Source organism: Schistocerca serialis, unplaced genomic scaffold (genome assembly GCF_023864345.2).
Source record: "Schistocerca serialis cubense isolate TAMUIC-IGC-003099 unplaced genomic scaffold, iqSchSeri2.2 HiC_scaffold_1458, whole genome shotgun sequence".
NCBI lineage: Eukaryota > Metazoa > Arthropoda > Insecta > Orthoptera > Acrididae > Schistocerca > Schistocerca serialis.
In genome coordinates, this window is record NW_026047689.1 from 176,764 (window position 1) to 248,852 (window position 72,089).

At 42.0% G+C, this 72,089-nt stretch overlaps 1 protein-coding gene across 2 annotated transcripts; it reads left to right on the forward strand.

The window, feature by feature from the left end:
• The first annotated feature begins 826 nt into the window (after positions 1-826).
• LOC126443340 (ankyrin-3-like) lies at positions 827-55,765 on the forward strand. 2 transcript variants are annotated; one of them, XM_050090934.1, is made up of 6 exons: positions 827-897; positions 21,098-21,267; positions 21,383-21,427; positions 30,536-31,112; positions 43,131-43,280; positions 55,230-55,765. In XM_050090934.1, the coding sequence occupies exons 2-6, from the start codon at positions 21,180-21,182 to the stop codon at positions 55,720-55,722; spliced, it is 1,353 nt and encodes a 450-aa protein (XP_049946891.1). In that variant the 5' UTR covers positions 827-897; positions 21,098-21,179; the 3' UTR covers positions 55,723-55,765. The 2 variants fall into 2 exon arrangements, with proteins under 2 accessions (XP_049946891.1, XP_049946892.1); XM_050090935.1 differs by having other exon boundaries at positions 828-931.
• Positions 55,766-72,089: the final 16,324 nt, after the last annotated feature.

Here is a 72,089-nt window from a genome sequence, read left to right on the forward strand (position 1 = left end):
CACCCCAAAAGAATCTCGACAATTCGGTGTCAAACAGCTTCCTCGTGTGGTTTCCCCCCTCAATCACAAGATTATCGACATCTTTATACACTTTCAGGCGCGAATGCCTTCTCCTCCAACAGGAAGAATATAGAAAAGGCCAAGGACTGTTTGGAACAGCGAGAGAAATGTGGCAGTCAAGATCTTCTCAATTATGTAACTCTACAAATCTGGTCATCAATTGTAGGGCGCATCGCTGGACCGGGACCACTGTCACGGCTGGACGCAGTGCTGACGGCGAGTGCGAGGCGCCTCCAGAGGGCGAGTAATTGTCTGTCCGGGGTGCGTATGTCGGAGAAGGAAAGGCCACTGAAATGAACACCTCGTGGTGGGCAAGTACGTCGCTGCCGGGAAATGGAGTGGACAGAGGCTGGGAACGAACAGCATCTGATGTGGCCCCCGTGGCTTTCTGCTAGTCAGAGGTTCCAGCCACTCTGTTCCGCGATCGCTTATCTTAGTCTCTGCAGTTTGGGGCTTCGTGCGATGGTCGAAAGAAGGGACCGTATTTCACGGTGAAACAGTTTAGAAATACCGAATGCATCACTTTGCATTACGGTGCCAGAATGGCCACTGGGCGACAGAATACGCGTTATGAATTGACTTACAGCCTTTGCGTAAGAGCAAGAATTCTTAGTGTTTCGGCTAAGATCACATGGCAGAAATATTTCGAACGTCAGACCTAGGCAAGGGTTATCGTTGTCGGTGAGGAGGGGGGAGGGGGAAGGAGTGGGGGAGGGAGGGGGTCTCGAGGAAAACTGCGGACAGAGTGGGTGGGAGGCGGCAGCCCAGTCCAGGACAAGAAGCGAGTCCCGCTGGCGACCACCACTGCACTGGCTGCCGCGGCGCCCGACCTGTCTGGTGAGTCTCCACGTACTCCTGCCATCAACGTACGGTAGGTGTATACTGTGCGTCTAACTTCCCTCAATTTGACATTCTTGTGTTCTCAGTGTTATCCACACTTAAAAGCGGCGGGTATGAAAGCGGGGGAAAACTAAAGGGAGACTGAGATGTTTTTCACTTTTCCCTACTATTTTCCTCTACCTGTAGCGCGACAGCTCTTATTATGAACTCCTGTATTGTCTCACGTCAGCTATGATCTTTAGTAAATACACCTTCTTACAGCACAATGTAAATAATGGTGCTGCCAGCATTAGTTATTATTGTACGGAGTTGGATGGTTTGGATACAGGTTTCAGAACGAATGTTGCTTTTGATGTATGCTTGTCGGACCTAAATGACAACTGAAGCAGGCGAGGCTTCCGCAATGAAATTTTCACTGCGCAAAAGAGTGTGAGTAATATGAAACTACCTGGCAGAGCACTTTCCCTTGAAAGGCAAATGTCCCGAATTCCAGTCTCGGTCCGGCACACGGCTCTGATCTGCCAGGACGTTTCAGGCGACAGTTGCTGGAACACTTCTACAGAGTGGTAATGTACGTAACATCTATCTGCCAGCTGGAAGAAATTCAGATGCTCTGGGTTCATAAATGTTTTTACTAAACTAAGTAACAACATGGAGGAAAGTTGGATGTTGAATTTATGTAGAGGCTGATTCCAAAAGTTTACTCAGCAACGTTGTGCACAACAGCAGGTGTTCGAAACGACGACTAAGTGGAACGCCTGCAGCCTTATCTGTGCAAGTACGTGACATACACGATGCCACATATCGCAGTCACTAGATCGAATGGGGAGACCAATTTGCATGTCTCCTGCGCTCCCCTCATCGGACGCCTCTTAATGTTTTTTATCTCTTGTCATATCAACAACATCGTCTACATGACACGGTGTCTGTAGAAGTTCAGTTTCGTTAACACATGTTGCCGTAAAATTTACAGTCCGTCACTCAAGTTGGATGGCGTCACTTTATTTGATGTCACACTTTTGAGAACGTGTGTTTAGGTCCTGACATTAAATAATTTGTGCAATACTTAATCAGTTTATTACTTCCCATTCGCTCAAGCACCAAGTCGGTACACACTCACGTTTTATATCAAAGTCTGCACCATTGCTGTAGTTCAAAATCTCACTCTATTTCTGGGACCATATAACTGTTTTATTTCGTACACATCCTCTCTTTGTGTAACTTATACTCGTGTTCTGTAACAACTATTGGTACCTTCTCGTACTTCCCTTGTCTTCATCCTTCTTCTTGATAATTTTATATCGTTTCCGTCGATACACAGCTGAAATTTAAGTTCTTGGACCTTTTCTCTTTCCTCCTCCTTGTCTTCGGACTTTTCTTCCCCGTCGATAGTTTCGAAACGAATAGTGTGATCTCCTCCTACATTTTAGTACTGTAATGCGATAGTGCTGCTGTGTTAATATGCTGGCTACTTAACCTCTTCCTTAGTCTCTGGGTGCTCAAACTACTTCAACTCCCTGCGTGCTATAGTTCTTTTCCCTCCGACTATTACTTTTCCTACTCATAAAACAAGACTTCCCTTCTGCCCACCTTTACACAGCCTCACACCTGGTTCAGCTAACTCGCTTTCGTCTTCACAAAATTTGCACAGGTTAAAATTCTCATATCGGACTAAAGTATTCTCGTTTACGCACAGAGCAATAGGAATCTTATACACACTGCGTTTAATTTAGTTTAAGATCAGTAATGCCTACTTGTGTTGGTAACACGTAATTATTGCATGTCTGAGACCTCACTTTAAAGTCGCTAGACGGCGATATAGTTTTATGAGGATTAACAACAAGAGTGTGCCATTTAAGGGACCTCGCGCGACATTTTCTCCCATTCCGAGGCAGTTTCATTCCTGCGACACCCTATGATTTCTGTTATGAAGGTCTGACTCCACCAGTGTAGAAATGATGCCGTTAATGCCACAACTAATTGTCTGCTCTGTAGAGCTTTGGGCTCACAGAGTGGAAGAATTTGACAACTTCGCAAAATATACAGCGGGATATTTAATTTTGCTTACCTCTGCAATCGTTCAGTTTCTGAGCTTCGGTAGTGTTTTCTCTATACAGAACTCGTTGCAAAAGGCAAACAGTGCGGCTGGTAAGAAGGTTTGGTCAGTCACACAAATCAGTATTCTATCCGAACCACATTCTCATAGACTTTTGAAAGGAATTGAAGGACTCTAATAGGTCTGTAACTAATTTCGCTTATCTGGATTTTTACAGATCTCTGTTTCCAAACTTCATTGAAGTCTGTCACCAAGTACGACCCCAGTCATTAAATGATTACAAAGAGACTTAATCATATTCCTATCAACTCTGGACCAGATTAAAATAGAAATAAATCTAATGCGCCTGTACTGGGCTTGTTGCCACTTTGAAGAAGTAACCAGAGTCGGCATGGCAAAGATTGACACGGTAGCGGGTCTGACCCACACGGTAATCAGGTTATGAGGGAGCTATTTATTTTGGTAGGTACCTACTACGACGATGTGGCACTGATAAACTGTTTTTCATAATTCCTTAGTTTCTCGTCGTAATAAATTATGCTTAGTTTTCTCCACACATTCCCCATCCACAAAATTAGTAGGAATTACCTCCTAGCTCAGATACTAAGTACGCACTTGGTTACAGCAGTTATAGCTGTATGGCGCTCTACTTAGCGACTACGATAGGTCGACCATTATCAGTAGAAGGCCAGAAAGGGCTGAAAACTGTACCTCTGATTGCAGATAAACTGAGGAAGGAATGAGGTAACAAGTCCGCATGAGCGCTTTACATTATGTCCAGAACACACGTGATCACACTCCCATGCATGTATTGACCAGGTATGTAAGCGTACTTTAGCATTTGTGTGTAGTTGTTGTAGTAATGGTGGTAGTAGTAGTAGTAGTAGTTGTTTATTAGTAGATCACTATTTACAGGCATATCGGACACGTCCTGGTATTACAATCTAGGAACGATAAAATAAGATAATTCACATATAGAGACATTTGTAGGCTTATAGGTCTAGAATGGCAAGAGCGTGACAAATAGTTAGCAGTGGCCTTATAGTAGGAATAAACCTAGCATTTATCGGAGATGATTTACGGATACCACGAAAATCTAAATTAGGGTGGGAGAATGAAGAGCGGACCATCCACCCTCCCGAATACAAGGCCAGTCAGTTTAAGACAGTGCTAGCTAATTCGGTTTATCCCTTGCGTACAGTACTTCAGGCGGCAGGGAACTCGGTTTGAGGGGTAAGCTACCACCTGAAACAGTTTACAACACAATACGAATTCATCAAACACACTCGATGTCTTGAAAAATTACAGAATTATCTGTGTTACATGATAACAAAATTTGAATGTACTTATTACTCTGAGGTCATCTGGCAACATTACTCATGCTTCACAGCAGAGGTTGCTTCGAACTTTACACCGAGACAGGCATTTAGTTAAATTCAAACAGAATGAAATAATTTGTCAAAAAATGAAGGAATCATTAAGTGAAATTAAATGTATATGAAAGGAAGGGGAAACTACAGCCGTAATTCTTCCCGAGGGCATGCAGCTTTACTGTATGCTTAAATGATGATGGCGTCCTCTTGGGTAAAATATGCCATAGGTAAAATAGTCCCCCATTCAGATCTGCGGGCGGGGACTACTCAGGAGGACAGCGTTATCAGGAGAAAGAAAACTGCCGTTCTACGGATCGGAGAGTGGAATGTAAGATCCCTTAATCGGGCAGGTAGTTTAGGAAATTTAAAAAGGGAAATGGTTAGGTTAAAGTTAGATATAGTGGGAACTAGTGAGGTTCCGTGGCAGGAGGAACAACACCTCTGGTCAGATAACTACAGTGTTATCAACGCGAAATAAAATAGTGGTAATGCAGGAGTGGGTTTAATAACGAATAAAAAGAATTGGAGCTCTGGCAAGCTACTACCAACAGCATAGTGAACCCATTATTGTGGCCAAGATAAACACGAAGCCCACGCCTATCTCAGTAGTATAAGTTTGTATGCTAACTAGATCCGCAGATGATGAAGAGATTGATGAAATGTATGATGAGATAAAAGAAATTATTTAGACAGTGAAGGCAGACGAAAATTTAATAGTCATGGGTGACTGGGATTCGATAGTAGGAAAAGGAAGAGAAGGAAACGTAGTAGGTGAATATGGAATGGGGGTAAGGAATGAAAGAGGAAGCCATCTGGTAGAATTTTGCACAGAGCATAACTTAATCATAGCTAACACTTGGTTCAAGAAGCATGAAAGAAGGGTGTATACATGGAAGAGGCCTGGAGATACTGGGAGGTTTCAGATAGGTTATATAATGGTAAGACAGAGATTTAGGAACCAGGTTTTAAACTGTAAGACATTTCCATCGAGCAAATGTGGACTCTGAACACAATCTATTGGTTATGAACTGTAGACTAAAACTGAAGAGACTGCAAAAACGTGGGAATTTAAGGAGATGGGACCCGCATAATCGGACAGAACCAGAGGTTGCAGAGAGTTTCAGGGAGAGCATTAGGGAACGATTCACAAGAATGGAGGAAAGAAATACAGTAGATGAAGAATGGGTAACTTTTAGAGATGAAATAGTAAAGGCAGCAGAGGATCGAGTAGACAAAAAGACGAGCGCTAGTAGAAACCCTTGGGTAACAGAACAAATATTGAATTTAATTGATGAAAGGAGAAAATATAAAAATGCAGTAAATGAAGCAGGCAAAAAGGAATATAATGTCTCAAAAATGAGATCGATATTAAGTGCAAAATGGCTAAGCAGGGATAGCTATAGGACAAATTCAAGGATGTAGAGACATATATCACTAGGGGTAAGATAGGTACTGCCTATAGGATAATTAAAGAGACCTTTGGAGGAAAGAGAACCACTTGTTTGAATATCAAGAGCTCAGATGGAAACCCAGTTGTAAGCAAAGAACGGAAAGCAGAAAGGTGGAAGGAGTGTACAGAGGGTCTATACAAAAGCGATGTACTTGAGGACAATATTATGGAAATGGAAGAGGATGTAGATGAAGATGAAATGATAGATATGATACTGCGTGAAGAGTTTGACAGAGCACTGAAAGACCTGAGTCGAAACAAGGTCCCAGGAGTAGACAACATTCCATTAGAACTACTGACGGCCTTGGGAGAGCCAGTCCTGACAAAACTCTACCATCTGGTGAGCACGATGTATGACACTGGCGAAATACCCACAGACTTCAAGAGAATATAATAATTCCAATCCCAAAGAAAGCAGGCGTTAAAAGATGTGAAAATTACCGAACTATTAGTTTAATAAGTCACAGCTGCAAAATACTAACGCGAATTCTTTACAGATGAATGGGAAAACTAGTACAAGTCGACCTCGGAGAAGGTCAGTTTGGATTCCGTAGAAATGTTGCAACACGTGAGGCAATACTGACCCTACACTTATCTTAGAAGATAGATTAAAGAAAGGCAAATCTACGTTTCTAGCATTCGTAGACTTAGAGAATGCTTTTGTCAATGTTGATTGGAATATTCTCTTTCAAATACTGAAGGGGGCAGGGGTAGAATAGCGAAAGGCTATTTACAATTAGTACAGAAACCAAATGGCAGTTGTAAGAGTTGAGGGCCATGAAAGGGAAGCAGTGGTTGGGAAGGGAGTGAGACAGGGTTGTAGCCTATCCCCGATGTTATTCAATCTGTATATTGAGCAAGCAATTTCCGTAATCTCCTTCGGAAACTTAGAGTGCAGTTTTATTCCTTTACTTAAAATTATGCTTATTTTTTCTTGCTAAAGTAAGTTCCGTCTTCATCTTGTTCCAGCTCTTCGGACAGTAAAAGCGAATATCTATCATGTGTACAACTTGTTTGTAAATGTACACACACGGTGCACTTAAGACCCCAGTGTTTTGAACAGATCTTTGCCAATCACCTCCAGTTCTACGCTTGGTTACTTATGATATGACACTTTTCTGCAGTTTTGAAAATTGTGTTCGTATTTTGTACATTTGATTCCCGGAAGAGAATATTATAATCAAGATTTGAGCGTACATATGAACAGTATGTAACTACAAGATGCTGGCTGTTATACACTGAAGAGTCGAAGAAACTGGTAGCGTGCAGGGCTCCCTCGACTGCGCAGAAGTGCCGCAACACGACGTGCCACAGACTCGACTAATGTCTGAAGTAATGCTGAAGGGGATAGACACCATGAATCCTGCAGGGCTGTCCATAAATCCGTAGGAGTACGAGAGTGTGGTGATCTAAACAGCACGTTGCAAGGCATCCCAGATATGCTCAATAATGTTCATATCTGGAATTGTCCTGCTGGAATAGGACAACCCCGTAGGAATGCACAACGGACATGAATCGGTGGAGGTGAGCAGACAGGATTCTTACGCACACGTCACCTGGTAGTGTCGGATGTAGATATATGTGGGGTTCCATATCACTCCAACTGAACACGACCCACACTATTACAGAGCCTGAACGAGCTATAACAGTCCCCTGCTGAAATGCCGGGTCCATGAATTCATGAGCTTGTCTCCATAATCGTACTCGTCCGTCCGCTCGATATAATCTGAAATGAGACCCACCCGACCAGGCTACAAGTTTCCAGTCGTCAGCAACACAATCTCGGTATTGAGAGGTCCAGACGAGACGAAAATCTTTGTGTTGTGCAGTCATCAAGGTTACACAAGCGAGCCTTCGGCTCAGAAAGGCCGTATCAATCACGTTTCGTTGAATGGTTCGCTCACTGACACTTGCACTGAAATCTGCAGAAATTTGGGGAATGGTTGCACTTCTGTCAAGATGAAAGATTCTATTCAGTCATCATTGGTCCCATTCTTCCAGGATCTTGTTCCGGCAGTGATGTAGCATATTTGATGTTTTACTGGTCTCCCGGTATTCAGGGTAGGCTCGTGAGATCGTCGTACTGGAAAACCCCCACTTCATCGCTGCCTCGGAGATGCTGTGTCCATCCCTCGTGCGCCGACTGTAACTTCACGTTCAAACTCACTTGACTCTTGATGAAGTGCCATTGTAGCATTAGTAACCGATGTAAAAAGTCCGTCAGACACTTGTTGTCTTATGTAGGCGTTGACGACCACAGCTCTGTATTCTGCTTTTTTGAAGTATCTCTGTATTTGGTTACATATGCCTATACCAGTTTCTTTGGTGCTTCAGTGTATAATGACGGTGGGTCCCTAAGGGAATAGGATGCTGAATACATCACGTAGCAAGTACCTTTCGCTGTTCAACTGAGATTCAGTATTCATCCCTAGAAGCTTTTCATTTGCTACATTGTCTATAGAGGTGCCACTACATTTAAATGAATAGGATCACTTTCCCTCTTCAAACTGAAATTCATGACGTTTGTTCTCTTTATGTTAAATGTCACATTATTGCTTATTTTCCGATTGTAAAACTCCTTAAGGGCCTTGTTTGCTCCCTCTACAAGGAGTTCCCTAGTTTTCTCAGAGATCAGCAAAGATGTTATTTCTCCATGACTGTCACTAGTGGGAAGAGTATTGTTCCTAAAATGCTACCCTCAGGCACTCTTGCATTAATATGTTTTGACTCTGATAAATGCTTTACTAAGACCTTAGGCTTATTTGAGGTATGTGTTATCTGTATGATTTTTACCCTGTGTGATAGGTATGGACAGAACCAGTCACTAGCTACTGCTCTTATCACTAATGTTTGTACCTTATTTAGTAGAATGTCATGGTCAACAGTATCACAAGCAATCGAATCATCTAAAAACTACGTGTGACACACTTATCTTTGTCAAGAGCATTAAGTTATGATTACACTATGGCTCATTCTATACTCCTACTACTTCGAGAGTCAAACAATTATTCACTTAAAATGTATTTATTCAAGTAACTCATTAATCTTTCATAAATGTTCATATTTTCCAGAATGGTCACAACAGCGCAATGGGCCACTAATTTTCTATACTGTCTGCTTACCTCTCTTTAGCAGGGGTGCAAATCTTGCCTGTTTTAAACATTCTGGAAATTTCCCTGATATTAAGAACTCGTCTGTCGTGTGTATTAAGGGAGCATGTACACTCTCTACGCAGCGTTTCAGTACACACATTGTTACTTCATCTAATCCTTTTGACCTTTCATATTTTAGTTTTGCATAGTTTTACTAGCTTCTTGCTCTGTTGCTCTAGCAACAAAAGTGTACTTATGACTTTTTGCCGCAGTTAGCAACGTTTTTAAATCTTTCGCCGCGTGCGATAAAGATTTAATAATTCTGGCGCATTATGACTGTTTTTAATGTAACTGAGGTGCAGAAGCATTTGGAAAGATTTCTTAACAACTGCTGTTATCCATTTATTTTTGTGAAACATTTTTAGTGATTTGGGTGCTTTTCAAAAGGTCTTTTGAAAATTCAATTTAAATGATGTTGAGAATATAGACGATTTTACATTTACATTCGTTTCTCATTACAATTCATCCCAGGTTTGGTTTGCTGGTTCTTTTGGAAAACCTTGTACTTTGATTTCTGATAAATATGTTTCATAAGTTTGGAGTTTAGGGAATTTTCCATACCCGATTTTACTGTTATTTGACAGAAACGCTCTGATAATCTAAGATCTTGTACAGCTATTTCACACTTTTCTCTGTCTATACTTTTGGCCACATGGTCAATCACTGATCCCTTTGTTGTAGTAGCCATTGTTGTACTATTGACCAACTGGGACATCCCTAAACTCTGAAGGATGTTTGTGGGGATGCTACTAGTTTCTCTTGTGATACTCGTCTTCATGTTTATGTCTTCACACAACAATATGTAGACTATTCTACTTGAGATTTTAGCTGGTACTTCTGTTAATTTATTGAGGAAAATGTCCACACTATCACCAGGAGATCGAGATAAACACATACATATTGATTAATTTCTTGGCCATTAAATAGCCGATGTAGCAGAGTTTTTCTGTACTTATCGTGCTAAGGTCATATCTTGCTTCGAATTCTGATCCTTTTCTGAAATAAATACATGACAGTCCGCCATATGAAGTAGTCATACAATAAGTCTATCCTTTCATCCAACGAAAATACTGCATGTTCTATATCTGTGACTCTACACAAATTCTAAGTGACGCCCCCAGTAGCTGAGTGGTCAGCACGACAGACTGTCAATCCAAAGGCCCGGGTTCGATTCCCAGCTGGGTCGGAGATTTTCTCCGCTCAGGGACTGAATGGTGTGTTTTCTTAATCATCATCATTTCATCCCCATCGACGCGCAACTCGCCGAAGTGGCGTCAAATCGAAAGACTTGCACCAGGCGAACGGTCTATCCGACGGGAGGCGCTCGTCACACGGCATTTCATTTCAGTGACAGAAAGTATTGTACAGTTGAAAGATTACATTCAAGATAAAATATCTGTATTTTATTTTGTATCTATTACATGTTTATTTCTTATTCAATCTACCCATCTAATCTTCTGCATCCTCCTGTTGCACCACATTTCAAAATGTACCATTATCTCCTTGTCTGAACTATTCATCCTCCACGTCTCACTTCCAATTACGGCTGCACTCGTAACAGATACCACTAACTGGCACTTAAATTGATATCAGATCTTAATCGATTCCTTCTTCTCAGTAATTCTTTTCGTGATGTTCCAGTCAGCATTTTATATCCCATCTACATTGGCAATCAACAATTATTTTCCTCTCCGTATAACAAAGCAACTGCTTTTACTTACTCATTTCCTAGCCTAATTCTCTAGTCATCACTTCATATAATTCGACGACATTTCAGAACTATTGTTACACTTTTATTGATGCTCATTTTACACCCTATTTTCAAGACTGTATCCATTATGTTCAACTGATCTTTCAAATCATTTGTTATTTATGACATAATTACAGTTTCGTCAGATAACCTTAAATTTTACAATTCCTCTCCCTTAGTTTTTTATTTCCTTGCTCAATTTGTCCTTGGTTTCTTCACAAGACACTCAATGTGCAGTTCAATTACGTACGCTAAAGGCTTCAAAGCTATCGTTTCATGTCCTTATAACTGCAGTTCAATTTCTGTACAAGGTGTAGATAACGTTCCATTTCCTTTTTTTTACTTCTAATACAACACAATTAGAAGTAATTCTAATACAATTAGACCCCCCCCCCCCATGAACCATGGACCTTGCCGTTGGTGGGGAGGCTTGCGTGCCTCAGTGATACAGACAGCCGTACCATAGGTGCAACCACAATGGAGGGGTATCTGTTGAGAGGCAAAACAACGCGTGGTTCCTGAAGAGGGGCAGCAGCCTTTTCAGTAGTTGCAGGGGCAACAGTCTGGATGATTGACAGATCTGGCAATTTTGGAATTGCAAACGGTTGAAAACAAGGGAAAACTACAGCCGTAATTTTTCCTGAGGGCAAGCAGCTTTACTGTATGGTTAATGATGATGGCGTCCTCTTGGGTAAAATATTCCAGAGGTAAAATAGTCCCCCATTCAGATCTCCGGGCGGCGACTACTCAAGAGGACATCATTATCAGGAGAAAGAAAACTGGCGTTCTACAGATCGGGCAGGTAGGTTAGAAAATTTAAAAAGGGAAATGGATAGGTTAAAGTTAGATATAGTGGGAATTAGTGAAGTTCGGTGGCAGGAGGAACAAGGCTTTTGGTCAGGCGAATACAGGGTTATAAATACTAAGTGAAGTAGGGGTAATGCAGGAGTAGATTTAATAATGAATAAAAATAGGAATGTGGGTAAGCTACTACAAACAGCATAATGAACGCATTATTTTGACCAAGATAGACTCGAAGCCCACGCCTACTACAGTAGTACATGTTTATATGCCAACTAGCTCTTCAGATGACGAAGAACTTGAAGAAATGTATGACGAAGTAAAAGAAATTATTCAGATAGTGAAGGGAGACGAAAATTTAATAGTCATGGGTAACTGGAATTCGGTAGTAGGAAAAGGGAGAGAAGGAAACGTAGTAGGTGAATGTGGATTGTGCCTAATAAATAAAAGAGGAAGCCACCTGGTAGAATTTGGCACAGAGCATAACTTAATCATAGCTAACACTTGGTTCAAGAATCACATAAGAAGATTTATACATGGAGGAAGCCTGGAGATACTGGCAGATTTCAGATACATAATATTAAGGTAAAACTGAGATTTAGGAACCAGGTTTAAATTGTAAGACATTTACAGGGGCAGATGTAGACTCTGACCACAATCTATTGGTTATGAACTATAGATTAAAACTGAAGAAACATCAAAAACGTGGGAATTTAAGGAGATGGGAGACAGAACCAGGGGTTGCAGAGAGTTTCAGGGAGAGCATTAGGGAATGATTCACAAGAATGGAGGAAAGAAATACAGTAGATGAAGAATGGGTAACTTTTAGAGATGAAATAGTAAAGGCAGCAGAGGATCGAGTAGACAAAAAGACGAGCGCTAGTAGAAACCCTTGGGTAACAGAACAAATATTGAATTTAATTGATGAAAGGAGAAAATATAAAAATGCAGTAAATGAAGCAGGCAAAAAGGAATATAATGTCTCAAAAATGAGATCGATATTAAGTGCAAAATGGCTAAGCAGGGATAGCTATAGGACAAATGGAAGGATGTAGAGACATATATCACTAGGGGTAAGATAGGTACTGCCTATAGGATAATTAAAGAGACCTTTGGAGGAAAGAGAACCACTTGTTTGAATATCAAGAGCTCAGATGGAAACCCAGTTGTAAGCAAAGAACGGAAAGCAGAAAGGTGGAAGGAGTGTACAGAGGGTCTATAAAAAAGCGATGTACTTGAGGACAATATTATGGAAATGGAAGAGGATGTAGATGAAGATGAAATGGTAGATATGATAATGCGTGAAGAGTTTGACAGAGCACTGAAAGACCTGAGTCGAAACAAGGTCCCAGGAGTAGACAACATTCCATTAGAACTACTGACGGCCTTGGGAGAGCCAGTCCTGACAAAACTCTACCATCTGGTGAGCAAGATGTACGAGGCAGGCGAAATTCCCTCAGACTTCAAGAAGAATATAATAATTCCAACCCCAAAGAAAGCAGGTGTTGACAGATGTGAAAATTGCCGAACTGTCAGTTTAATAAGTCACAGCTGCAAAATACTAACGCGAATTCTTTACATATGAATGGGAAAACTAGTAGAAGCTGACCTCGGGGAAGATCAGTTTGGATTCCGTAGAAATATTGGAAGACGTGTGGCAATACTCACCCTACGACTTATTTTAGAAGCTAGATTAAGGAAAGGCAAACCTACGTTTCTAGCATTTGTAGAATTAGATAAAGCTTTTGACAATGTTGACTGGAATACTCTCTTTCAAATTCAGAAGGTGGCAAGGGTAGAATATAGGGAGCGAAAGGCTATTTACAATTTGTATAGAAACCAAATGGCAGTTATAAGAGTTGAGGGGCATGAAAGGGAAGCAGTGGTTGGGAGGGAGTGAGACAGGGTTGTAGCCTCTCCCCGATGTTATTCAATGTGTATATTGAGCAAGCAGTGAAGGAAACAGAAGAAAAATTCGGAGTAGGTATTAAAATCCATAGAGAAGAAATAAAAACTTTGAGGTTCGCCGATGACATTATAATTCTGTCAAAGACAGCAAAGGACTTGGAAGAGCAGTTGAACGGAATGGGCAGTGTCTTGAAAGGAGGATATAAGATGTACATCAACAAAAGCAAAAAGCAAAACGAGGATAATGGAATGTAGTCGAATGAAGTCGGGTGATGCTGAGGGAATTAGTTTAGAAAGTGAGACACTGAAAGTAGTAAAGGAGTTTTGCTATTTGGGGAGCAAAATAATTGATTATGGTCGAAGTAGAGAGGATATAAAATGTAGACTGGCAATGGGAAGGGAAGCGTTTCTGAAGAAGAGAAATTTGTTAACATCGAGTATAGATTTAAGTGTCAGGAAATCGTTTCTGAAAGTATTTGTATGGAGTGTAGCCATGTATGGAAGTGAAACATGGACGATAAATAGTTTGGACAAGAAGAGAATAGAAGCTTTCGAAATGTGTTGCTACAGAAGAACGCTGAAAATTAGGTTGGTAGATCACATAAGTAATGAGGAGGTGTTGGATAGGATTGGGGAGAAGAGAAGTTTGTGGCACAACTTGACTAGAAGAAGGGATCGGTTGGTAGGACATGTTCTGAGGCATCAAGGGATCACCAATTTAGTATTGGAGGGCAGCGTGGAGGGTAAAAATCGTAGTGGGAGACCAAGAGATGAATACAGTAAGCAGATTCAGAAGGATGTAGGTTGCAGTAGGTACTGGGAGATGAAAAAGCTTGCACAGGATAGAGTTGCATGGAGAGCTGCATCAAACCAGTCTCAGGACTGAAGACCACAACAATAACAGCAATACAATCAGGAACTGAGAAGAGACAATTCCAAATCTAGGAACGCTTCGCTCCTGAAATGACATACGGTACATTGCTTCTAGAAGAGGAGAAAATTCTTTCGCATACTCTAAATAGAAACAGATTGACATTCTGTCAGATCCAGTAGCTATTCCTCTGTAGAGTGATTTCAGTAGTTTTTGTGCCCAATGGACGTTTATTTCGGAATATGTCATTCAGGCGTTCGCTTGACGAATTAAATAAGGAACCACTGTAAGATCTTCCTCAGAGAAACAATTTTGGAAAAAAGTGTAGTATGTCGGTTATCTCTGTCATCCCCCATTTCGATGCCGTAATGTGGGGACTTATCACTTTAATATTTTCACTGACCTAACAGAAGGATACAACTACTCAGCATTTTATTTGAAGTCAGCAGATGTAATGTATCTTTCCAATTCGTTGAATCATACAGCTTATTTTCTTTTGTCCACAGGACTTGCAGAACAGTAGAATTGAGTTGCTTCATTAAATAATTTATTTTTCCAATTTTGGAGTTCTGTACTGAGAGTAGAAAACTTCGTATTACGCTACTGTCAAAAGAATTCGCGAATTTACATATAACAAAACTTTCGGTTCGGTGTTCAAAGGAGATAAATCCTAAGCTGTAAATTTTTTTTACAAATGAGTCTCTTCCCTACCTTCTGGCAGCGGTGTCTGGACGTCGCAAGGCCGGAATATCTGACCTGCACTGCGGGCTGACTCGCCTTTATGTGCCACAGAGGTTAGTCGCACTCTAGTGTTTTAATGTCCCGGTACGCAGATAAGAAATGATCCATTTGTCTAACAATTTATAGGATGTTTAGCGGAGTATTGAGAAATGGACTGAACAATCAAAACCGTAGGGCTAATAAAGTGGACTAACACAATCGAATTACAGTTCATCATTCATAAATATTTATTGATATTACTGAAATATCTGTGAATGGTGATCTCACTTCATTGTGGATTCAAAGGAAAGTCATTAACAAATAATCATAAATAAAGTGCAGAAGTACAGCGTAAATGCAGAACATATGCTTGCAGATTTCTTTTTTCTCAAAGCGGTAATTATCAAAACTGTGTGCAAACATTTCAAAAAATTTTGATCCTTCACACGATGCAAAACATCGTTCACTGCTCACATGCAACCAATAACACAGCTGTAGCAAAATAATCTACAGGGTCAGAATTATTCAACTGTATGAGAAAAATCGCGAATTAGTCACAAGCTGTCGGGCGTGCAGCATGTGAATATCACTACTGATATTCGTCCATGGGTTATGAGACGTTCGATATGCCTGCCATCATTGGTGATGATGTGGCGCAGACGAATAGGGAAATTCTGCATGACTCGCTGAAGTGTAGGAACGTCGATGCTGTCGATGACCTGCTGAATGGCTGTCTTCATTTAAGCAGTGGTCTCGGGGTTACTGCTGTACACCTTGTCTTTAATATAGCCGCACAATGAGGAGTCGCATGTGATCAGGTCCGGAGAATATGGCGGCCAGTAGAGACCCTTGAGACCCCAGAGCCAGAATGCGGTCCCCAAAGCGCTTCTCCAGGACATCAGACACTCTCCTGCTTCGATAGTATCGAGCTCTGCCTTGCATGAATCACATCTTGTCGAAATCAGGGTGTCTTTGGATAATGGGGATGAAATCGTTTTCCAAACCCTGCACGTACCGTTCGGTAGTCACCGTGCCATCGACGAGTATCGCAACGATTATTACGTGACCCGTTGAGGGTGGAGAGATTTCTCGACTGCGGAGTGCGGATTCTCAGTCCCCCAAATGCGCTTGTTTTGCTTATCGACGAATCTACGCAAATTAAAGTGGGCTTCGTCGCTAAAGCAAACCAAACGCATGCGGATATTAATTCCCATCATGGCCCGTGGCTAACCGTGCAGTTTTAACGTCCTAAAGCAAACCGTTGGCAAGTTATGGCGATTTTATTGCCGGCCGCGGCGGTCTAGCGGTTCTAGGCGTGCAGTCCGGAACCGCGCGACTTCTACGGTTGCAGGTTCGAATCCTGCCTCGGGCATGGATGTGTGTGATGTCCTTAGGTTAGTTAGGTTTCAGTAGTTCTAAGTTCTAGGGGACTGATGACCACAGATGTTAAGTCCCATAGTGCTCAGAACCATTTGAACCATTTTTTTTTTTTTTTTTGCGATTTTATTTCATTCATTTCAATAATATTGCAAGTTCGTTTCTGCCTTGGTTCTCACTAGTACGAAGCTAGAGGTCCAACAAGTGTTCCAAAATAAATCATCGAAACTATATTTATAGTATTCGAAATCCTGCAGGAAGCGTGGGGCAGAGCTCAGTAAATTAATTGGAGTCCAGCGCTCTGCATCCAGACAGAGTTCGCGTTAACTCGCCGACCAGATCTGTCTACAGGTATACCTCTCGTGAGAGAACCGGAACGACACTCCGAGACAGAAAGCTGCTGAAACTCGAACGACGGAACACCAAATACCGAATGAACCGAAAGACGCAAAGAGAACAGGCGCAGTGGTCCACGCCCTTCCACATTCTCTGTGGCATCGCCCAACACTGACTCAACGTTTAACACTGAGTAATATTCATATTTAAGGCTGTCCCACATACGTACTTTACATTAAATTCAAAATAGTTAAATTCAAAATAATCTTAGTCGCCACGGACATTTTGTGGTCACTCGAAGCATGAGCAGTGTGATATTACATAAGATATTAACAAAAACGTAAATCATATTCAAGTAAGTCGTTCTGTGCACACACAAAATATGCTACTTAGAGATATACGATTAACGTGTCGCTAATGTAAGAGGAGTGCCCACCCGCCATCTGTTCATTTGTTCTCTAAGAAGTTACATAAACTGGAGCTTTTCCTTTTTCATTTAGAATTTTCACTAAAGCCCATTTCCATAAATCAGTAAACCTTGGATTAAATAGCATTCAACATCAGCTACAGTAATCATCATAGATTATGATTACGTTTGAATCTAAATATCTCAACCTTCCGCTTATCACGTGCAACTGTGGCAAGTTCAGAGTATTGGCACATTTAAAAATCCGTAATGCTACAAAACAGAGCAAGTTGCGTAAATGAAATCTGGTTTTTGTAGTGTTTAGCTTTGAGGTGACACCTCATATGCTACTACAGCTCGAAGAGTGTGTTAGTTGTTAATTGTCAGTGGTCTCTGACAATATCCGTAATCAAAAGTTTCGTAAATGTTGTAATAATTGTCACAAAATTGTGATCAATGTTGCGGTGCGCTCATTTCTTCACCAATATCTCTGTGATATCTTCGGTTTCATGATAGATTGCCCCCATTCGAGTCAGCACTCAGTTGCCACCATATACAGGGTATATCAAAAACATTTATCCTATTTGACACGTTTATATTTCTGTAACTAATAAACATACACAATGACTTTTGTGTTTTGATGAACGGAAAACTCAAAAAGTTTTTTTTTCATTCCTTCTGATAAGTGTTCATTATGCCGGCCTTGAAATGTACGGAATATGTGAATGCTGTATTCAGGTTGTTCCCACACTGCAGCGGGCATGTCTTGAGTTACAGCTTCCACAGCTGCTGTTAAGCGATGTCTCGGTTCATTCACTGTTGTTGGTAATGGAGGCACATGAACAGAGTCTTTCATAGTCAGGTCCGGTAACCTTGGAGGCAAGAATGTAAGGCTGAATTATTTGGTCCAGTGCGGCCGATCCATCGTTAGACTATCCTTTGATTTAAAAATTCCTGCACTTCCAGATGCCAGTGTGGCAGTGCCCCATCCTGTTGGTAAATGAAGTCGTTCGAATCAGTCTGCAACTGTGGGATAGGAACTTTCTCCACCATATCGAAATATGTACTTCTTGTAACAGTGTTCTAGGCCAAGGAAAATAGGACGTACATCTTTTACTGTTCTAACTGCACAAAACACATTCAATTTTCGAGAGCCTCTATCATGTTGTACAAGTTCATGTGGTTGTTCGCTACCCCATACTCTCACATAATAACGGTTCACCTCTCCATTTAAATGGAATGTTGCCTCGTCACTAAACACTAAGCGTGGAAGAAAACTTTCATCCTCCATCTTGCTAAGACCTAAATGATAGAACTCCACACGTTGTTGTTTGTCACCTTCTCGAAGAGCTTGCAGTGGCTGAATTTTGTAAGGTTTCGTTCAAATGGTTCAAATGGCTCTGAGCACTATGGGACTTAAAATCTGTGGTCATCAGTCCCCTAGAACTTAGAACTACTTAAACCTAACTAACCTAAGGACATCACACACATCCATGCCCGAGGCAGGATTCGAACCTGCGACCGTATCAGTCGCGCGGTTCCGGACTGAGCGCCTAGAATCGCTAGACCACCGCGGCCGGCACGGTTTCGTAAGTAAACGTGTACGCATCACACGCCAGGCGGACATCGGGGGTATGTTAAGCTGTCGAGATGCACGGCGAACGGATTTGTGCTTACTCCTTGGGAAACTGTGGCGGATGCTTTCGACGTGTGTGTCAGAGACTCTGGGATGACCTGGCGATTTGCCTTTACACAAACAACCTGTTTCTCGCCATAGTTCACGTCATCGACTACTGCTGTGTGCTGTAGGAGGATCCACATCGTACACAGTACGAAAGTCACGCTGAATGGTTGTTACTGACACGCAGTTCGCAAAACGCTTTCCGTTGTCCCGACACCATTTTTATTATTAGGGGAACTAAAGGTGGCGCACACTGCTGCTACCTATTGATAACCATGTAAAACTCGAAAGTTTGCTCTTTCCAGGAGTGTGTTGTTCACCCACATATCTCAAAGAATGGTTCAAATGGATCGGAGCACTATGAGACTTAAAATTTGAGGTCATCAGTCCCCTACACTTAGCACTACTTAAACCTAACTAACCTAACGACATCACACACATCCATGCTCGAGGCTGGATCCGAACCTGCGACCGTAGCAACAGCACCGTTCCGGACTGAAGCGCCCAGAACAGCTCGGCCACAGCGGCCGGCTCACATATCTCAAATACCATAATAGCTATGATCTTTTTGAAATCGGATGACACTTTTTGACACACTCTGTGTTTCATAGAGTGCAGTTTCCACCAGCACCGCACTCGGATGTACCCGCTGGCGTGTCCTTAGCCGCCTGAGGGTCGCCTAACTCGGCTAACGACACTTCTGTAGGCGAGACACAGCCCCCTGTCCTCCTCCAGCTCTGCATAATACATCACCACGTATTGACACACACTGCAATTTCATTTGAAAAAGAGAGGCTGATCCCCGTCCCCTGCAGTTAATATGAGTACGACGTCGCTCATCCAGCAGTTCCTCGCAGTTAAGCAGGTGCAAACATGATAACGACCCCTTAAACGGTTTCGAAACTGACGTAAACAGTTCAGCTGATCAGCCAGTATACAGGGTGACTCACGAAGGTATGCAAACATTTTAACATTATATTCTACAAGTAAAACTAAAGGATAAAGTTCGAATAAACATAGGTCCACAAATATTTAGCTACGGGGTTACGGCTCATAGGAGATTTTGCCTGAAATTTAGCAACTTCGCTAATATGAAGCCATCGCAAAACTGTACGAGGTTAAAGTAAAAAACCTATTTCCATTTACTTTGTTGTTATTAATAAGGTAAATCTAATAAAACATTTTCCCACGACGTCTAACAGGCGAGACGTACTTGTAATTCCTTCAACAAGAAATGCCCCGCTTCCTCGAAGGTGTTCCACTAGCTACGCGATTGCAAATGTATTTTCAACATGACGGTGCGCCCCCAAATTTCGCCAACGCAGTTACTAAACGTTTAAATGATCATTTTCCTCAGAAATGGGTTGGTCGTGGTGCTACACGTCTGTGGCCACCCAGATCGCCCGATTTAACGCCAATGGATTTTTGTATGGGGATGGATGAAAGGCATAGTTTGTGAGGAAAAAGTCAGTACACGTGAGGCATTACTTGCTCACGTTATGAATGCAGTAGGCGAAATTAAGAACAACCCTGTGAAATTGAAACAAGCAACAAAATCTGTTCCTACACATGCAGGTAAAAGCACTGAACTCGGTGGAGACATTTTTGAACATTTATTTATAATGTATTGAGAAATTGTATGTTCAATGTACAACTTCCTTAACAGTGAGCTTTGTCTCTTCTGGTTTAACAGGAATTCATGTGTGCTGTGGTATTAATTAAAGCACATTATCTGACACATTCATAGAGTTTCAGTTAACGTTATTAGCATTATTTTCCAAAATCAAATTCTCTACAACTTCTGTTAAATACTTTGTGGAAACATCTGGAATTTATAAAACAAATTGGGCCAACTAGTTTATAAATTGAAAACTTTATGAAATTACTTCTTTTCTTTTCTGGATGTTCTGGAAAATTACTGGAGATACACGCCTGGGACAAGTTTTATTAGATTCACCAGACCAACAACAACAAGATAAATGGAAATCGTGCTTTACTTTAACGTCGTACAGTTTTGCGATGCCTTTATACTAGCGAAGTTGGTAAATTTCAGGCAAAAACCTTTATTAACCGTAACTGCGTAAATAAACATTTGCGGACCTATGTTTATATGAACTTTTTTCTTTGATTTTACTTGTAGAATAACATATTAAAACAACTGTATATCTTCATGAGTCACCCAGTATATTCGGAACAACGGAGTGGCAGCCGCCTCGTAAAATGGTGAAATCAAGATTAATTTACGCTAATTTATTTATTATGAAGCTAGCTGCTAGAAAATGTCTTTTTAGGTTACACTTATTCCGTAAATTTCAGGTTGTTCAGCAGACTGCAAGTTTGGTGAGGTTATTTTCACAGAAAAGTTCCTTACTTGTCGCGACACCTGAGACCTTCCGCCATGTTCTGCAGAAGCTTTTGTTGGTTCGTCCGCATTTTTGTGGCGGTAGTCATATCTACTGGCTGCAGCCACCCAATTTCTGTTACAGGTAAAAATTTTACTTTGTTCGATCCATATGAGTCTGGGTATGATAGTAGATAACCATAAGAAATGAAATATATTTTTAATTTTTTCATTGAGATTGTTACGAATTTCTCTTTCAGAATTCTATACAGAAGTCACCGCACATAGTTTAACAACCAACAAAGGTAAGTGTTTCATCCATTGCTGCTACAGACACCTCATGGTCCACGTGGTTCTTTTGGTACTAGTTTATTTAATCACAGTAGTCTTATCTCGTGGTTTGAGACGTCCTCGCCGGCGCCGTGGGGAGGCGACCGTGTACAAGCTTCCCTCCAGCTGCCTGCGCCACCTGTTGCCTGCTTCTCGCCGTGGCGTGGCGGTCGTATTCAAACACACTGCATTGCTACTTATTTTTAGAACGGCGAAAGAGGATGAAAGATGATTGTACACTAAATTAATCACAAATTATGTGATATCTCATTTGTTCAGAAATCTCTCTCGTCCAAGGGTCACACAAACTTGTATTCAGCACTGTTCGTTGCTCCTACAAGATAGGCAATACGTGCCTCACACGCTACTGTTTTTCCAGTAGCATAACTGGCAGAGACGGGCGTGACCCACCCGTGGTACACGCCGGCGTGGACTTGTTGGAATATCTGCTTTGTGTCAAGGGGAAGTCACAAGAATTCTGCGACCGAACTACGCAACGCCGTTGGGTATCAGTGTATCATTGCCTTTGGTATTGTAGAAAGCTCCAGTTGGAATGCCATTTAGTCGTCATGTTGCACATACTGGGTGATTTTGACCACAGTGTACAGACTCTAGGGATTGATCGATGAGGGGATACGGAACAGAAATGTGTAACGAACTTATGTCCGAAAATGCATGGTTTCCACGCTAGAGAATCTTTATTCAGTCACATACTGTTACAAAGACTGCCGTATAATTCGCGCTGTACCACGCAGCGACAATTACAGTGTGTGCTGAAAATCGTTTCCAACGCATGCGCGTATACGCGCCGTAGCGTGCTCTGTCTCACACGCTCACATCGATCAGGCTGCAGCCGAACAGTGTCAGAGGCAGGATGAATACGCTGCCCCAGTGTCTCCACGTCTGGAACGGACTTTTCATTCGCGCTACTTCTTAGTTGACCCTGTAACCAGAAATGTAGCGGGTTGAAATCTTGTGAACGAGCAGACCGTATAACTGGACCTCCTCGTCCGATCCTTCAACCAGAAAAGATGCGATTGAGATGCGTCCAGGCGTTAATGACGAAGTGGGCTGGAGGACCATCGTGTAGCAGCCACATAACCCTTAGAATCATCAGTGCACTGTTTCCAGCAAGTCACCCACAAGAAACGCCGATATTTCCGACCTGTCAGGCGACGTGGGAGGAAGACTGGTCCCAAAATAGGTCGCCAATTATCCGAGCCCAGACATTCAGGCTGCCACGATGCTGATGATTCGCTGTCATCATACCATGGGCCTTCTGCATACCATCCCAAAGATGGCTGTTGTAAAAGCTGAAGATCACGTAAGGATGGCGTCATCTTTGAATAGGATGGATGACACAGATCCCGGAATCGTGGTTACCTGGTGAAGAAACCAGTGACAAAACTGGTACAGATGTGGAAAGTCTGTCACTACTAAGCCCTGCACACGCTCTAACTGATAAGGGTAGTACCAGTTGTCATGGAGAATGTTCTACACGGTCGTCTGGCTTACCCTGTAGTGTTGGGCCAACTGCCTGCTACTGATATGGCGGTCGCCTTCCACAGTGCTGATTACATTTTCTTCCAACTCTGGTGTCCGATCATTTAGGGTACGTCCTTCATGACTTTCTGCATCCTAGGTCATTATGTGCGAGAAACAGTATCACCCTCTAGGAGGAAACCGTGAATACTGTAACCGTGGCTGCATGGAATTACACTGTAGCTTCTGTAACAAAGTATGATTCAATAAATAGTGCCTAGCATGCATTTCCGGACATCATTGGACAGTTTTTGTTCCGTATACTCCCATTCATCGACTCCTAGGGTTTGTACATGGAATTTTCACAAAAGTTTACCAACACTCCTTTAGTTGAGTTGTGCTCCACACCGCACTTTTTTCCCATGGCTATTTACTCACAATTTCCTCTATTTCCTTCGTGTCCAAGTAAAATCAGATGTGTCAGATTAATTCGCCTCTAAAATTCAGGTCCCAAAACTTCACATCAATTTTAAACATGTTCTTTGTGTCAACTGCATCAAAATCCGAGCTTGTGTTGCAATAAATTAAGTATTTTCGTACGCTGTGTGCCACGGGAACTGTACTTTGAGCTATAACATCAGTTGCGTTTAACATTTCTCCTCGATAAAAACTTTGGACTAGCAACCCCATTCAAAGACACATTTACCCAATATTTCATTGTGTATCAACGTGAATAAACGTAAATTTTTGAGAATTTTCGTAAGTTCCCAATGATGTGTATTGGTACGTCATAGAAAACCAGTGTGTGTGTAGTGCTTGTTGTAAGTAACATGTCGTGTTCTGTTGTCTGCATTTGCTGTAAACTAACGATGATTTTGATTTTGTTTTCGACTACTACATCTAAACACTTTCAGGAAATTAGTAGCTTTTATAGAAGGTGCTACTGCTGCCGTAAAGAAAATCTCGATTTGTGTACAGACTGCTTCAGATCTTAACGGTAACTAGCTATCCTTCGAACGTAACTGGTCCAGAGTATAAAAAAGAATAGCAGGATTACTTTAGTGATACTTGTTTGCCGTTCTGTAAGACATTACACCAACCATACTGCAGCCACACTCTGTAAACTATCCTTGAAAGTGGGAAGAGTCAGCTGACGTTCATAAGCTAGGATCAATCGACTGGGAGCTGCTGTGCATGGGTGTTTCTGGTGAGTTCTCAACAGTCATCTATCAGATATACCACAGATACCTGAATTACTCTCGCCTCTTGCTGTCGCTTCTACAGGAAGTACATGATCTGTCACCGCTTATCCACTGGACTGTCAGCAGATTCTGCAAGACGTACATGATCTGTCACTGCTTATCCACTTGGCTGTCAGCAGCTTCTACGGGAAGTACATGATCTCTCGCCGCTTATCCACTGGACTGTCAGCAGCTTCTACAGGAAGTACATGATCTGTCACTGCTTATCCAATTGGGTGTCAGCAGCTTCTACGGGAAGTACATGATCCGTCGCCGCTTATCCACTGGACTGTCAGCAGCTTCTACAGGAAGTACATGATCTGTCACTGCTTATCCACTTGGCTGTCAGCAGCTTCTACGGGAAGTACATGATTCGTCGCCGCTTATCCACTGGACTGTCAGCAGCTTCTACAGGAAGTACATGATCTGTCACTGCTTATCCACTTGGCTGTCAGCAGCTTCTACGGGAGGTACATGATCTGTCACTGCTTATCCACTTGGCTGTCAGCAGCTTCTACGGGAAGTACATGATCTGTCGCCGCTTATACACTGGACTGTCAGCAGCTTCTACAGGAAGTACATGATCTGTCACTGCTTATCCACTTGGCTGTCAGCAGCTTCTATGGGAAGTACATGATCTGTCGCCGCTTATCCACTGGACTGTCAGCAGCTTCTACAGGAAGTCCATGATCTGTCACCACTCATCCACTTGACTCTGAGAAGCCTGTCAGTGGCAGGACTGGGCTCCATGCATCAGGGAGGACTCAGCGCGTCATACCCATCACCATAACGAATGAGTCAATGACATGACTGGTACATCTTATTTGTAACAACCATTTTTCGTAGTATGATGTAGCCCTTCTCATTGCATCTACTACTCCTTGAAAACGCAAGTTAACTGTCTCCAGTGAAGGTATATACTTGTTGCAAAACATGCTTCCTCCACACCACTTCTCTCTCTCTCATGGCACTTGCTTCACCTACAGCCTTATTTAAAATCAATCGAGTTAAAATCCTTGCACTCTACTTACTTTTTCTGAATCACTTGATTGCTGGACTCCTTACTCCTGTACTGTCAGAAATCGAACTATTTCATTTTACCAATGCTTTGTGTCTTACTAGGTGCTACAAATAATAATCATAATAATAGTAATAATAATAATACTGTACACACCCTACAACAGAACAGGGGCCACTACATAATATGTGTTGAGTTAAAGTTTAATTTATTTCATTTATTGTTATGGAGATATTTAAAGGTATGTAGTTTGTGTATCTCGATTTCTCTACCATACGTGCATGGTACAAACTACTGTGCATTATATGAGACATTTACCATATGCAATTTATGTGCTTCGGTATCTCTACCATAGGTCCATGGTACAAAGTACAAACTACTGTGTACAGCATGAGGATTATGTGTGGAAGATGAAGTCCATACATTCGTTTGGCAACTTCTATTTGCACCACATCGTGTAATTCGTTAATGCTTTATTTGAAAATAACCATTAATTAATGGTAACTTATGCAATAACTATCACATCATTATGAAATAGTAATAATAAAAGTAATCTTTTGGAAGTAATTTAGTATTGTGAGCGAAACACATTTAGACACATTTGTTTTCATTCCTCATAAATTTAATTTTATCCATTGGGGGAGGGGGGCTAATTATGTCTCTACTCTACACAATGTTGGGTGTTGTGAGATTGGAGGATGTCAGGATTTGGATCTAGCTATGCCCGCCATCTCGATCTTATGTTTGTAGAAAGTCATATCAGACCATGATAGCAGTTAGTTGATCCCCTGTGAGTATCAGTTCCTGCAGAGAAACATGCTGGATTAGCGGTTAAGGGCAGAGTGATACAGATTTCAAGCGCAGAATATCGTTGTTTCCTTAAATAACTGCAGAAATCGGGACTGTGTGTTGAATACACTACCTTCTGACGCTCTTAGTATTGTGCTAGATCTCCATTTTGATATTCTGCACAGGTAATTGTAGAAACAGATTAACGATAAGAGGTCTCTTCCTTCTGGGCTTTTTGTACAAGCAAATAGGAAAGTTCTAAGGGGGGATGTAATAGATTTAAGTCCAAAAATGGATTTTTCAAAAATATTATTTTCTTCATCTACACAGTTTACTCTATGCTGTGTGTGAATTTTATCGTGATAGCGGTTTTAGAAATGCCATTAAATTGTTAAACTGATTAACTCTACACAGCCGGTACCTTTTCCAACAATTGGGAAACTGGTTGCTTCAGCGGAATATTTGTCAGTGTCAAAGCTATTTTCTTTCGATTCCTTTGGCTGACATCTATATCATTGCCTGAAAACTTTCTTGCATGTGGTTCATTTACGTTTTGACAATACTAACACATATTAGTAGGTGGAAGGTTAAATTCACAAATCTTTACGTGGGAGTCCAGATTTATGCATAATTGGTGGTGGCAAAACTATGTTTAGGAAATGGAGGTTTCATGGAAATCGGGTTACCATAAAGAAAGAGGAAGAAATTAGAAGTGAAGAACTTAAGCTCTTAGCTTATCCAGTGACAAAGCACCAATGTACAATCTGTGTCAAACAGACGATCAGTGTAAGTTGAACAATATAAAATGAGATGTAGTCCCATAACACTCATTACCAGAATATGTAATGAATTTATTTAATCCCACATTCAAGTTTCTTGCAAGCCCTGATTTATTGAGGAACTGTCTTCACGGAAAGTCACAAAATTGCATATGAAAGCCTCAGTAATTTAATTTGGATTACATGCTTAAAAAGGACATTCTGTGGACTTGAAGTACTTAAAATAGGTGTCTATGATGCCGTTATATGTTACAATAATGGAAATAATGGCAGAATTGAAGTTCTGAAGAGAGTTGGTACAGATCCTGCTGTGTATACAAGAAAAGCATTTTACACCATCGACGAGAGCAGGGTCAAGAAAGCTAACAGATCAGTGTCTTACCTGCAAATACAGACCATGCATATTCTAAGAGGAGAGAAGATAAACCTGGAGGATGAGGAATATCAGTATGGAGGATTTTAAAATTGAGGTAAGCTTATTACATATAGAAGTATGAGAAGAAAATCTTTGAACATCATTTTCTCTGTTTTACATTTTTTTTTTTTACTTTATTGGAAGCCTTGCCTCAAAAAGTATATTCTCTAATGCTATGAAATTTTCAGGAACTGTTCACAACGCTCCGCTGTCTCGTTGGAACTAAAAAATTCTGGATCCACCACTTACTTTCGGATATTTAGATGATTGTATGTAGAAAAAGGAAATTTGGATGCACAAAATTAAAAACTCTTAAGGGGATACGGAATCGGATTTTGGGTTAAAAAATCGAATTTTTTTTTATTGGCGTATTATATTCTGCCATGTTTCCTCTTTAAAATGACGTATCATACATAGCTCTACTACAATTATAACTATTTTATTTTTATATATTTGTGAGATCGGGTATTGCGCTTTAGTTATACACGTCTCTCGTGGCTGACCATGAACTTTTTGGCAGTACCTTTAAAGTGACATGAATTCAAATATCCCGGTTTCCAGCGACTATTTATACACTAGTTGCCCGAAAATGTTTCTCTCTGGTTTCCTCAAGTTACTCTTTGACTTTGTGGCGGGACTGTTTTGTAAACAGTGTGATATAAGAAAGTAGTTGTTGTTGAGTTATTTCGTATTTAGTGCTTCATTTTTCGCAGTGAAAATGCCTAGAGCTAAAGCAAAAGTATTTAAAAAGCGTGTGAACTGGCAAAAGAAAAGAAATAATGATTCATTAGCAAAGCAAAGCAGTTCATCATCATCACTGTTGGAAAATGTGAATCCACTTATTACTGATTTGCCGAACGAACTTACACCAAATGAAAACAGTGCTTCTCATAAAAAACTAAGAGATTTGGAAGAGAAATACAATTTACTTGATAGAGGGAATGAAGTTTTTGAACTCATTGATACGAATATATTGTGTGAAGCTCTTGAAAACAGTTTGTGCTGCAAAAAATGTCATGGAAACGTTTCTCTGAAAGTAGAATCCCATGTTGGCCTGGCTGCCCAGTTTAATTTAATATGCAGTGTTTGTAAATACAGCTGTAAGTTTCCAAGTTCGGTTTCAGTAACTGTAAATAATGGATACAAGAAAACTGAACTTTATAGTGTAAATATTAGGTTAGTTTATGGATTGCGAGCAATTGGTAAGGGCAAAGCAGCTGGTGATATGCTATGTGGTGTTCTAAATCTTCCAAGTGCACCTTCAAAGTTTGAAGCTTACAATTATGTACTAGGATCTGCAGTTGAAGATGTAGCACAGAAGTCAATGCAGGTTGCTGTGGAAGAAGCAGTGGAAGAAAATGACGGCAGTCGTGACCTCACAGTGGCGTTTGATGGCACGTGGCAGAAAAGGGGCCACACCTCCAACAATGGTGTTGTAACAGCAACTAGTGTTGATACTGGCAAGGTTATTGATGTTGCAATAATGTCTAAATACTGTAGGTACACAGGCAGGCTGAAAAATGAACACAGTGATGACTGTATTGCTAATTATTATGGTAGTAGTGGTGGCATGGAGGTTGCTGGGGTGAAGAAAATTTTTCATCGCTCTTCACAGTGGTATAATGTTCGCTATGTTAAATATCTGGGAGATGGTGACTCTAAAGCATTCAAAGAAGTTTTGGAAAGCAAACCATATGGGAACAGTGTAAATATAAGCAAACTTGAATGTATAGGACATGTGCAGAAGAGAATGGGTGCCAGGCTGAGAAGGTTAAAATCAGTTATGAAAGGGAAAAAACTAGATGATGGGAAAACCTTGGATGGCAGAGGAAGATTGACTGATTCCATAATAGACCACATTCAGAACTGCTATGGCCTTGCAATCAGGCAAAATACAGGCAATCGTGAAGAAATGAGGAGAGCTATATGGGCTTTATATTTCCACACCGCATCCACGGATGAGCATCCACAACATGGTTTGTGCCCCAAAGGTGAAAACAGCTGGTGTAAATACAATAGGGGACTAACAACAGGAGAGAAATACATTCACCACCACAGTCTACCATCAGCCATCATGGCAGAAATAAAGCCCATTTTCAGAGATCTGGCTGACAGAAACGCAGAACCCCAACGAGTGCTTGAATAGTGTGATATGGCATCGTCTCCCAAAAACAGTGTTTGTCGGAATTAATACACTACATTTTGGTGTGTATGATGCTGTGGCAACCTTCAATCTTGGAAATATAACTAAATGCCAGGTCCTTCAAAAGTTGGGTATGTGTGTTGGTTCCCGTACGGTACGTGCTATGTTCTTTTTAGATCAGCACAGACTAAGGCATGCTGATAATATAATCAAGACATTAGTGAAAAAAGCAAGACAGGTGCAGAGGGGTGCCAAAAGAAGACTTGAAGATGATTATGAAGACTGTGAAGGGGGTATTAGCTACGGATCAGGAATGTTTTAATCTTCTTTCTCCGTTTCCCGTAAGTTTACTTTTTACTTCATCTAGGAACATTATCTCAGGTACTGGTCAACCTAGAAGTCTGAAATTTTTATGACGTAGTGACATAGGTCCCTATTACATACTGAAACAACGATTTTTTAATTACTTGATTTACAAAAGACTTAGGGGTGATAGTCTAGTAAAAAGCGATGGAAAAAATTTACTTAAAAATAAATGTACAATATCTCTGTAAGAAAATACTTTGACAATAAACTGTTGTTTCAGTATTGTTGTAACATATGAATGCACATACAGTAAAATTTTTACCTCTCTGTCTCCAGTAGTTTGTGAGAAAATGTTCCCTATAGTAGGCATATATTAACATTGCGGGGATAGGTGATTCCGTATCCCCTTGATACAATTTGTACCACAATTAATAACTGTGGTTCAGTGGTCTTATAACCTTTTCAGGACACTACAATAAAATTTTCAGATTAATTGCATGATTAGAATATGAGCTATGGCTTTTTATAAAAAAGACAATAAAAAATGAAAAATTCAAATTTAGGCAAAATATTAATGATGCATATTTTATTATACTTTGCTGTTGAAACACAGCTCTTTTGCTTTATGCATACAAAATTTTAGATTGCACATTAATAAATATGACGGTAATGATTTTTAAATAAATGTTATCATTTTCCGTTACATCCCCCCTTATAAAGTATTGTTAATTACTTTTACCTATTCACTTTCGGCATTAGTTTGACACAGCAAAGATATCATATTGTTGCAGCTGGCATGCGATTGGAAACATATCCTAACTGCAGGTTCATACAGATTTGATTGCGGCTCATACAAGTATAGAGAGTGCTGTGTGAGGGCAAGGAAGTGATCAGTGACACTGTGTTCCAGACTCGCTCACAGTGGGACGAGTTCATGAGGCTGAGGAGGCCACGGCCGAGGATCTGGGCGCCCTGCTGGACGCTGGGGACGGCGCTGTGGTGACTCTGCTGGCCGGAGACACGCGGCTCGTGGCTCACAGGGCTGTCTTGGCCGCCAGGAGTCCCGTGTTTGCGGACATGCTCCGTCGCGCCACTGTAGAGGGCAGCAGCAGCCAGCTCGTACTCTCGGACACAGAGGGTCCTGTGCTGCGCCAGGTGCTGGCATACCTCTACACCCTCCAGCCCCCACAGCTGCCCAGCATGGCCCCACAGCTGCTGGTCGCCGCCGACAAATACGGCTTGTCGGTACTGAAGGCGCATTGCGAGCAACAGGTGGCCTCACAGCTGTCTGTCGAGACTGCGGCAGCCACAGGTGTTCTCGCGATTAGACACTCAGCTAACAGGCTGAAGCAGGCCGCCATCGCCTTCATAAAGGCCCACTTGCTCCGTGTGGTGGCGACGCAGGGCTGGGCTGAGGCTGTAGTCAACGACCCACAAACTATTGTGGAGTTGACTCACCTGATTGCAGAGACGCCAACAGACACCAGGTAAGCCACTCATCTATGTTGCACAGCTCTGAGTGTGTGTACTGCCAAGTATAATACGTCCACCACTAAGTTTAATTAGATGTACCTGCACAGTAAAATTGATATCCTTTTTCTGATATACACTATGCGATCAAAGTATCCAGACGCCTAGCTGAATATGACTTACAATTTCGTGGTGCCCTCAATCGGTAATGCTCGAATTCAATATGGTGTTGGCCCACCCTTAATGTTGATGACAGCTTACACTCTCGTTCGATGAAGTGCTGGAAGGTATCTTGGGGAATGGCAGCCCACTCTTCACAGAGTGCTGCTCTGAGGAGAGGTACCGATGTCGTTCAGCGAGGCCTGGCACGAAGTCGGCTTTCCAAAGTATCCCAAAGGTGTTCAATGGGATTTAGGTCAGGACTGTGTGAAGCCTAGTCCATTATAGGGATGTTATTGCTGTGTAAACACTCCGCTATAGGCTGCGCATTATGAACAGGTTCTTGAAAGTGTTGAAAGATGCAAACGCCATTCCCAAATTGCTCTTCAACAGTGGAAAGAAAGAAGGTGCATAAAACATCAATGTAGGCCTCTGCTGTGACAAATACGTCCACATCATAAAACCAGCGCCTCCGAATTTTACTGTTGTCACTACACACGCTGGAAGAAGACATTCATGGGGCATTCGCCATACCCACACCCTGCCATCGGATCGCCAGATTGTGTACCGCGATTAGTCACTCCACTCAACGTTCTTCTACTGTTCAATCGTCCAATACTTACGCTCCTTACACCGAGCGAGGTGTCATTTGATATTTACCAACGTGATATGTGATTTAAGAGCAGCAGCTTGACCGTCATATCCAAGTTGTCTCACCTCCCACCTAATTGTGACAGTACTTGCAGTGGATCCTGATGAAGTTTCGATTTCCAGTGTGATGGTCTAGATAGATGTCTGCCTATTTCACATTAAGACCTTCTTCAACTGTCGGCACTCTGTCAGTCAACAGGCGTAGTTGGCCTGTACGCGTTTGTGTTGCATATGTCCGTTCACGTTTCCACTACGTTATCACATCGGAAACAGTGACCTAGGGATGTTTAGGAGTGTTGAAACCTCGCTTACAGATGTATGACACAAGTGACACGTCAATCACCTGACCACATTCGAAGTCCTTGAGTTCCACAGAGTGCCCCTTTCTGCTCTTTCACGGTGTGTAGTGACCACTGATGTCGCTGATATGCAGTACCTCGCAGTAGGTGGCAGCACAATGCACCTAATATGGAAAACGAATGTTTTTGGGGGTGTCCAGATGCCTTTGGTCAGATAGTGTATGTTAGCGTTGTTACCATTGGACTGTCACACACTAACTGAATAGCATGTTGAAATGCTCTCAAAGAACACGCAAGCACAATGTAAGCAAATATAAAGAAACTGTACTTAGCAACTAAGCAGGATAAATGCCTCAAACAAGTGCCGATCTGGAACATTCCAAAATTCGGTATCTCGTAAACGACTCCTGCAGCAAACACCACTGGCATTCTGATTTACGCTACTTTTAGTCTGTTAATGTCAATAGGAGTTGTTCTATTTAAAAACGTGTATCTTTGCACAAAAATACGATTCCTAGGTATTAAAACAATCTATTGATTGGCTAACAATACTGATACGCCTGCTAAACCCGCTGGGCAGAACAGGTAATAAGATTGTGGAAAGGGCCAAGGGTTGAAGTCAGTTACTGCTTCCAACTGTCATTCATTCTACATTAATAACCTGTACAACTAAAATGGCACATAGCCGAATCTTTACCAAATGTAACTCTTTCATAGCTGAAGGCCTCCAACAAGAAATCTTAACAGGATAAAATCCAATTAAGAAAACAATAAAATAATTCAGAAACAACATACGCAATGTGCAATACAAATGGCTGAGGGCCACAATTAAATTCGAAAATTTCAGAATATATTGGCATAGACCTTTAAAGGAAGAAGGCGAACAAGAAACCTTACAAGAACCAAAAATTCAGTTTAGATGGCAATAAAATAATTTAAAACCCCCAAAAAAGCAACACATGTAAGGTGCAACAGAAATGGCTGAGGGACAAAAATTTCATAACTTCAGAATATATTACCATAGACGTTTAAAGGCAGAAAGCCAGCATGTTTAACAACAAGAAAACTTACAAACCAGCAAGATAAAAATCCAGTTAAGATAGCAACAAAATAATTTAAAGGGGCAACATATGCAAGGTGCAGTACCAATGGCTGAGGGCCACAATTAAACTTCAAAATTTTAAATTATATAACCTTAATCTTTAAAGGCAGAAGGCTGGTGCAGTGTTTAAGCTTGAAAGATAAATTAAAAAATTAATTTTGCAAAATTTTAAGAAAACAAAACAAATAACCATAAGCCTAAAATTTAAAATAACTGACAACAGATAATTAAAAACCGGTGGCACTCAGATGGCCTCCAGAGAGGTCGGCCTGCCCTCGTTCACTTAGGTGAGACGCGTGGTGAGCACAACTATACTTGATCCATTGGAACCCCACCAGGGGACAGCCACGGACCGACCGACACAACGAGTTGCTTCCCGTCAATGACTACATGAGAACTCAAACCGGTAATGTTACAAACATGGAAATCGACAGTGGAGTATGTAGTAGCTGTCAAAATTACACACCATGTTGGACTGTGACAACAGGTGAGGAAAGAACGCTGCCTGAAGTTACGATAGTGGCCAGGCAGGTAACCAGAACACTAATGGCCGCAAGACAGAAAATTCCGCTGGTGCACTCAAATCGTAGCCCACCAAAGTAGTTAATTGCACCGCATGCCAGCTAACTCTCAGCAGCAGAACCATTCGATGTTGCTCACCGGAAAACCTCCCCAACAGCAAACCATCGAAGCGAACCACCACAACATAAATGGACGTGGCTTGGGTAGTTGGAACCGCTCCTCAACCTTGATGTCCTGGGTCGGTGAATCACGAAGCACGTAGCGATCAGACAGCTCCACACACGGTCCGACACTTGCCAGGGGCTGCCAGCGGCCCCAGAGGACTGCACCGCGTGGATATACCTTCCCTCGTCTGCTACAACCAACCGACTCACTCCAGACCACCTTGCAATGCCGACAACATCCTAAATATTTGTCAGTGGAAATAACGCCACTACACACACAATCTGACAAACACTTGCACGAAGACCTGAACGATACCCAACGGTAACTAAGCACACAGGAAGACAAATCGGGAGTCGATGCACAATTCCACAGCCGACTCATGAACGATTGGCGAGCCAAAACGCGTCATCTAGTAGGACGACCGACCGACGATAGACCATTGCCCGGCTCAAGTGATGCGTGGCGGCATTTGGTCGGGCGAGCTATGTCGACGCACACCTTACTGCCTTACTGCTGCTCCAACCCGACTGCACTAATGCCGCATTGCAACCCCCGACTGGCATGACTCGACTGCGCTCCACACGCGTTCCAACTGACTGGCCGACCCAAACTCGCGTCACGAACTCCAGAGCCTAACAGCTTACGACAGACAACAACCGGGAAGTAATAGCAGTCGAGCAAAGGTACTACGAGAGGGGGTATATCGATACGCGCTGCTAACGCCGCTCACGGTCAGGCAAAACAACAACTCACTGACAGTAGTAATTTAAATTACCGTAGTGAGGTGCAAGTACGTTAAAAACAGCGGGAACATGAGCCATGCACGGCTCAAATACGAGCCCCGGACTACGAATCCACTGTATAAAAACAGCAAAATTTTTTTCGAAACTGAGACTCCAACCCGGATGATAGAAGTATGCTCGAATAGCAGAAGTTGTAAAGGCCATTGCTCACATATAGTGCGAAATCCAGGTTCAGGTCCTAGTCTGGCGTAGATTTTCATATGTTGTAGAGCTGGAATCTCGTCGTATTTTCTATTGTGAACACATTTATTATGTTTTGTAGATCTGTGAACTGCAGCGGTATCCGTTCCTTCAGACATGCATCCTTGTCTGAAGGACATGCCATAGAAGGCTCTTAAACGCAAGCATGTTAAGTAGTATTTACATGCCCAGGCAAAGGCCGCACTAAAAATGAGTAAGTTTCTTCCTGTGTTACAGTGTTCGTTCTACAGCAAGACATGGAAACTGATGGTGTGTGTGCAGGTTTGCGTCGATCACTGAAGCATGCCCGCATAAACGAAGCGGGACATTCGGTTTCCAGTCCAGGTCCATCAAGCTTCTTACGTCCCCAGTAAACTGTACAGTTAGAGTGTCATAGTATTCTCTACTGTGCATACGTTTCTTGTACTTCAAGCAGCTGTAGTTCACAGCTGTACCTGTTTCTTCAAACATTCATGCATGTCTGCAGGCCATTGCATAGTAGACCCATAAACATAGACACTGGAAATAGCAATAGCATTTTCTGATGGCACACGATGCTTTCGTTGAATTCTTCTAACAGTTTCATCAAATCTCCGCACAGAACAGAGTGTGTTAGCAGATAGGTTAGCCCGCAAAAATCATGCAATAGATAAGATTTTAATAGCTTCATGAATTATTTAGGTCCTAATTGCAGTCGTCACTTCTATTAAATTGCATGTGTACAAGAAGCTATTATTTACGTCATCATGTGTTTAAAGAAAAAGAAAAATGAGCTGTGAACACTGCAGGTGCCATTCTAGTGATGGACACAATGGTGGGCGGCTCAGATCAGAGCGAGACGCAGTGACATGTACTGTTGGTACCTAGGGCAATTTATTCAAAGTAACCTTTGTACTCGTTTGCTGTCTACCCCGCTACTGACAATTTGGTACCTATAAATGGCGCTATGATGTATAAAGTGAAAGTGAAGAAGTGGAGCAAGTCAGACGCTCCTTATCAGCACCAGAGAAACATTTACACTATGTGATCCAAAGTATCCAGACATGCAACAAAACATACGTTTTTCATATTAGGAGCATTGCGCTGCCACCTACTGTCACGTACTCCATATCAGCGACCTCAGTAGTCACTGGACTTCATGAGAGAGCACAATGGGGCGCTAGGAGGAACTCACGAATTTCGAACGTGGTCAGGTGATTGGGTGTCACGTGTATCATACGTCTGTACGCAATATTTTCACACTCCCACACATCTCTAGGTCATTGTTTCCGATGTGATAGTGAAGTTGAAACGTGAAGGGACACTTACAACACAAAAGCATACAGGCGGACCTCGTCTGTTGACTGACAGACAGTGCCGACAGTTGAAGAGGGTGATAATATGGAATAGGCAGACATCTATCCAGACCATCACACAGGAATTTCAAGCTGCATCATGATCTACTGCAAGTACTATGACAGTTAGGCGAGTGGTGATAAAACTTGGATTTCATGGCCGAGGGGCCACTCATAAGCCACACATCATGCCGGTAAATGCCGAACAACACCTCGCTTAGTTTAAGCAGCGTAAACATTGGACGATTGAAGAGTGGAAAAACTTGTCGGATTGACGAATCACGACACAAAATGTGGCGATCCGATGGTAGGGTGTGGGTACGGCGAATGCTTGGTGAAGTTCATCTGCCAGCGTGTGTAGTGCCAATAGTAAAATTCGGAGCCGGTTGTGTTATGTTGACTAGCAATTCGGGGATGGCGATTGCATCCTCGAACCCAATCGAGCACCTGTTCACACTGCCCGGCCTGTGGTGGAGTGGTTACATGCTAATAACATCCCTATAAAGGACTGGCCTGCACAGAGTCCCGACCTGAATCCTACAGAACATCTTTGTGGTATTTCTCAACACCAACTTTGTGCCAGACCTCACCGACCGACAACGATACCTCTCCTCGGTGCACCACTCTGTGCAGAATTGGCTGTCATTCCCCAAGAAGCCTTCCAGCACCTGCAAGAGCGGAAGCTGTCATCAAGGCTAAGTGTCGGCCAATACCATATTGTATTCCAGCGTTATCAATGGAGGGTGCCATTGTAATTATTTTCAGCCAGGTGTGCAGATAGTTTTTATCACATAGCGTACGGTAGTATGCTGCAGCACGGCTCAACATTGCTAGCAACGTACTTCAGATTCCCCTTTCATGATGTTTCTATTCTGTAAATCCTGAAATCTTCCTTGTAGTAGAGTAGACAGTCACATTAAACGCTAGACCCATATCAGTAATAGAGTTTTATGTGTTTTGTGTATCTCCCTTTTACTTTATACATACATATGAGGGATTCAGTGACAATTTCTGTTACAAAAATTCGTTCAATCTAATCATGTAGTCGAAGGAAATTAGAAATAACTTTTGTGAAGTATACTATGCTTGAAGGAAATTGGTGTCGTTCTCAGTCGGAGCACATATGGAATATTTCTCTTAAAGAAGGTCAAAAAAAAATTGTTCAAATGGCTCTGAGCGCTATGGGACTTAACATCTGTGGTCATCAGTCCCCTAGAACTTACAACTACTTAAACCTAAGTAACATAAGGACATCACACACATCCATGCCCGAGGCAGGATTCTAACCTGTGTGTGTAGTGGTCGTGCAGTTCCAGACTGAAGCGCCCATAACCGTACGGCCACACCGGCCGGCAAAGAAGGTCATGTAAGAACGTAAACACCGCATGAACACCTCACAAGAAAGGAGACTGGGTTCCACAACAGCACTGCCACTTCAGGCGGTTCCATATAACGCTCCGTCTTCCTTCACATTTCCTTCCCACTTCTACTGTGTTGTTTCTCATGATATTGCCATACTTCGGTGCACTCCCTTGTGGAACAAACGTAGAAAGGCACTCTTATGTGTGAAAACTCCATACTTGCCTCTTAGATTCTGTCAAATATCTACTGACCAATCTTCGCTTAATTTTCGATGTGGCTTTAGTAAAGGTTAGTCCTGCGGTGTTCTGTTATGATAGATCTTAGGATTTTCCATATATGGCCTGTTCCAATTACAGGTCCATCCCTAACCACGTAAATATGAAAGAGATTTTAAGATCCTTCTTGTCTTCGTTATAAACATTTCAAATTATAAATACTTACTACAATGCTTCTCACTATCTTTCTTTCTTTCTTTTGATTGTGCCTTCGTCCTGCAGGTATGCAGGATCAGCATGGGTAATCGGATTTGGCAATGTTAGATTAAGGGGTGGCCGGATGCCCTTCCCTGTACCCCCCTGGATGGAATTAGTGTACCCCACCTTTCTGCGACTAGTGTAGTCCGTGGAATAATGCGAAAGTGTTCAGAGGTCTGCGAGCCATGTAACTGAGGCGGGACGTGAGGACCAGCCCGGTATCCACCTAGGGGGATGTGGAAAACCGCCTAAAAACCGTATCCATCGTCGTTAGTCCGCCAGGCGGATTCGATCCGGGGCTGACGCGCCTACCCGAGTTCATGAAGCAGCACATTAGCGCTCTCAGCTAATGTGGCGGGTCTACAATACTTCTGACTAGCAATTATTATAAATTACTTTTATTTTTACATATATCTGAATATTTATGCACTACTCACTGAGTTGCTTGAGAAACTGAATTTCTTATCCTTCAGACAATATTCCTTACACTGAATGACATATCACTCATTTATTTTTATTGTTGTAGAACTGCATTCTGTAATTAGAAGCGAAAATTAATGTTTGAACGAAAATGCTTATCGACACAGCTAGCTTTTCAAGATGCCCATTATTTACACATTAAATATGTAATTTTATCTGAATTATTTAGAAGTAAAGTTGGGAAATGCAGTTCCTAACTTAAATAGGATGCATGTCACTAGACCTAACCCTTATCTTCTTCATTGCCTCAAGCTATGTACACTATTGCATTGTAGCAATACATCTGCTTACCATGACAACCAGTTCACACCCACTTATCCAGCCATGTCACATGCATATACATGATTAATCTCTGGTTATGTCAATGTTATATTCATTGCCCAGTTTCCTCATGAGAAATCACAAACGTTAACCAACACACACACACACACACACACACCTAACACAACTACAGCTGTCAAAACTAGAAAGTGCCACATCTTCAATAACGTAGTTCTCATTTGATACATGGATTTACAAACAGTTGCAGCCATTAAACACCGCTGTTACATGTAGCATGGTTCACAAAACTCTTGAATTGCTTCTTATCTTTTCCGTGACAACACTTGCTTCATATGAACCAATTGTAAATTCCATGTCATCCATAAACGATCTACAATTAATAAACACTGATGTAACAGACACACACACACACACACACAGAGATACACGCACATACACACACACACAGGCACGTTCATTGACTTCAGTGCCGACCTTTCAGTTTCCAGGCATTTGTTTGTATCTTCTCTTTACTAGGAAAACACTCAATGGACTTTCCCTAATTTCTATATAAAAGCATGATTTCATGAGTCTTCACGTAGATATATTTTGTGCATAGCCTTATGTAATACACTGAACACAGTAACGAATCTAAATTCTTAATTTCAGTAGGTATATATATATATATATATATATATATATATATATATATATATATATATAATTGATGTGTCTGCCTATTTTACTGATCATACTCATAGGCTCATTCATCCTTCCAGTCAGGTAATATTCAACATTCGCCTATTTCGTGTGAGTGCTCATTGGTGTCAAATGCATCTATTGGCTGAAGTTTCAATTCTGTAATAAAGCATTTAGTGGAAGTCAAATTTTTACTGTAGTAGCTTCGTAATATGACAAATGCGATAAAACGTTTGTCTCTGAATTTCCTTCACTGGTCATTTCAGAAGCATCTGTCATCATATTTACTGTATGTTCCCCCTGCATCCTGGTCTGTAGCATTCTACCTAAAAACACCATCTGATGGACATAGTAGCATATTAAGTACATTTAAGAGTTACTGCATTTCTAATCTCTGTGTGATTGTTGTTTGGTATGTTAACCTGCTGGTATTAGGAACTCAGGAGAATCAGCGTGTAAAGTGATTGTCTCACTAGTAAGTCATTTATCTTAGTGAATTAGTGGACCTGCTGTTGTCTTTGGCTGTATTTGTCCCATTATCTGTGGACGGACAGATGGCGTCTGGTCTCTGTGTCAATACACGTATCCAAGCAGTCTACATCTGCACAGCGTGCCAACCACTGGACACAGCAGGACCAACCACCTGCATACAGCCACACAGCGAGCACAGCAACTTCTGCCAGACACTTGTCACAGTTGTGCAGACCACAGGTCCCCACTCAACCCTCGCATATGATGGTACCACCGTCTCTTTCATGTCCTGAGTTCTGTCACTACATAACGAAATATGTAAACAAATTAGAGGGGGTGGCGTTACCGAAGAGTTATGAAGAAAAAATATTTTAGTTTCTAAAAGCAGAGGTTGTGATGGTTAACAGTAAACTTATTGTTTTAATCGATGTAGACATCTTTCTGTGGATTCAGAGAGGAAATGGCGTTCAATTTAGAGATTTCATGTAAGGACTTTGAATCTCCACGTATTCATCTGCACTGACTGTGTAGATTATTTTCATACCAAAAGTTCGCTGTGTGTAGTAGTATGGGGAACGTTTGCTACTCTAAATTCTTTTCCAAAGTTACTGTATATATTAGCCCGCCCGGTTGGCTGTGTGGTCTAATGCACGGCTTTCTGGGCGGGAAGGAGAACCTGGTCCCCGGCATGAATCCGCCCGGCGGATCTGTGTCGAGGTCCGGTGAACTGGCCAGTCTGTGGGTGGTTTTTAGGCGGTTTTCCATTTGCATCGGCGGATGCGAGCTGGTTCCCCTTATTCCGCCTCAGTTACACTACGTCGGCGATTGCTGTGCAAACAAGTTCTTCACGTATGTGTACACCACCATTACTCTACCACGCAAACATAGGGGCTACACTCATCTGATGTGAGACGTTTTCTGGGGGGGGGGGGGGTCCACCAGAGATCGAACCACACAATAACCCTGGGTTCGGTGTGGGGCGGCGGAGGGGTGAAGTGGACTGCGGTAGTCGTCGTGGGGTTGTGAACCACTGCGGCTGCGGTGGAGATGGAGCCTCTCCTTCGTTTCTAGGTCCCTGGTTAACATACAATACAATACAATACTTTATATATTGATGTAGTGGATAGAGTTTCTAGTTTCATTGTTGGTTATGTATGTCCCAAATTAATCCTGAAGAGAATGGAAGTGGAAGCAGGTTGATGGTGCACTGCTATACGAGTAACATACATGAACATAAATGTATGGTGTTTATCAGCAGCAGAAGAGAAGGGTAGAGTCTGTAGACAGTGAAGCAGGTAAGACAGGAAAGGTAACCTCCATCTAAGACTATGATGTAGAGTCTATCTTGAAGTATACAGTGCCTCAACAAGAACCGAAGTATCCAGAATGGCTGACGAAACGAAATGATTCTTCGCGGGTTGAGACAGTATGTGACGTTATTTCGGTGGTTGAAAAATCGGGTCAAATTTACACAGAAAGTTTTGTGTTCGTTTGTGGCATATTATCGCACAAGATGCCTAGAATTCGTTGCTTCAACTGTAAACAACGTCACCAGGGCAACATATACACAGTAAAGGGAGCTGCAACAAATATGACACTAGTGGCTCAGGACAGCAATCTCTTAGTGCTGGTAGTGAAGAATATCATCACAGGAATTATCTACCAACTGCTGTAATGGAAGCCATCAAACCTATGTTCAGAGACATGCAAATGAAAACTTATTGAAGAAATGTCTTTGTGGCGGTACCCAAAAGCCAAATCAAAATTTTAAACAATGTGTATAGGAGTCATAAAAACCATATTTTGCGGGAATAAATGGACTTGCTATTGGTGTTTATGATGCAGTTTCGTGTTATAATGATGGTGAAAAAAGCAGGAAACATGTTTTACAGAAATTGAGAATCAAGGCAGGAGGGAACTCCATCAAAGCTTTCTATGCAATGGACAGAGAGAGTGTAGTGAAACAGATAAATTATTTTTGGGGATGAGAGAAGAGTGTATCATAGAAATGTGAAAAGAAAGAAAACTGGTTTAGGAAAATTGAAAAGGACCTGCTTATGGAGGTGGGCAGCTGTAAATGAATAACAGATACAAGGAGAAACGTTAAGTGCCATTTTCCGCAAAACAAAGATTTCTGTACTTGGGTACATATAACATCCAAAATAAATATCCTATTACTTTCTAACCTGGTATGTTTGTTAAATACAAATTCTTTAGTGCAAAATTGTGGAGTTTTTCAAAGCTTTTAAAAATTATGGTAATAATTGAAATATTTAACTATAAAATTTGAATTGTTTCTAAAGACGAAGTTCAAAATGAAACACCTAATTCATCTTTTCATTAATTAAATAATTTTTTTAGTTTCATACACCTATAACTGGTTTGTATGGCGTGCGAAATTCATCGAAGAATCTCTCATGCTTATGAAGGGAAGTGTACCTATGGCAATAAATGCAGCCAACAGTAAGTGAAAAAATTATGAAATGTCACATGTAAAAAAAAAATTATTTTGTTATGTTTTTGTACTTCCACTGTTAGGAGTGTGAATCTGGAACTTCTTGCTCGTGCTGACACATCTACACGAATTTATTTGTAAAAGTATAGACAGTGAAAATTGAAGTGTCCTGTGGTGCCTCACCTGCTCCACGTCTGCCCATTTGACGTTCAACCCCGCTTAACACACGAGCTACAAACACCATCTCATGACGGCAGCAACACATTAAGTGCATTGAAGGGGAACTGTCATTCCAGTTCCTTTGTGATTTATGCAGCTGTGCTTTGAAACTATGTCAACACATAGCGGTCATAAACACAATTGTTGAGCTTCGTACGAGCCTTATATCTATGCTTTATTTTGTACCAAATACTGTGTAATATTCTAGGCTACAGGTATGAGAAAATTAGGAGAAGCAGTGTGTAAACTGATTATCTGCATTCTGAGTGATTCATCTTAGTGGGCTCGCTACTGTAGTTGCGAGTGTGTTTTCCATTATCTGTGTGTGGACAGTACCTCAGCAGTACCGTCTATGGTAATCTGACCACTGTGGACTCGAAGCAGTGTTCCTTCTGTGCAGCACGCCAAGCGCTGGAGAGAGCAGGACCGGCCCCCCCTCGCAGCCGCACAGTGGCCACAGCGACGACGGCCGGAGCCCAGCCACAGCTGTGCCCCCCACCTCTCCCCAGGCCACTCCACAGCCTGATGACGCCGCCGTCTCTCTGCTGCGGTGAGTTCCGTCACTTCTTGTGCAGACTGTCCACAACTACAGCGCGACATGTTGGGGAGATAGCCTAGTGTTAAAGTAAAGAAATGGAATGTCGCTGATTCCTGTTTTTGACAAAGCAGAAGTTATAGTTCTCGTTTAAAGTTACTGCTGTTATAAACTGTGACGTTCGAAGAGGCAAGGATGCAAGGGATTCCCTGCACTCTTCTACAGGTTTGAAATTTGTCGTATTTTCAATTCCTAACACAACTTAGCAGCTGAATGAAATTACTTGTTGTAAGATGCAATAATACTGAATACATCCCCAAAGGCCGGCCGCGGTGGTCTCGCGGTTAAGGCGCTCAGTCCGGAACCGCGCGACTGCTACGGTCGCAGGTTCGAATCCTGCCTCGGGCATGGATGTGTGTGATGTCCTTAGGTTAGTTAGGTTTAAGTAGTTCTAAGTTCTAGGGGACTGATGACCATAGATGTTAAGTCCCATAGTTCTCAGAGCCATTTGAACCATCCCCAAAGATAGCAACTGTGTTGGTGTGTTAGAGGCAGTTTCCGTTTGCAGGGATGGTTTCCTATCTTATGAATTAAATCTGTAGGGGTTAGATCTTGATTGTTGCTTATGACTAGCAATCACCTTCACTATTAGGATGCATCACCACATGACCAGGACTTTCTGAAACTTGCATTGTCTTGCATTTCCACGATGACTCTCCCTACACTATCATGAGATATTCTCTCACAGGGTCTGTGGGAACGCCTGAGCCGTGTATGGCTTGTGTTTCATGACATTTATTCCATGTCATCTTCTATTACAATACCCCCGCCTCGTTTACTTATTCTACTTACTAGCGTCACTAACTTCCTACCATACTTGTCCGTGAGCGACAGCAGCAGCGCATTTCGATAAGTGCGCTGTCGTACCATCTCTGGAGCGACCGACAGTATTTCCGTGTCGTCGTGTGTCTGGTAGTCAGTGAGGGTGATCGGACCTGGAGCGGTTGGAGTTGGAACGCGGCAGAAGTGCAGTCGAAACGTAGGTGCAGTCAGATACTGAGCCTCAGGGAGGTCCGCACAGCTAGTACCAGCGAGGGCGACCGTTGGTTGGGCGTTCGATCCGTCACCTCATCGACGACGTGTATTTTCTTTCGGTTCCTTCCTGTGCAGAGATGTCGGCTGTGTTCCCTCTGCATGGCTGGGTCCGAGCCAATGTCTCTGGAACGTCGTCCATCCGAAGAAAGTCGGCTGAATTGGAGACGCACCAGCAGTGCAGTCGGGACGCAGCAGCAGTGAAGTCGGGGAAGGAGCGCCGGTGAGTCGCGGACAGCCAGTGCTCGCAGACCGCTCGTGACAGAGGATGAACTGTTTGACGGACGGAGATTGGAGCGGGACGACTGCTGGTCGTCTCATCGGCCGACATATATTTGGTCTTTTTCACCGCTTCTGGGCCTCATCACTGGCTCATCTTGCTGGATGTGGTTTGGTTCCTTCTTGTGCGGAACGTCTTGGCCAATGGGCAAGAGTTCCTCTGCATGATTGGGTCAGAGCTATCGTGCCAGGATCGCCGTGTCTCCCACTTCCCGACAGACATCGGGTTCAGTCGGTTTGGAGCTGCAGTGAGCTCCGGATAGGCAAGACTCGCCCGACCATTGCTGATACACGTGGTTTGAGTGCCAATGGCCTTGGTTGGCTGCTGGTCGGTCGTGTGGTCAGACGACGTGTTTCGTCACCGACTCTCCTTCGGTTTTGTGTGTGTGTCCTCCTGTGATATGTCCTAGTTGTTCATCAGTCATTCGTTTCACGAGTGTTCCAGTTTCTTGTGGCAGTGTTTCGTGCAACACTGTGTACCCTGTGTCAGTTCGACTGAGCAATGCGTTACCCTAGGTAGTGTTATAGGCCCTTTGCTATTCCTTATCTATATAAAAGATTTTAGAGACAATCTGAGCAGCCGCCTTCGGTTGTTTGCAGATGACGCTGTCGTTTATGGATTAATAAAGTCATCAGAAGATCAAAACAAACTGCAAAACGATTTAGAAAAGATATCTGAATTGTGCGAAAAGTGGCAGTCATCCACACGAGTGCTAAAAGAAACTCGTTAAACTTCCGTTACACGATAAATGAGTCTAATCTAAAAGCTGTAAATTCAACTAAATACCTACGTATTTCAGTAAAGAACAACTTAAATCGGAAGGAACACATATAAAATGTTGTGGGGAAGGATAACGAAAGACTGCGTTTTATTGGCAGGACACTTACATGATGTAACAGACCTACTAAGGCGACTGCCTACACCACTCTTGTCCGTCTGCTTTTAGAATACTGCTGCACGGTGTGGGATCCTTACCAGATAGGACTGACGGAGTACATTGAAAAAGTTCAAGGAAAGACAGCACGTTTTGTATTGTCTCGAAATATGGGAGAGAGTGTCACAGAAATTATACACGACTTGGGCTGGAGATCATTAAAAGAAATGCGTTTTTCATTGCAACGGAATCTTCTCACGAAATTCCAATCACCAACATTCTCCTCCGATGCGAAAATATTTTGTTGACACCGACCTACATAGAGCGGAACGATCACCAAGATAAAACAAGGGAAATCAGAGCTCATACGGAAAGATATAAGTGTTCATTCTTCCCACGTGCTATGCGAGATTGGAATAATGAATTGCGAAGGTGGTTCGATGAACCCTCAGCCAGGCACTTAAATATGATTTGCAGAGTATCGATGTAGATGTAGAAGTTCTGTAATGCTGTCTGCTTACTGCAGTAGCCAGTTGATCGGCTAAGACAGAGCAGCGAGTGAATGTTTTCTTACTGAGTTGATGCTGTCCCCCACGACGTGTAGTTCCACAGCCGTTGCGACGTTCATATCTGTCAGTAGTTATTGCGCCTGGGCCTATTAACACAACAATATTTGAAGACGAGTGTTAATGGTCTCTTCGCCGCGCTGGCAATTTCGTTGTAGTGATTTTGGTCCGGTGACCGAAATCAGGTGCTTGCTTCGTTGGCTGTCTGTCGGTTGGCCTGCCTTCCGATTTAGAGACTGTTGGTCAGGCTGCCTTTCTCGCCTAAACGGGCATTAGTGTTACGATCCCAGGCTAACCGTTGGAAACTTCTGAGGGCCGTTCCTTGTGTGCTACATAGTAATTTCCCTGTTTGGGTTTTAGTTATTTTATTGATGTGAGGCCTTCAGCTGAGTTTTAATATTTCTTAAATTAATTTCCTCGTTTTGCCCTTTTGCATGAAATGTTTTAAGATAAAGCTTTGTGCCTTTTAAATTTAAACTCTTTTCTAGGCCTTTAGCCGTTGAACAATTTGTTTGATATGTGGCCTTCAGCCAAGTATCAATATCACCTAAAATTAATGTTTTTACCTTGTCCTTAAGGCATGGGATTTTTATTTTTGTATAGGGGCCTTCAGCCTAATTTTGTATGAAAATTTTTAAGATAAGGCTTTCTGCCTTTTAAAATTCAAACTCTTCTTTCTAGGGCTTAAGCCATTACATTATTTACTGATGTGCTTCCTTCAGCCAAGTTTCAATATCTCTTAAATTAATGTTGTTGTCTTGCCCTTTTACATGAAATATTTTAAGATAGCTACTTCTGCCTTTTGATGGTAACTCTCCTTATTGTTTTACATGCAGCCTCCAGCCAAGTTCCAGTTAAATTAAATTGCTAAGACCTTCAGCCTCTTTCGGTTGAGGATTTAGAAAATATTTTAGGGTGAAACCTCCAGAAGAACCTTGTCGTGACGCCATCTGCATTGCGAAAATATTCTGGACAATTTACCTTTTTGGATCCCTGGGAATGGACTGTCAAGGTGGAAGTGACCGTAGAATAAGTTACAGAGGGATAACATTCTATGACTTGGAGCTTTGAATTCCTAAGTTTGGTTGTAGTTGGAAAGCTAGGGAGTCTAAAAACGGAACTGCAAAGACCCAGTGTAGATACAGTGGGGGTCATTGATGTGAAATAGAAGAAAGCAAAGGATTTGTCATAAGACACATTGGGGTAATATCAACAGCAAATTGTATAATGGAATTCGTTATAAATAGGAAAGCAGGGGAGTGTGTGGGCTACTGTGAACTGCTCAATGACAGAGTTTTTCTCACCAGATTCGATATCAAAAATGGTTCAAATGGCTCTGAGCACTATGGGACTTAACATCTGAGATATCAGTCCCCTAGAACTTAGAACTACTTAAACCTAACTAACCTAAGGACATCACACACATCCATGCCCGAGGCAGGATTCGAACCTGCGACCGTAGCGGTCGCGCGGTTCCAGACTGAAGCACCTAGAACCCCTCGGCCACACCGGCCGGCGATTCGACATCAAACGAACACCGACAACAGTAGTTCAGGTACAGATGGCAACGACACATGAAATGGAGAAAAGAGAGGAAGCATGGAATTGAAATGCGATTGTGGAGGAAAGAAAAGAAGAAATTGTCATGGGGATTATGGGTTTGGCACAGTGATGAGAGAGGTAAACGTCTAGTTGAATTATGCAGTCAAATTGAAATGGTAATAACGAATACTCTGTTCAGGAATCATGTGAGGAAAAATATGCATGGAAAATACCCAGGGACACTGAAGGATTCGAGCTGGATTACTTCATGGTCAGACAGAGATTGCGACATCAGATATTGGAACGTAAGGTGTACCCAGATGTACACAAAGATTTAATAATTATGAAGAGTAGAGTGACGTTTAGCAGAATCGTCCAGAAGAATCAGCATAGAAGGATGTAGCATCATGCAGTAATGAAAAATGATGAGATGTGCTTGAAGTTAATGAACGATGTGTAAACGGCGGTAAGGAATATCACAGTAGGCTATTTAATTGAAGAGGAGTGGACATCTCTAGAACGTAAAATCATAGGTGGTGGACAGATAAACACAGATAAAAGGAAGCTAACTTCGAAGAAACCTTGAGTAACTGTAGAAAGACTGCAACTGATCAACAAAATAAGAAAGCATGTAAATGTTCAGAGAAAGACAGGAATAAAGCTACGTTCACTGAGGTGGCAAGAGTCGTGGGATACCTCCTAATGTCATGTCAGACCTCCTTGTGCGCAACCTAGAACAACAACTTGAGGTGGTGGGGACCCAAGAAGTCGTTGGAAGTCCCCTGTAAAAATACATTGCCAGGCTGCCTCTATAGCCATCCACAACTACGAAAGTGTTCCTGCTGCAAGATTTTGTACAAGAACTGACCTCTCTATTATGTCCAATAAATCATCGGTGGGATTCATGATGCGCAATCCGGGTGGCCAAATCATTTACACCAGTTGTCCACAATGTTCCGCAAATCAATCGTGGACAGTTGTCGCCCACGGACATTAAATCGCTGATTGAGAAAATTGAGTCAACAAATGGCTGAAAATAGTCTCCAAGTAGGTAACCTTAACCATTTCCAGTCAATGATTCGTTCAGTTGGGCGAGAGGTCCCAGCCCATTCCACGTAAGCACATAGCATGCCATTACAGAGCCAACACCATTTTGCACAGGCCCTTTTTGGCAAGTTGAGTCCAATGCTTCGTGGGTTCTACGCCACACTTGAACATTACAATCAGCTCTCACCAACTGAATCCGAGGCTTATCTGACCAGGCCACGCTTTTCCAGTCGTCTAGCCTTCAACCATTATGGTCACGAGACCAGGAAAGGAATTGCGGGTGGTAACATACTGGTAGTGAAGTCACTCGCATTGGTCATCTGTTGCCACAGCACTTAACGGAAAATTTGGCGCATTGTCCCAGTGGATACGTTCGTCGTATATTCTACATTGATTTCTGCGGTTATTTCACAAAGTATTGCTTGTCTCTTAGCACCGACCACTACATGCACAAGCCGCTGCTTTTGGTCGTTGTATGAAGGCTGTTAGCCACAGCATTCACTGTGATGAGAGATAATGCCTGATATTTAGTATTCTTGGGACACCCTTGGCATTGTGTATCCTGGAATATTGAATTCCCTAACGATTTCCGATATGGGATGTCCTATGCATCTACCTCCAACTACTATTTGGTGTTGAAAGTTAATCCCCACTGTGTGGCCATAATCACGACGGAGACCCGTTCACACGAATCACCTGAGTTCATATGACAGCTCTGCCAATGCACTGCACTTTTGTACCTTGTGTGTGTGACACTGCCGCTGTCTGTATATGTGCACACCACTATTGAATGGCTTGTCACCTCAGTGTAGGCCAATTAGAAATGACATATGTGGGACGTGCCGCGTAGACTAGGTGAAACAACTGCAGAAAAATTGTGAAAAAACTAAAAAGAAACAGTCTTTTGCAGGACTGACAAATAATATAGAAAAATCTAAATTACAAACACCATGGGAATTCCACTGCCAGCCTCAGCAGACAGAGCACATAGGTGGAAAGATTACACTGAGAGCCTCTACGAATAGGGACCTTGTTCGATGATTTGATGGAGGAAGGAATCTGTGTCGACAGGGAAGATATACAGGATCTACTATTAGAGCCAGTAGTTTAAAGAACTCTGGATGATTTGACAACAAATAAAACTGACAGGGTACCTAGCGCTTCATCAGGACTACTAAGTTCATTGGGTAAAGTGGAAACCAAACGACAATTCAAGTTGGAGAGTAGAATCTGTGAGTTGGCGACATACCATCACTCTTTTACAAAAATATCATCCACATATTTCCCAAGATAGCAAGGGCAGATAAGTGTGAGGACTAGTGCGCAATCACCTTTCTTACTCATGCATCCAAGCTGCCGACGAGAATGATATACGGAAAAAGTGAAAAGAAAATTGAGAAACTGTCAAATGACGGTCAGTTTGACTTTAGAAGAAGTAAAGGCACCAGAAACGGTGTTCGAAAGTTGTACGTTATAATGGAAGCAACTAAAAAGTTTTTTGACCTAGAAAAAGTGTTCGACATTATATAACTCTGCAAGATCTTCGAAAGTCTTATATAAATATGATTAAGTTACAGGGAAGGACGGGTAGGTTACAACATGCACAAGAACCAAGAGGGAACAGTAAGACTGGAAGATAAAGAACAAAGTGCTCAGATTAAGTGTGTAAGACAGGAGCAGTCTTTTGCCCCTGCTATTCCATCTACACATTCAAGAAGCTGTGATGGAAATATAATAAAAGTTCAAGGGTGGAATTAAAATTCGCGGTGAAAGGATGCCAATGAAAAATTTGGTTGATGACATTGCTATCCTCAGCGAAAGTGAATAGTTACAGGATCTGCTGATTGAATGGAGAGTCGGGTGAGCAAGGAATGTGAATTGAGAATGAACCACTAAAAGAAAATTCTACTGAGAAATAGTAGATGTCAGAAAACTTAACACTTAAATTGGTGGTCACGAAGTAGCCGATATTAAGAAATTCTGGAACCAAAATAACCCTTGATATACAAAGCCAGAAGGGCATGAGAAGCGTAGTAGCAAAGGCAATATGGGTACAACTAGCCAACATAATTCCGCTGCTATGAAACATTTATGTTTGGATTACTACTTCGTATGATATTGAACGGTGGACAGTGGCAAAAAACCGGAACTGAGGAGACTAGGAGCGTGTGAAATGTGGTGATAGAGAAAAGTGTTGAAAATTAGGTGGACTTGTCAGATATGGAATGAGGGAGTACTCTCCAGAATCAGCGATATACGGAATCACTGGCAAGACGAAGGAGATGTATAGCGTAAAGACTGAAGGTAAAGACAGAGATTGAAATACATCCAACAATTAATTGAGTGTGTAGGGTGTAAGTGCTACTTTCAGATGAAGGTTGGTGCAAGAGAGGAATTCGTGGCAGGCCACATCAAACCGAGTAGAAAACTACTGGCTAAAATAATCTCATTTGACAGATTAATAGAATGTATCTGTACTTAATTGTCTTTACTTCATAAAGGAAGTGCTACATATTATTCCTGAGCATGCAACACGCAGTTCGTAGTATCAAAATGTAGGTGTTTATGTCACATGTAAATAACATGGCCCGTTTCTCAGTAGACATTCAGTTTCATCGACGGTATATGGACACGTATTAGAGAAAATTAATAAAGGGTGTGTTAAAGTTTCATCTCTATCAAGGCTTTTATTCTGCTGAGGGAACTTTGAGTAATGGGTGTGAAATTATATGGAGAAATGAGAACCCAATATTCTTCAACGTTGGCGCTTCAGTCTCCAGCGAAGCCAGCTTCTAACTCATCCCAGAGCAATTGCATTGGATTTAGCTCGGAATTCTGGACGGACAGTACATTCATATAAAGCTGTTGTCCAAAAATTGTTGCCTGACAGGTAATGATTTATGATAAGAAGCACTGTCTTGCTAACGCAAACAATGTTGATCTACAGTGTGCAGTACACAAAGCTGGGAAACGTGCTTGCAATTCTGTCGAATTTAGTGTTCTCTTAAGCTCAATAGGGGAATGATACCATAACCATGGAAATATGCCGATAATTTAACGCCATCTCCTCTCTCCTTCACTTCTGACGTTACACAAGATGGCAGGTAACAGTTATCAGCCAAAAACAGAGCCTTCTATCGGATTGCCACAGGTGGTTCATCTGTGCAGACCATTCGTTTCCATTCATCCATTGCCCAGTGGCGTCACGCATTTCACCAATTTTAGTGTTGCGTAGCACTGACTGCAGAAATGTGTGCCTCATTGGGGGGGGGGGGGGGGGTGGCTCGACCATTTTACAACATTCTTTTTACCTCCCTATGCACAGTCGTTGTGCTGGCTGCAGTGCTTGATGCGACTTTTTACAGCGACCCTCCATAAAGCTTCATGGTCTCTGTCCATCAGTATATGCCGCCTCTACCTTTTGCTATGGTTGTTGCTCTGCATTTGCACTTCACAAAAGCGTCTCCAAAAGTCGCCTAGAGCTACTGTGTAAGGGTCGAAACATTCCTGGTACATTTGTTACTCAGGTGACATCCAGTGTCTAGTGCACATTCAAAGTCCCTAACCCCCGTGATGGACCCATTCTGCTATTTCTGGTTCTGTACTGACGACACAAGTCTCTCTGCCTCCTTTTATACTAGCGGATCGGCCTCTAATTACACTTGTTGGCCAGACACACATTAGATAGAGGTATCTAGATACTTTTGAGCTGAGAGTGTAGCGTATCTCGCAGCCTATCCCTGATGTTATTCGATCTGTATGTTGAGCAAGCTGTAAAGGAAACAAGAGAAAAATTTACATTAGGAATTAGAAGCCATGGAGAAGAAACAAAAACTTTGACGTTTGCCAATGACATTGTAATTCTGTCACAGACAGCAAAGGGCCTGGAAGACCAGTTGAATGGAATGGATAGTGTCTTGAGAGGAGGATATAAGATGAACATTAGCAAAAGCGAAACGAGGATAAAGGAATGCAGTCAAATCGGCTGATGCCGATGGAATTAAATTAGGAAATGAGACACTTAAAGTAGTAAACGAGTAAAGCTATTTGGGAAGCAAAATAACTGATCTTGGTCGAAGGAGAGAGGATATAAAATGTATACTGGCAATGGCAGAAGAAGTGTTTCAGAAGAAGAGAAATTAGTTAACATCGAGTATAGATTTAAGTGTCAGGAAGTCTTTTCTGAAAGTTTTTCTATCGAGTGTAGCCCTCTATAGAAGTGAAAGATGGACAAGAAACGATGTAAACAAGAAGGGAATAGAAGAGAAATGCAGTGCTACAGAAGAATGCTGAAGATTAGATGGGTAGATCAGGTAACTAATGAAGAGATACTGGACAGAATTGGAGAGAAGAAGAATTTGTGGTACTACTTGACTACAAGATGGGATCGGTTGGTAGGGCATGTTCAGAGGCATCAAGGGATTACCAACTTAGTACTGGAGGGCAGCGTGGAGGATAAATGTCGTAGAGGGAGACCAAAAGATGAATACACAAGGCAAATTCAGAAGGATGTCGGTTGCAGAAGTTACTTGTCGTTGAAGAAGCTTGCACAGGCTAGAGTAGTATGGAGAACAGCATCAGAGCTGTCTCTGGACAGAAGACCACAACATCAACAGCAATATACCTAAATGTTGTCAGGTCTTTAGTGTCATAAGAACGTAGGATTCCGCGGCCGGTGTCATAGTGATTAAAATTCTTCTGGGTATTATGCCGCGTCATTGCTAAAAACTAACAACAATAATAAACTAAAACCGACGTTCCGGCCCAATCACTAGGTCTTTAGTATGTTTACGAAGCCAACACGCAGCTCGGCTAGTAATTTGAATGGTATAAAAAGCGCGTGAAATTTGATGTACCCCGGTGTCCAAAATTAAAGCAACAAATGGAAATTTTACAAGGTTGCGTATATTTTGCCATAAAATAGTAGAAACAGGTGATAGTAAAATAGAAACGATGTAAAATATAAAAACATGAACAGCTACAAAATGCACAAAGGTAGATAAAAATGTTCACCTTTTTTTTAAAACTTAACCGATTTGCACACAAAATTCGACAACTGGTTAATGTTTTCAGCATCGGGTGTGACCACCTCTGACTCATACAAGCCTGGCAGTGACAGGGAAAGCTGTGAATGATGTCATCGATCTCATGTGGAGGCAATTACACTATTCTTATTGCAGAGCTACTCGCAAGTCTTATAGAATTCCCAGAATGAGATTTTCACTCTGCAGCGGAGTGTACGCTGATATGATACTTCCTGGCAGATTAAAACCGTGTGCCGGACCGAAACTCGAACTTGGGACCTTTGCCTGGTAGAGCACTTGCCCGCGAAAGGCAAAGGTCCCGAGTTCGAGTTTCGGTCCGGCACACAGTTTTAATCTGCCAGGAAGTTTCTTATAGAATTGTTGGTGGAAGCTTATGTGATGCAACCCATCTCCCTAGTGTGTCCCCGGCATGCTCTATGGGATTCAAATTGGGAGATCGAGCGAACCACCCCATACGTGCAATATCTTCTATTCCCAAGAAAACGTCAATCACCTGATCTCTATGAGGCTTAGCATTATCGTCCAACAATACGAAGTCTACGGCAGAGCACCTCGCAAAAACCGCATATGAGGTCCCAAGATCTCGTCGCGATACCTGACAGGAGTTAAACCTAGCCGATTCACCCGTACAACATCATGAAGAGGTGTTCGAGTAGTCAACATCAGGGGTAATCCTCAATATCAGTCTTTTACAAAGCTGTTTGGTTTCCGAAATCGTGTTCCGCATTCCCTCCATATGCAAATCCGTCGAGAATCACTCTACAGAGTGTATTGGAACTCACCTGTGAAAAGGACGTGGACTATTTGCTCGGCCATCTAGGTGGCATGTTGACGACTTTAACATTTATTTCTGTGAAGATGTGTCAGAGGTACATATACAACAGGTCTCTGACAATAAAGGCCACTCTGCTGATGCCTTCTGTATAACGTCTACCTCGATTCAACACACCCAGTGCATGCTGCGAGGTTATATGGCAGTTGCCATGCAGTTGCAAGGCGGTGCTGTGATGCCCTTTTAGCCAGATAACGGTTCTTTCTTTCTGGTATCACACGTGCTGGGTCCTGCCCCCGTCTTTGAGATACAGTTTCTGTCTCTACAAACTGTCCCCACATCTGAGAAACAACAGAGCGCAGGGAGCCTGGTAGGCGTCTTCTCTGTACCATACTCCACCGTCTGTGACTGTGTCTACAGCGATTGTGGATGTGGGACTACCCAGCAAACACTACCCCATTTTGTAGTTTCACTGACTTCATCGTTGTAGTTGTTCATTGACTGGAATGCCAGCTACCATGCAGAACACCATGGTTCAGGCATCTGCTGACAGTTGGTATGAATACATTGGAATGAGACACACGATGCGGAAATCGCAGTTTGTTGCTTTAACTTTGGACACCAGTCTATTGTGGTAAACTTCTTGGAGAGATGAGTTGTTGGAACTCATCACAGTTCTGCGATAGTGCTTCGTCCTCAGATATGTGTGTTGAGAGAAATTTGTAAGTATCTTTCTTTTGTTGTAGGGATCTTTCCGGAGAAGAGAAGGGCAAGATGCTGATCGTGGCAGCTAAGGAGGGGTCAGTGAGCAAGGTGCGAACTTTGGTGGCGATGGGGGCGGACGTAGAGGCGAAGGACGACGACAAGTGGACAGCACTGCACTGGGCAGCAAGGAGGGGACACGTGGAGGTGGTGAGGCGTTTGCTGGAGGATGGAGCAGATGTCAACGCCAGGGACCGCTGGCAGAACACACCTCTGCACATGGCTGCATGGATAGGCAATGCGGCTGTGGTGCGGCTGCTGGCAGCATCCTCTGCCGACCCCAACGCCAGGGATCAAAGTGGGATCACACCACTGCACTATGCGGCACGGCGTGGACACGCAGATGCGGCGACTGCGCTACTGGAGGCAGGGGCCGACAGGGAAGTCAGGAATGACGATGGGGACACGCCGCTGGCCCTAGCCGAGCGGATCAACCACCAGCGGCTCACATACATCCTAGGATCAAGTTCAGTGTAATGCAAACGAATCTGGAGTAAAATGAATAAAGCTTTCTATGCGACCTCTGCTACTTTTAAGATAAAGAATTAAGAAAATCCTGCAGTCTTGCTTTGCACCCATATTTACATAGTACATACAACGACCCCAGTACCATTACAACAAGAATGCTTCTAGACTACTACAGGTAAAAGGTGGGGCACTCCTTTTGCTGAAAATTCAAAAGAAATTGAATAATTCTCGATTACTTATAAACACCAGGTTTCTACAGTATTTTATTAGTGGAAAATGCTTTTTAGGTGCATTTTTGGTGCTATGTGGAACTTCTATAAAATGAGAAAATTAATAGAAGTTTTTGAAATGCCTGGGCTAACAGGACAGAGCAGATTAGGTTGTGGAAAGGGGCCATAATAAGTTGCTGTCAGTTTCACTCAAAATACAAACTTTACTCATCAACACACACAATATTACAACAAGGATGCAAACCACTCAAAACTTTAATCGACCTCCTTTGATTAACCTTAGACCGGCTGATGGCCATACTCAAAATCCAAGACACAAGACCTAAGTAAGAAATTGAAATACAAGCTTCTTCTGGAGCTTCCACCCAAGAATATTTTCGAAATCTTCAATCCAAACAGGCTGAAGGACTTAGAAATTTAATTTTAATTGACCTTGGCTCGAGGCTGCATATTAAGAAATAAGAAGAGTTTAAATCAAAAAGCAGAAGGCCTTATCTGAAAACAAAAGCATAACAATCTTATGCCTTAAGGGCAAGACAAGAGCATTAATTTACGAGACATTAAAACTCGGCTGGAGGCTGCACATCTGCAAATACACTCCCGGAAATTGAAATAAGAACACCGTGAATTCATTGTCCCAGGAAGGGGAAACTTTATTGACACATTCCTGGGGTCAGATACATCACATGATCACACTGACAGAACCACAGGCACATAGACACAGGCAACAGAGCATGCACAATGTCGGCACTAGTACTGTGTATATCCACTTTTCGCAGCAATGCAGGCTGCTATTCTCCCATGGAGACGATCGTAGAGATGCTGGATGTAGTCCTGTGGAACGGCTTGCCATGCCATTTCCACCTGGCGCCTCAGTTGGACCAGCGTTCGTGCTGGACGTGCAGACCGCGTGAGACGACGCTTCATCCAGTCCCAAACATGCTCAATGGGGGACAGATCCGGAGATCTTGCTGGCCAGGGTAGTTGACTTACACCTTCTAGAGCACGTTGGGTGGCACGGGATACATGCGGACGTGCATTGTCCTGTTGGAACAGCAAGTTCCCTTGCCGGTCTAGGAATGGTAGAACGATGGGTTCGATGACGGTTTGGATGTACCGTGCACTATTCAGTGTCCCCTCGACGATCACCAGTGGTGTACGGCCAGTGTAGGAGATCGCTCCCCACACCATGATGCCGGGTGTTGGCCCTGTGTGCCTCGGTCGTATGCAGTCCTGATTGTGGCGCTCACCTGCACGGCGCCAAACACGCATACGACCATCATTGGCACCAAAGCAGAAGCGACTCTCATCGCTGAAGACGACACGTCTCCATTCGTCCCTCCATTCACGCCTGTCGCGACACCACTGCAGGCGGGCTGCACGATGTTGGGGCGTGAGCGGAAGACGGCCTAACGGTGTGCGGGACCGTAGCCCAGCTTCATGGAGACGGTTGCGAATGGCCCTCGCCGATACCCCAGGAGCAACAGTGTCCCTAATTTGCTGGGAAGTGGCGGTGCGGTCCCCTACGGCACTGCGTAGGATCCTACGGTCTTGGCGTGCATCCGTGCGTCGCTGCGGTCCGGTCCCAGGTCGACGGGCACGTGCACCTTCCGCCGACCACTGGCGACAACATCGATGTACTGTGGAGACCTCACGCCCCACGTGTTGAGCAATTCGGCGGTACGTCCACCCAGCCTCCCGCATGCCCACAATACGCCCTCGCTCAAAGTCCGTCAGCTGCACATACGGTTCACGTCCACGCTGTCGCGGCATGCTACCAGTGTTAAAGACTGCGATGGAGCTCCGTATGCCACGGCAAACTGGCTGACACTGACGGCGGCGGTGCACAAATGCTGCGCAGCTAGCGCCATTCGACGGCCAACACCGCGGTTCCTGGTGTGTCCGCTGTGCCGTGCGTGTGATCATTGCTTGTACAGCCCTCTCGCAGTGTCCGGAGCAAGTATGGTGGGTCTGACAAACCGGTGTCAATGTGTTCTTTTTTCCATTTCCAGGAGTGTAATTTAACGGCTTAGTCCCTAGAAAGAAAAGTTCCTATTTTAGAAGGTAGAAGGCTGTATCTTAAAACATTTCATATGAAAGTTGGTTGAAGGGCCCTGTAAAGAATAAAAATCTCATGCCTTAAGGGCAAGACAAGAAATTTAATTCAAGAGATAGTAATACTCGGCTGAAGGCCACATACCGACAAAGTATGTTTAACGGCTTAATGCCTTTTAGGCAGAAAGCCGTACCTTAAAACATCTCGCGTAAAATTGGAATAAAGGCCACATATAAAAAAATAACAAACTCATGCCTTAAGGGCAAGACAAGAACATTAATTGAGAGATATTGATACTCAACTGAAGGCCACATATTTAACCAAATAACTAAAAACCCAAAGAGGGAAATTACTATGTAACACACAAGGAACGGCGCTCAGAAGTTTCCAAGGGTTGGCCTGGAATTGTAATCCTAACGCCCGTTTAGGTAAGACAGGCAGCCTGTGCAACAGCTTCTTAATCTGACGGCAACGAAGCCGACAGACAGCCGACCGACCAGTAAACAAGATCAGTTCCGCTCCATGCAGCCAGCAAAACGATCACAAGATTTCAATACATTGACACACAGAATACTGGCGCCCACAACGACCAATAACACCGCAGCCGCCGAACTACACACTGTGCTAGACAGCAACAACACTGCCTAAAATTACGTCAACGACCAGGACAGGTAACTGGAACGTCAATGGCCACAAGGCAGAAGATACCGCTCGTTAACTTCAATAACAGTCCCCTAGAACTTAGAAAGACTTAAACCTAACTAACAGAAGGACACCACACACATCCATGCCCGAACCTGCAAACCGTAGCAGTCGCCTGAAGTGCCTAGAACCGCTCGGCCACCCCGGCCGGCGCAAAACATAGCAGTTTCAACTGTCTGCAGTGACGTTGTCCAGTGTGATGGTCACACTTTCTGTTCATTCATCTTGTTCCACATTCTCCTGCTGTCCTAGTATTCTGAAGTTTTCCTTTTGTAACGACATTACATAAGCTTCACGTAACCCTGTAGTTCCTTCACATCTTTGGCCACTTCTTTTTGCTGTGAGTTAATCTGAGAGAGATTCCTCAGTACTTCATTCATTTCTCCCTGCTGCTGCTCCAGGTGAATCATCATACACGAAATTTGTGATGCCTATTCGCTCTTTCCCTTTATCAATGCCTTCTAGTGTTTTTGTAGCATAGTAACAAAATTTGTCATTTGGCTAACCACATTCGTCGCTCGTCTCATGCGTTACATGACTATTAGAGCTTTTTTTTCTGTCTCCCATAACCTGGATACACGCTAGCCTAGCATCTCTCTGTGCATCTACTGCCTACTGCTTCCCTTCTGTTGCTCTCTGCTTGGTTTTAGACATATCTTCCGTGAGTACAGACAGATTGCCTTTTATGTCTTCCTCGAATTGCTTTGTCATTTCTTTACCTTATTTACGCTCCTTTTCCCTTTTCTTTTATACCCTTTGCAGTATCTAATGTGCATTTTTTGTTTGATTATCCATCCGTACAGTATATTCTCTAATCATACTGTTCCCTGTGCTCCCATCTTTTGGCAGCTGTGTGGGAAGTGGATATGCACTAATCCCAGAGTGCCGCTCTTGTGGCAAAACCGATCTCGCATGCTTTCATTCGGTGGCCTTTTGTACAGGGTGTTTCCGTAAGAGGGTGCAAAAATTTAACAGTACAGAAAATATGTTCCACTAAAGAATTTCAGGTAAGAAACATAGGGTCAGAGTAACCATCTTATAGAGATAATAGGAATAAAATCACATTACTGTGTACTTTTTTATTTATATTTGTTACAGTTAACGGCAAATACCATCAGTGGCACGATGAACGTGCCATTTATACTTTGTTTTACAAAATGTGCTGAAATTGCGGGCCATCAACCTCACTCCAAGTATAACATCGGCGAACAAGATTCTGACGCACCCTGACAAAGATCGCTGGTGTCTTTCGGATCACATCACAGGCAGCTGGAACGCTGGCAACTAATTCCTTCTCCGCATCCACTTTAACGAAATCGTCGAAATGAATGGAATTGATTTGAAATTTCGTTAAAGAAGAATAATAAAATTTATCTTTTGCTTTTAAGTTAATTTTCTTTCGTGCGAACTTTGTTGTAGAACCACTCTCTTATTTTCGTGTGGTAATAAAAATTTTTACTTTCTTAAGAATTACGTACATTTAAAGAAAAAATAATATTTACGTGAACTCATATGAACTGGTTAAGAATATTAGGTTGAGAATTGAGTCCTTTAAATCATTCGGCCTTGGCATACACTTTCCAGATGCAGTGGGTTTTTTTTGTTAAATATTTTTACTGAATTTTATCCCGGCACTAGCCATAGAACACAAGATTACCTCTATTAGCAGAAAATGTTTTAATTATTGCCAAGCCGACATTTATCACTGATCAAACCTACTTCATTACACATTTAAGACATTTTGAAAGAACCAAACTGTTTAAATTTCAATGTTAACTAACATTAGCTATCCGCCTACGAATGCACAAACGTATAATTAATTAAAATTTTATCAGCCACAGGATCACTGAAAAAGAAGATCAATTTCTTAATTCACTATTGATTTTTATGCTTCTGTTCCCAATTTACGGGTTTGATAATTTTTTAAATGTGCCGCCTATTGTTGGTCGCGGCACAGCCCAGCAACACCGCTAAAAAATGCTGAAAAATTCTTAAAGAAATTTTATAGATGACGTGGGCAAGCTAATTTACATAAATAATTCACACTTTTGATAAACTCTAATATATTTAGAGCAAACAACAATACAACTCACATTAATTCGTAACGCATCGTCTAATGGCGGCTAAGTCCAGACAGAGACAAAAGAAGTCTACCCATTCGTAAAAAACTCTTTCACAGTGTCCTACCGCAATGACTTCTGAACAGAGAAGACCAAAGAATACATAATGCATTGTGCTTAAATAGTATTGCTGACTATTAACATTTCTTTGCAAATTGACGATATTATTCTCTTCTGACAACATTTTATATATATCTCTGCTATCGCAAATACTGACACATTTTACAATCACATAATAAATACAGAAAAATTCCTATCCTAAATACAGAGAAATATTACAACAAAAAATATAAGGAGAATAACAAATGTCTTTTACACCACATTCAGTAATATTTTTGTTCAATAATTACGATATATACAACTTGCCCAGAGCGGCGTATATGGTACAAATAAACTCTTGTTCTTTAATAATGTGAGTTTGCCAGCGAACGTTACATTGCCCCCTGGCAGCATTTGGCAAAGAGTTTTTACACTTTGACACAATGGTGCCAGTAACGTTCTTTACACTTGTATATTTTACGGAATGGCTCTTTTATTTAGTCCCAGGGTTATATAAATTCATGGCTCCCCCATTTGGGCGTAGGCAAACAGAAAACCTGGGCAAAACTGTGCCGGAGCCCAGCCATCCCAGTTGGTTCATGGTCAATATTGCCTCTTTAACAGTTATTCATTTGAATTAAATTTGCAGTTCGTCACAAACGGTTACACAATTACACAATATCACAGTCACATACAGTTCGACTGAAGTTTTTTGTGTATGATACTATTATTCTTGTGATACACTACAAGGTCACTTGTCCTACGTAGTAAATGGTCAATGTTTATCGAAATGAAGTCATTGACATGTTATTCAGTTTATGTGAACATAAAAAAAAAATCAATAATGCTGTATTTGGTGAGCGGTGCGGAGTGATTGTTGAGCGGCGCTCGGCGCGGCGCGCTGACTCCGCGTAGGTCACCGCCCCCGGCGTTGACAGCTACGACGCGGAGGGGCGTGGTTGTCTGTCTGGTCTGCTACGGGCTGCTGCGGCCGCTGCATAGCTGATGTAGCCGGATGCGCGTTGGATATCCGCTCGCCCGTGCGACGTCTTCTTGCAGTGCTCCAGGAAACATGCAACAAGTTCAGAAACAGTGTACTATCCTTATAGGCATTTTTCCTGCTGTGGGAAAGAACGCACACAGTTAGTGGCAGTTATTACTCAGTAGGCCTTCACTAGTCTGGTTTGCACAATGTTTCGTTGTCACAGTAACACGTTTTATGGGCATACAATATTTTTCACCATGTCATGACTTGTCATTAGTCACACGCAAGTTTTCACCTTTGGACAAAATGTATCTCTGTAGTCAATGCGCTTTCCTAGCGTCCCTTGACACACAAAGAGTTAAAGTTTGACACTAGCTTGATCCACCGTCCGTTATCGGTTCACTGTTCGTGTCGTGCTAGTTCCTTGTCCATTTGCACACACGGCGATGATACAGTTTTTTATCACTTATACACAACTACTCCGTGACGTATTGCTGCAGGTTTAACGGTCACTGTCTGTCTCTGCCGCACAATACTGCACTTTTGTTTAAGTTCCTTTATTTTTATTTACAATGTCCGCTGTGCAATTTTTTTTTTTTTTTTTTTTTTTTTTTTTTTTTTTTGTAATAGCACATTCGTAACTCTTTACCAAGGTGTGATATTTGCGTACATGGTAACAAAATATTAAAATTTGGTATTAGTTTGCCCAAAAGTCATCTATATTCGTGTTCGAGTAGATTTTATTTGTGCATTCCAGCCGGATTCAGGCATATTGTTCAATAACTCCTTTGAACTCATGTCACACTTTACTATCAACGTCCTACGTAACTACAGTGTAGTCTCTGTAGGCAAAAATTGACTTGGACTGTATCTGGCTAGCTCTTTTTTACTGTTTGAATCTGCACATGCTTCAATTGAAGTTTCTTTGTGCGTAACTTTGCATTACATAAATTTGCAACAAGTTTGCCTCCCGTGGTGCCCTCGGGTCACTACTGGGTGCATTATTTTCTCTAATAACATTGGTGAGATAATAAAGTTCTCAGGGCCTCATATTATTGATATTATTCTGGGTTCGAATCTGTCAATCTGACAGCTACACATATCTACATACATACACATAATAGAAAAGATTGTGCCAAGAAATATTTCAAATTTGGGCACATAGAAAATTATGTAGTACACTAACTAATCATTACTAAAATGTTCTTTTTGATTGAACTCTGTCACAGCTTAACACTACAAATAATTGCACTAATCAGATTATCTGTGCAAACATTTAGAGCATGTTCTAGATAACACAAATTAAAAGAGTACATAACACAAATATCCATACACATGAGAAAGTCAATCATATTCTTATAACTAAACACTTCTACACTAGTACATTATCTCTAAAGATCACACATCATTAATGTTCATTATTTACAAACGAATGGTGTCCACATATGACTATTAGTCTTTTACTGTAGGAATGCTTTTACATCCTTACACGGATACAGTCCCCGTACTCTCCCTGAGTGGGGATCTGCTAAGAGATAGCTACACTCATGTGGCACACTTACTACTCTAAAAGGTCCACTGTACACCAATTGCCACTTGCTATTCTGTTTCAAGGATGCCGAGGACTTAGGATGATTGCGTAAGAGTACCAAGTCCCCAACACTAAATTTTTGGTTATTCGTCACATGTCGATTATATTTTTCTTCCCTTTTTTAGCGCACCTGGTAAGGTTGCATCCTGCTTTTCTTATCTTGTGTGCTTATATACAATGTATAACCTGAAAAATTTATTTAACTCTGCAAATGTTCGTAAAAAAACTTTTTCCTTCTTGGGCCAAGGAATGGAGTATGAGGCTCGACAGTAATTTTTGTGAGGCTTCACCTCGATATTGTACTGATATCCCTTAACAATTCCTGGTCGTTCAGAAAATACATCTGCATAATTAAATAATAACTGCACCAAATCCTGTTGTTGCATTGAATTCAAATTTTCGGACTGTGATACTTTGTTCACAAGTGCGTCCACATTTGCTTTTAATTGATCACCTTGTACGTCAGGATAATAGAGATTCTGTCCTAGACAATGATTGTCTAAATGTAGTATCGACTGATTCCTACACTTTATGTTAATAGCATTACAATTAGGTACAGGTACCTCTTCAGATCTGAGCATGGACAATTCTATTCTCCTACCAGCATTCATCAAACTTAATTTTCCCCGAGAAAGGTCGATTATTGCGTCCCTTTCTCTCAAAAAATCTACCCCCAAAATGCAGGCTACCTTTAAACCCTTTACTACCAGGAATGAGCACGCTATGGCTTCATCCCCTAAATACATCTCTACCCGCACTTGGAGTTTAATTATTTGTCGCTGTGCACTTATGGCTCCAGTGACTTTACAATTATTCACGGGAAAAGTCAGCATACGCCTTTCCTTCCCCAGTACTTTGAATAAGTCCATACTCATAACACTGACAGTAGCACCTGTATCTACGACCGCTTGCACATCAATATTGTTAATTTTGATCTCCATTATCGCTTGTACTTTGTCTTTGTGCTCCTTTATGCACGTGGATGGTTCAGTTATTAATTCATCTCCCATCTGTACCCCGTCATTATACCTAAGGATACAGATGTTGTTCGGTGTTTTGTTCTGTGTCGGGCTGCTCTCACTCCAAACCTCAGCCGACGATGGAGAGCGTATCTCGGCTGCATCTAGTTTGTTGAATTATTGCTAGTGGATGGGCGTGGCTGCTCTGTGTCACTGACCTCCACTATGTGCACGTTGTGTTGCGTCGGCCGCCACGGTTGCGCAATTGGCGCATTTTGTGGTGGCGGTCGGTTATTGTCATATCTATCACTGTTTTGCCGGTCCGGACTGGGCCTCTGGTTCTGCGGCCAAGTTCGGTTTGCATCATTATAAGTATTAGTGTTGCTCGGCCCCCTGGCATTTTTCCATCTATTATTGCTTGGTGGGCCTGTCTCATACCGGTCATCGAAACTCCTGTTCCGGTCATTATTCACTTGCGGACTATTGCCGTTCCGGTCTCTACCTCTATTTCCGTTTTGTGCATACTCTTGTCTCCTATTATTACCTCCGCCGTTTCCATTACTTGGTGGAGGCGTGTTATTTCGACCATTTCTATAACCGTTTTCGTTACTTCAAGCCTGTTCAGAGGCTGCCTTAACATCCTCCTGAATCAGGTCAATTGAGTCCAGAACAGACAAGAAATGTTCCGTATCATTTTCAGGCACGTGTATAAGTTTTTCCTTTACATGTATTGGCAAGTGTGATTTCAAAAGTCTGATCAAATCCCGGGATGAAATCTGTTCGTCCCAGTAACGGGTCTTATTAATGTACTTCTCGAAATATTTTCGCAAATTGCCTAGTCGTGGAGAATACGGCTCTGGATTATATACCTCCTTCCGTAATCTCTCCTGGATACATGTTGACCAATATTTGGCCAAGAATGCTTTTTCAAATTGCTCATATGTATCACAACTGTCAGCTGCTTCGGTTGCCCATAATGCAGCATCTCCTTGTATGTAGGACATAACGAACTGTATTTTCTGGGTATGACTCCAAACGCTAGGCAAAATGTTTCTAAATCCCTTGATAAACACTACAGGGTGAACAGATTTCTTCTCCGTTGTAAAGATCTGAAACTGTCGGTTCCTAATCATGCTTTCTTCAATCACTACTTTGGAATGACATTTATTTGTTTCGCTTACATTGGTTGCCTGTTCTGTCTCGCAGTCGCAATTTTTTACTGCAGTATTTATATGCCTATCATTGTTGGACCTGGCTGGCGTGACATACGCCCGTGCCTCGTCATGCCGCAAGCTAAGCTCCATCTCGGCAAGACGACGGTCCACACTCCGCTGCCACAGCGGAATGTCCTTGTGCACTATCTTTTTTAGATCCTGCACATCCGCACTTGAGCCCACATCTCTGGCCTCAATTGCGGCGCGCACTTTCTGATCTATTTCTTTTATGACTTCATCTTCTACTTTGTGCACTTGTTCGATCACTTTGTTCTCAATTACTTGAGTTGTGTCAATTTCTAGTTGTTCGACCCTATTAGTCAGGACACTGATTTCCTCTACGATATTGGCGTTAGCCACTTGAACACTATCTACTCTTTCGCTTAGTTCTTGCACCGTTTTGGGTATGGTTTCATATTTTTGTTTCAAACTAACAATCTCACTTTGCATAACTTCTAAAGTTTGCATCAACTGCAAGTCCCTCTCATGCAGGCGTCGGTCACGCTCTGCTTGTTTAGCATCACGTTCTCTATCGCGCTCTGCTTGTTTGGCATCACGTTCTTTATCGCGCTCTGCTTGTTTAGCATCACGTTCTTTATCGCGTTCTGCTTGCATACATGCAAATTCAGCTACCAATCTCTGGACACGCTCTGCTTGTTCAGCATCACGTTCTCTATCACGCTCTGCTTGCACGCGTACAAATTCAGCTTGGAAATTGAGCATGCACTCGAACATAACTCTTAATGATTGCACTTCTGACACCTCACCACTCTCTGGTCCGTGTCCAGTGCTTGCGGATGGCACAGTATTTCCGCTATCAACTGAATCACTGGGTGGCAATGGCAACATTTCTTGCCCTTCTGCCCCCAGATTTTCACATTGTACTTCCTGAACTACGTCACTAACATTACTTTGTGTCCCACTTTCCAACTCGGTATCACTACTTACTGACTGTTGCTCATTATCCATGTTGATATCTTTCTGACTACGCAATCTAACCATAGTAAACAAAAGAAATAAAATCTGAACTAAATATCCTAACACTCAGGTTTCACTGACATAATCACACAAGAAATGGACATTAACTAATACACACTTACTATATACTACAATGACTAACTACCTAAATGTCCTGTTATTTTAAAACAAAGTACTAACAACAAGCACACCACTAATGATCCGAGAACACTGCACTGAGGCTACTTTACTACCCACAGGACAACTACACTGTAGCTTTACCTTTTGGTGATCTATCTTGGGTGCAGCTGCCCCCTGGTATTGTGGTAGGTAATTAATTTTTCGAAATATTGTGCTCTCTTCTTCAGCTTGCCTCTGGGTACATAGTGTTCTCATGCAAAAAATCATACACAGTTATTACCACACAATATTGGTTATGCAATACATACAATACATAGAAAAATTATTAAATGTTCTGCAACAAAGTTCGACTATATTAATTCCCTAGTTATCTCACGGGTATTTAGTGGCCACTGCATATTCGAGCCCCACGTTGGGCGCCAATTTAACGAAATCGTCGAAATGAATGGAATTGATTTGAAATTTCGTTAAAGAAGAATAATAAAATTTATCTTTTGCTTTTAAGTTAATTTTCTTTCGTGCGAACTTTGTTGTAGAACCACTCTCTTATTTTCGTGTGGTAATAAAAATTTTTACTTTCTTAAGAATTACGACAATTAAAGAAAAAATAATATTTACGTGAACTCATATGAACTGGTTAAGAATATTAGGTTGAGAATTGAGTCCTTTAAATCATTCGGCCTTGGCATACACTTTCCAGATGCAGTGGGTTTTTTTTTGTTAAATATTTTTACTGAATTTTATCCCGGCACTAGCCATAGAACACAAGATTACCTCTATTAGCAGAAAATGTTTTAATTATTGCCAAGCCGACATTTATCACTGATCAAACCTACTTCATTACACATTTAAGATATTTTGAAAGAACCAAACTGTTTAAATTTCAATGTTAACTAACATTAGCTATCCGCCTACGAATGCACAAACGTATAATTAATTAAAATTTTATCAGCCACAGGATCACTGAAAAAGAAGAACAATTTCTTAATTCACTATTGATTTTTATGCTTCTGTTCCCGATTTACGGGTTTGATAATTTTTTAAATGTGCCGCCTATTGTTGGTCGCGGCACAGCCCAGCAACACCGCTAAAAAATGCTGAAAAATTCTTAAAGAAATTTTATAGATGACGTGGGCAAGCTAATTTACATAAATAATTCACACTTTTGATAAACTCTAATATATTTAGATCAAACGACAATACAACTCACATTAATTCGTAACGCATCGTCTAATGGCGGCTAAGTCCAGACAGAGACAAAAGAAGTCTACCCATTCGTAAAAAACTCTTTCACAGTGTCCTACCGCAATGACTTCTGAACAGAGAAGACCAAAGAATACATAATGCATTGTGCTTAAATAGTATTGCTGACTATTAACATTTCTTTGCAAATTGACGATATTATTCTCTTCTGACAACATTTTATATATATCTCTGCTATCGCAAATACTGACACATTTTACAATCACATAATAAATGCAGAAAAATTCCTATCCTAAATACAGAGAAATATTACAACAAAAAAATATAAGGAGAATAACAAATGTCTTTTACACCACATTCAGTAATATTTTTGTTCAATAATTACGATATATACAACTTGCCCAGAGCGGCGTATATGGTACAAATAAACTCTTGTTCTTTAATAATGTGAGTTTGCCAGGGAACGTTACACCACTTGGGTCTCAAACACAAGTGACTTCAGTAATACCCATAAGAAATTATCGAAGGGATTGAGGTTGGATGACCTCGAAGTCCATGAAATACTACCTACCCTTCGAATCCAGCGACCAGGAAATACACCGCAGAGAATGTGGTAGACATCCACACTGAAGTGGGGCAGTTCACCGTCATGTTTTATCCACACCCTCCTACAGACAGCCAAGGGCACGTTCTCCAACAACTCAGGGAGAACTTTCTGCACGAACTTCTAGTACAGGTGGCCATTCAGACGGCCAGGTAGAAGATATGGCCCAATGAGAGTGTCACCTACAATGTTGGCCCAGATATTCACAGCAAAACGTACTTGATGGTGTGACTCTACTACAGCATAAGGGTTTTCCTCGTCCCACACATGGCTATTCCTGTTTCTCGAAATACCATCATGATCAAATGAGGCCTTGTCAGTAAACGGCACGATCTGGGGGAAATCTGGTCGATCAATCCATTGTCGGAGAAATAACTGGCACAATGCGACCCTTCGTGCACAGTCAGTCACAAACACTGCCTGGACTCGTTGTGGGTGACATGGGTGTACTTGTTTTTCGTGGAGTACTCGCCACACGCCGGTATGTGCAGTGGCCATTTCACGTGCAACACGATGAGTACTCGTAGTGGGTTCCACTGCAACACGCTCCAGCATCTCCTCTTCAAAATAGGATATGGTCCCTATGTTGCTAGATTCCTCGTTTCTTCTTTCCAATAAACCAGTTTCCTGCATTCGTCGTTCGAGTGAAATAGACATTAATCGTGACAGATGAGGCGTCTTAGGAAATCGTTCCCAGTACAGCCTTTCACCAGCGAGAGCGTTGCAGCGTACTTCCCCATACACAAGGTGTATATCAGTGAGTTCAGCGAAACTATACCGGCACTACTCTATCGTTTTGTGCTGTAAATCTCTGAACAGCACTGAGTAATGAATAGGTCTGTCGTTGGTTCATGACAATTTCTGTCTTGGGACAATGTAAATACGATACAACAGAGTCTCCTTATTAACAAGTAAACAAAACATGCATCATGACTTCCTAGTAATCGGGCTCGTCCTCCTCGTTTCTTTGCAGAAAATACAGAATGTACGTGTAAATAAACGACACAGTACTTGCAAACCTGTACACGTGTTAGTTGTAAGTAAACTGTAACGCTAGAGAAAGTGGTAGACAGGTTTACTTCCATATCTCCTTAAGGGGGACATGCCCCTGAAGCTGCATTTTTAGAATTATCTTCACCTTCATAGTGCAACTGATCTATAAATGGGAGATTAGGGTCACTATTCAAAGCATTTCCCAAAAAATCATCGAGATATTTATTATATTTTGGTACTGACAACAATATTTATAATAGCGTAAAAAACGGAACATTACTTCACTGCAGTAGCATTTTCTTTAGAACCACTGACAGCATAGCTTGGAAAAAGTGTCAGAATACATACAACAATCACATATGTGTTTCATACCTTTGGTTTCTTTCCCTGATGCTGATCTGTGAAAAAGACAAGTAATTTGTTTTACTACAGCAAAAATATTTGAAAATGTAGCTTAAATATCAACGATATCATCATCATGATAAAAATTTTTCTGGAAATAGAAGGCAAAAGAAGTAGAGGAGATCATTCTAAATATCTGTACCAATTTTTCTGACTTTAACTTCTGTCTTTCAGGAGAAAAGTGTATCATGGTTGTGAAAATTCAAGTTTTCGGTAAATTGTAAAAGATTTACAAATTTATTAACTTACCACTATGCTCGGTTAGAACATTGCTGCTGGGTACTCCGGTTGTCCTCCTCTTTCTTTATCCTCTATACTCTCTCTCTTCATTCTTTTCTTTATCCTTGATGCCTTGGTAGCAGCTTCTGCAGCTATCACTGCTTTTCTTACCCACCGCTTATCAATAAGGGTCTCATCTGGATGTTCAATTTCTTCATAACATTGATACTTGAAATTGCACCATCATTGAATGTTATTATTGCATCCATTACACCAGTTTTCAGCACTGTCAGCCCAACAATTATAGTTTTCGGTTGTTTCGGCTGTTGAAGCTTTTATTTGCATTCTGAGAGGGACCATGTATACATTTCTGAAGTTGATTTTTATTTACCAGATCCCTTTATATAGGCCTAATTGCCTCCATCACAGCAAGTGGTAAGAAATGCTTGTGGGTATATTCTACACATGTAGCATTGCTCAAGCAGTACTTGCACCACGAATCTTCCTCTTTTGGACACAAATCATCTGTTGACACTGTGAAATAATGTTGGCCAAACAGCTTGACTCATGTTCTTCAAATCTCCTACATTTTTCCTCATTGCTAGCCATAATATTGAGTGAAAGAATCAGTTTCACTTTTCGACCTTGACCACCTATGTGTTTTCTGTCTGAGGCTGAACAAATTCAAGCTTTTCTATCAGAGTGTCCCCATGTGGTCAGTCATTAACTACAGTAGTGTGTCCTTTACAGTCTCCATTCCCAAGGTAGCCTACCTACCTCACACCACGACTGACCTCTGATCTTATAAAAATGTTGAGAACCCCTTTCATTTCCATGTTTCCATTGGGGCCATCGAAGTTCTTTACACAAACTGGGGTGCCAATAAATTGCTTGTACTGGCAGTGATTTGTTAGATATTCATAAACTAGTATCTTACCAGTTTCATAACTGTGGCAGTTACAACCCCATTCAGAGAAGTATGACCTCTCTTCTGCCAAGACCCATCAAATGCTGCTACAATGTATGTTTTGTCAGACGAGGCTGCTGCTTCTTCTGATGCTCTTTTCATAGAATGTTCACTTTCACCAAATAAAGCATTATGTGTTAATTTATTGTATCTGTCAAACCTCAGTGTAGATGGAGGCAAATCCATCACCGCACAAAAAGTCTGGGCAGCTCTCCTTCCTCTTTCAATACATCGCATTGCATAAGCAAGCTGAATATTTACACCATAATGTCGACTATCAGTTACTGGCGATGTCATAGTATCACTGTGCATCTTACACGAGATACAGGCACTCACTAACCGACTTGAAAGACCCTTCCTTGCAGAAATGTCTTCAGAAACGTCAATACTATCTTCACAATTGCAGTACTTACATTTCACAGCACTCTTCAAACGTCTTGACAGCATATTTAGGTTCACAACAACATTTCCGTCGTTACTGCTGCTCACAATACTACTAGGCTTGTTCTTATTACATTCAGAAAGCGAAAGTTTACGTCTAGAAGCACTGCCTGTAGACAAAGTTTCTGCAGGTGACTTTTGAAGCAACTGACGTGTATTATTCGGTTGTGCTTGCAACTGGTTGCCACAAAACTTTCGTTTGTTGGTAAACTTCTTTACTTTCGGCATTTTTAGCACAGGAAATACACACACAGAAACAAAACAACACACAACAACTAAAAAACGACACACGTATGAAATTCCGAAATCGTATATTCTGAGATCTTTGTTTACATCCGAACCATAGCCTTCTAGACATGCCTGTACCTTGGTTCTGGGAGTCAGTGCCTTCTAGAATACACATGTGTAAACGATATGTAACTAATGACGGAAAAAAAGGAAGAACAAAATAATGCATCACGTATTCTGACGCACTTCTAGCTGACAGATTGGTGTGGCCCTGTGCAACATTACGTTCAACCTCAATTTTAGAACGAACTGAAAATGATAATGC

Bases quoted from the DNA above. Each gene is read 5' to 3' on its own strand.
- LOC126443340 (XM_050090934.1), top strand. From the start codon at position 21,180: ATGTTCTGCAGAAGCTTTTGTTGGTTCGTCCGCATTTTTGTGGCGGTA. The intron at 31,113-43,130 runs GTAAGCCACTCA...CCTTCTGTGCAG, and splicing joins GAGACGCCAACAGACACCAG to CACGCCAAGCGCTGGAGAGA. The intron at 43,281-55,229 runs GTGAGTTCCGTC...CTTTTGTTGTAG, and splicing joins GCCGCCGTCTCTCTGCTGCG to GGATCTTTCCGGAGAAGAGA.